At 36.8% G+C, this 71170-nt stretch overlaps 8 protein-coding genes, 2 long non-coding RNA genes and 2 pseudogenes across 13 annotated transcripts; 7 read left to right on the forward strand and 5 right to left on the reverse strand.

Annotated features, from left to right (window-relative positions):
* The first annotated feature begins 1437 nt into the window (after positions 1 to 1437).
* On the forward strand, positions 1438 to 3483 carry LOC113696476 (pentatricopeptide repeat-containing protein At5g48910-like). The gene has a single exon (XM_027215885.2). It carries the CDS (start codon positions 1535 to 1537, stop codon positions 3419 to 3421), a length of 1887 nt encoding a protein of 628 aa, XP_027071686.2. The 5' UTR covers positions 1438 to 1534; the 3' UTR covers positions 3422 to 3483.
* A 440-nt stretch (positions 3484 to 3923) lies between these two features.
* Positions 3924 to 8190, reverse strand: LOC140009562 (pyrroline-5-carboxylate reductase-like). Its single transcript, XM_072055517.1, has 7 exons — positions 7828 to 8190; positions 7310 to 7358; positions 6673 to 6764; positions 5435 to 5507; positions 5064 to 5184; positions 4733 to 4838; positions 3924 to 4280 (listed from the first exon to the last, which is right to left on the reverse strand). The coding sequence occupies exons 1-7, from the start codon at positions 8032 to 8034 to the stop codon at positions 4092 to 4094; spliced, it is 837 nt and encodes a 278-aa protein (XP_071911618.1). The 5' UTR covers positions 8035 to 8190; the 3' UTR covers positions 3924 to 4091.
* A 16546-nt stretch (positions 8191 to 24736) lies between these two features.
* LOC113695498 (uncharacterized) lies at positions 24737 to 26081 on the forward strand. The gene is made up of 2 exons (XM_027214621.2): positions 24737 to 25105; positions 25228 to 26081. The coding sequence occupies exons 1-2, from the start codon at positions 24956 to 24958 to the stop codon at positions 25864 to 25866; spliced, it is 789 nt and encodes a 262-aa protein (XP_027070422.1). The 5' UTR covers positions 24737 to 24955; the 3' UTR covers positions 25867 to 26081.
* Positions 26082 to 26996: 915 nt separating this feature from the next.
* Positions 26997 to 28163, forward strand: LOC113694606 (uncharacterized). Its single transcript, XM_072055518.1, has 2 exons — positions 26997 to 27269; positions 27381 to 28163. The coding sequence occupies exons 1-2, from the start codon at positions 27116 to 27118 to the stop codon at positions 28013 to 28015; spliced, it is 789 nt and encodes a 262-aa protein (XP_071911619.1). The 5' UTR covers positions 26997 to 27115; the 3' UTR covers positions 28016 to 28163.
* Positions 28164 to 28588: 425 nt separating this feature from the next.
* LOC140009752 (uncharacterized) lies at positions 28589 to 29812 on the forward strand (annotated as a pseudogene).
* A 2380-nt stretch (positions 29813 to 32192) lies between these two features.
* Positions 32193 to 32675, reverse strand: LOC140009753 (GDSL esterase/lipase At1g06990-like). The gene has a single exon (XM_072056055.1). The coding sequence runs from the start codon at positions 32673 to 32675 to the stop codon at positions 32193 to 32195; it is 483 nt and encodes a 160-aa protein (XP_071912156.1).
* Positions 32676 to 34127: 1452 nt separating this feature from the next.
* On the forward strand, positions 34128 to 37094 carry LOC113695591 (uncharacterized). Of its 3 annotated transcripts, none has more exons than XR_003449599.2 (5): positions 34128 to 34403; positions 35361 to 35533; positions 35913 to 36101; positions 36657 to 36714; positions 36806 to 37094. It is a non-coding gene; the product is annotated as an uncharacterized lncRNA (long non-coding RNA). The 3 variants fall into 3 exon arrangements; XR_003449598.2 differs by having other exon boundaries at positions 34130 to 34403; positions 35913 to 36079; XR_011817029.1 differs by lacking the exon at positions 34128 to 34403 and adding an exon at positions 34469 to 34781 and having other exon boundaries at positions 35913 to 36079.
* A 1307-nt stretch (positions 37095 to 38401) lies between these two features.
* Positions 38402 to 38929, reverse strand: LOC140009754 (uncharacterized). Its single transcript, XM_072056056.1, has one exon. The coding sequence runs from the start codon at positions 38927 to 38929 to the stop codon at positions 38402 to 38404; it is 528 nt and encodes a 175-aa protein (XP_071912157.1).
* A 5962-nt stretch (positions 38930 to 44891) lies between these two features.
* On the forward strand, positions 44892 to 48325 carry LOC140009755 (uncharacterized; annotated as a pseudogene).
* Positions 48326 to 50705: 2380 nt separating this feature from the next.
* Positions 50706 to 51188, reverse strand: LOC140009756 (GDSL esterase/lipase At1g06990-like). Its single transcript, XM_072056057.1, has one exon. The coding sequence runs from the start codon at positions 51186 to 51188 to the stop codon at positions 50706 to 50708; it is 483 nt and encodes a 160-aa protein (XP_071912158.1).
* Positions 51189 to 52647: 1459 nt separating this feature from the next.
* LOC140009563 (uncharacterized) lies at positions 52648 to 55607 on the forward strand. 2 transcript variants are annotated; one of them, XR_011817030.1, is made up of 5 exons: positions 52648 to 52916; positions 53874 to 54046; positions 54426 to 54592; positions 55170 to 55227; positions 55319 to 55607. It is a non-coding gene; the product is annotated as an uncharacterized lncRNA (long non-coding RNA). The 2 variants fall into 2 exon arrangements; XR_011817031.1 differs by lacking the exon at positions 52648 to 52916 and adding an exon at positions 52980 to 53294.
* Positions 55608 to 56914: 1307 nt separating this feature from the next.
* LOC140009757 (uncharacterized) lies at positions 56915 to 57442 on the reverse strand. Its single transcript, XM_072056058.1, has one exon. It carries the CDS (start codon positions 57440 to 57442, stop codon positions 56915 to 56917), a length of 528 nt encoding a protein of 175 aa, XP_071912159.1.
* Between the last annotated feature and the right edge of the window lie 13728 nt (positions 57443 to 71170).

Here is a 71170-nt window from a genome sequence, read left to right on the forward strand (position 1 = left end):
TTTTTTGTTCAACTTCTATAGGATCAAATGATCCAAATTGAATGGTTGGCAATATAGGTATCGTAAACTTTTCGACTTCCATGGACTGTAGTGAATCAACGGAGGTTTGATTCATACTTGCTTTGTTTTTTTCAAGAAAATTTTTTTCTTGTCTTGCCAAATCCATCATCTCATCTTTAAAGACAAAGTATTTTTGAATGGGATGTCCAACCAAGCAATGATACTTGATTTGGATCATCCGTATTACTAATCTCGTCAAGTCAGTTCATCTTGGAAGCATGATCAAGTTCATGCTTAACAAATTATCAAATATACTAGGAACATCAGAATCAAGGAAATTGTACTTCTTGTTTTGCATCTCCTTGAGTGTTGGTTTTTTCTTTCCTTCGTCTTGATGCATACTGGTTTTCTTGTCTTCTCTTTTAGCAGTTCTGAGAATAATCTTGAAAGGTGTTATACTTGCAGCTATGGCCTCTTTCTCACTTTGATTGGGGGCTTGCCTCCTTTCCTCACTTCTTGTTTCTCCTTAGCCTTGCGAGAATCAGGAATTGGCGGCTCTTGTCCATCAAGGTTAATTTCTATCTTATGAGTTTTTGGGGATAATTCATCAAATATTTCTGGTTATACCCCTTACAAGATATATCTGAATCCCCAATGCAAGTCTTGAATACACATCTCAATAGCGGAAGACTCGAAAATTCGATCCTTACAGTTTAGGCTTAGATTTTTTCGAGCGATTGATAAAGTTAATAACATGTTCATTCTTTCACTAGCACATATTTTAGAGTTCAATTATGCTGACAGTCCTTTTCGTGCTATAGAAGCAATTAAGGAATTCCTACTCTAATTGCTCCCAACTGTCAATGCTGCTAGATTCTAAATCTGTGTACCAATCAAACGTGTTACCCTTCAATGAGTGAACAAATTGCTTAACTAGCAAGTCACCATTAGTGCCAGCATTGTTACAATTTTCGACAAAGTGCGCAATATGTTGTTTAGGGTTACCTTTGTCATCAAATTATTGAAACTTTGAAAATTGAAATCCTACAAGCATCTTCAAACATTTACTCTTGTGGTGTAAGGTTTGATATAATTGCTATATGACTTGGTATTTCCACCAATCTTGTCCTTGATCGTACCTTTGATAAACTCCTTTAAATTATCAACATGAATGGTACTATCAGGAGAGATTGAAAACTCCTTCATTATTCGTGACTTGGTATCCTCTTTCTCTTTCTTCCTTGATGATGAGTTACCTTCATATTTTTTACCATGGCCATTAGTTTGGCTATTTTGGCATCTTGACTTTGCACGTGCCCTGCTAGCCCTTCGACAATTTGGCAAGATTTGAAATTTGATACTGGGCAAATGTGAAGAACTAAAAACTTTAAAGGGGAATGATTGATGCAATTGAATGATTGAGAGGATAAAGTGTAAATACTCTTTACTTTTTGCGGGGGAAATTCGAATTACCCTTATTTGGCCACCACTTCTCTTACATAAAAGGGGAGGATAATTCCATGAATCGAGCGTTATGTCCATGGCCTCGTTACAGCTCCTACATTCCACCCCACCTCCCATCTCCAAGACCACCTACTCCCCCTCCCGTCTAGACCTGTGCTCAACAATGGCCGAAATCAAGCAACACCATGCCCAAATCATCAAGTTAGGTCTCTCCTCAGACAACGACACCATAGGCCGTGTCATCAAATTTTGTGCCATTTCTGAAACCAAGGACTTGAACTATGCTCTCAAAGTTTTCCATACATTGCCTAGCCCAGATCCTTTCATATATAACACCATTATCAGAGGCTATTTGCAATCAAATTTGCCCAGAAACTGCATTACTTTTTATACAAAAATGTTGGAAGATTCAGTTATTCCCAACAACTTCACTTTCCCTCCTCTTATAAGAGCTTGTTGCGTAGATAATGCTATTCAAGAAGGCAAACAAGTTCACTCCCATGTCATTAAATATGGGTTTTTATCAGATGGTTTTGCGCAAAATAATTTGATTCATATGTATGTGAATTTCAACAACTTGGAGGATGCGAGAAGGGTGTTTGATAAATTGGTCTATAAGGATGATGTTTCTTGGACTACATTGATCGATGGATATGCTCAACTGGGCTGTCTTGATGAGGCTTACAAAGTTTTCGAGTCCATGCCAGTTGATAAAAGAAAAAATTCTGCAGTTTCTTGGAATGCCATGATTGCAGCTTATGTTCAGAGCAGTAGATTTCACGAGGCATTTGAATTGTTTGAGAAGATGAGACTAGAGAATGTGAAGATGGACAAGTTTGTCGCTGCAAGTATGTTGTCAGCTTGTATTGGACTGGGCGCTTTAGAGCAAGGAAAATGGATACATAGGTACATAAAAGAGAGTGGGATTGAAGTTGACTCAAAATTGCAGACGACAGTTATTGATATGTATTGCAAATGTGGATGCTTGGATGAGGCTTTTGAGGTGTTCAAAAGGTTGGAAAGTAAAGGGATTTCTTCATGGAATTGTATGATTGGAGGACTGGCAATAAATGGTAAAGGTGTGGCAGCGATTGAGCTTTTGAAGGAGATGGAGAGGGAGAAGAATTTAGCTCCTGATTATATCACATTTGTCAACTTGTTAAGTGCTTGTGCTCATTCAGGGTTAGTTGATGAAGGAAAGTATTACTTTAGATATATGACAGAAGTTTATGGCATTGAACCGGGAATGGAACATTACGGATGCATGGTTGATTTGTTAGGAAGAGCGGGATTGCTGGAGGAAGCAAGAAAGGTTATAGATGAGATGCCAATGAGACCTGATGTCGGTGTACTAGGGGCTCTTCTGGGGGCTTGCAAAATCCATGGGAACATTGAGCTAGGAGAGGAAATTGGGAAGCAAGTAATAGAACTAGAGCCTAGCAATAGCGGGCGCTACGTGCTGCTAGCTAACCTATATGCCAATGCAGGCAGATGGGAAGATGTTGCTTATGTGAGAAAGTTGATGAACGACAGGGGAGTGAAAAAGGCTCCAGGCTGCTCTGCGATTGAATTGGAAGGCGCTGTCAACGAGTTTATTGCAGGAGGAAGGACTCATCCTGAAGCTAAAGAAATATATGCCAAGGTTAATGAAATATTGGATCGCTTAAGATCTGTAGGATATGTGCCCGTTACTGACGGAGTATTGCACGACATCAGCGAGGAAGAAAGGGAGAATCCCCTGTACTACCATAGCGAGAAACTGGCTATTGCTTTTGGTTTGTTAAGGGCCAAACCAGGGGAAACTCTTCGTATCACAAAGAATCTAAGAGTTTGTAAAGACTGTCACCAGGTTAGTAAGTTAATCTCAAAAGTTTATGACCGAGAAATAGTTGTTAGGGATAGAAATCGTTTCCATCAGTTTAAAGGAGGAGAGTGTTCGTGCAATGATTACTGGTAGCAGACTGGGAGATTGAGCAACACCAATAACACATTTATACACGTCGACCATTGAGTTTTCCATATTCTGCAGCTCCCGCTGCTTTTCTCAGTTACAAAATTGAATTACCAAATCCACTGTCCCTCTGCTCTTAAGTGAGAGCTGATCAAGCAAAGCTTATGGTCTCTCTCCACGACAGAGTAAAGGTAAGGTCAATAAGCATTTTGAGAAGATTCTTAGGGGAACTCAATGGAGAGGTAGCCTGAACATTCACTTCTTTAAGTTTTGAAATGCTGGAAGAGGAGAGAAATGAGGGAAGATAAAACTGAATACATCCCATGAAGAACTGAAATTAGGAAGGCTACAAGGGACTGCAATCCTGCTTAAATACTAATTGGCTAATATCCTGAAACAATTCAGCATAGACAAGTATAAGGATTATATAATTCAAAATAATGTAGGAAGAGGCAAATGGTAGTTAAAAAAAAAAGCATCAACTTGGAAAGATCCAAAAGCCGAATAATTAAATTAAACGGACTAAGATCTACGCTATATTTATTTGCTTCATCCAAAAACTTCTACGAATATAGTGGCTTGAACTACCTCTGTCTATACATCAAAAAAGGGGAGAAAACAAAAAGCCCTCGAACTACCCCTGAACAAGTCTAGCTTTTGCAAATCCCAAATTGAACTAATTCGGTGAAAGTTCCTTTCCACGTTTTGCAGCAGCAACAACAGCATTCATCAAAATCCCACGAAATCCAGCCTTCTCCAGCTCATGAATTCCAGCAATGGTTGTCCCACCAGGTGACGCAACATCATCTTTTAGCTGAGCAGGATGCTTCCCTCCATTAATAGCCATCGATGCTGCTCCTAGTACCTGCAACAGAATCATCTCTAGTTGTTCAACTGACATGAAATCTGACATGCATGTTTATTTCGGTTTAGTTGAATTTGAAATTCAAATTTTGCATAGTTGTTATTCATCTAACCCTGACAATGTATACACTGTCAGTGTAGGAAAGATTAATCCTTATAAAAACTGCAAACATATATCTGAGATGACCATGAGATTTTTAATGTCAATTTTCACTTTCATGAGAAAAAAATTCAAAGGAAAAGGACAAAAAATATAACATCACATGATATAAGCTAGTGATAGATAAATGACATCATACTCAACTAGCAGAAAGGAGCAGTGGACATTACAGTATCAATGATATCTTACAATCGAGCCATTTGAAAATTAAAGATATTATATCCTAGAAATGAGGAATATATTTCTGACACACAACTATGTACATATTAGGTCTTACATACTACATCACTTACTGTTTGAGAAGCTAAACCAAGCGCTAGTTCTCGAGGTAGACCTGCAGCAACACCTCCATCAGCTAAAGCTTCTATGGCTAAATAGATATAGGCTGGTCCACTTCCACTGAACATATCCAGAAAACAGAACTCCTAGTTAGACAAATCGAAACTAAATCTTTTTCCAATAAACTAAACAGTGCAAGGGCATGCATCTTTATGAGCACTATAGAGGCAGGAACTATTAACCCCTTTGCTGACACTAGAGCCTTAATATAAGCATTCAAATTATTCTTAGGACCACATCTAAAAATACAAACACAATGTTAGGACCAAGAGAAAAGCAACATACCTAAGGCCAGTTATAGCATCAAAAAGCTTCTCATTAGCTCTCCACACCTTACCAATCGCTCCAAATAATCTAGATACCAACTCTCCATCCTCCTCTGTGGCTGTTGCACCCAGGCTGATAACTATATAAAGAGAAATAAGTTCAAAATAAATGATTTTGATCGCTGTATCTGATAAAGATGCTTATCATAAAGGAATATCTGTTTCAAGAGGAAGCTGAATGCTAAAGCTAATGAGAGAGAGAGAGAGAGAGGGGGGGTAAAAGCAAAATCGTGATGATATGCACCTCAAACTGCAAAACTACTATTCAAAGTAATTAAGAAAGTTCAAAGGAATGAAATGCAATATAGGCTACAGAAGACAATGCTATACCAGATGCTGCCTGACCAATGGCAGCTGGAGTGTTTGGCATTACTCTTATAAACCGGGTATGGCCAGCCCATTCCTGTTCAAGTTATTCAACATATTCAGAATTGAGAAAACACATTCACAGTAACAGTGACATGATTAGTAGACTCTCCCAGGTAGTAACAAAAAAAACTACAAGAGCAAAAGAAACATGATTTCAACATCTGAAATTTCTCTATAGAAATACTTCATAATGTTGAAAAAAAACAAATTATTTCTTTTTTGGAATATAAGCAAAGGAAAAGAGATAACTCATACAATCTGTAATTTCAATAGTTTGAAAGTAAAATCACCTAGCAAGGAACCTCACCAAGTTAAACACATACATATCAGTTCAATTTATCAGCAAAGAAAGATATTGTTGCCCGTTTATGTTCTTTCCTCAACCAAATACTATGCTTGTTCCTAAGTGAATATAGAATAACTGAAGCAGCCCATGATCACCAAATTTAAGGAAAACCTTTGAAGTTCTCAACAAACAAGATTTTCAATCAATTAATGTAGGGATTTCTCCAACCACCATTAACATTGTTAAAGCAAACTGTATGATTATAAATTTACACATCCATAAATCTACTTCAGACAACCCCGAATTAAGTAGAGAACAGCCACTTTTGCTACAAACAACATGTATTTTTCCCTTATGTTTATAAAATGTTTCCAAAATTTCTCAAAAAGGTCATTGATCAAGATCCTCTTAACATGCTCGAAAGCTCACAGAGATTGGATATCCTATGTTCCAAATGTACCAGTAGTCATAAAGTTTGTATTAATCCTGGTAATGTAGGCCACTAGCAAATTAAAAACTAAATATTGTCCTGTGTTTTCCTTGCTAATTTTTCAGATAAGTCGTCTGCTATTCTTGCTTTGATTAATTATTCTGTGACATTATCTTTATAGAACAATCACTTGTAAACATGAAGTCAAAGAAACAGAAGGACATGAAATGAACACATATACAGAAAGTCACCCAAAGAATCACAGAAGCATAAACTGCTGCACTATAAGACCATACCAACAAACAACTGAATAGTTAAAGTTTGATCAAGTGCACCAATTACTTTTAATTTTTCTTTTCCTGTCTCCTGTAGCAGTGAACAAATATTTTGGACCACTAGAAATTGAAATCTAGGGACTTGATAGATTTATTTAAATTTGTTAGAAGCCTTAATAAGGGAGAAGAAGGCTTCTACGAGACAAACCTGAAGATCCTTCAACTTAACTCCTGCAACTACTGAAACCAAAAGCTGCTTCTCAGAAAGAAGTGGCTTTAACTCCAGTGCCACATCCTTAACTGCAATTTGTAGATAGTCAAATTGTTAACTTCACTTACTTCAAATATACGTATGCCAAAACAATTTAAAAACAACATAACAAAAATGTTTACTCATCCTGCCTGAATAAAGAACTTGGACAAGCAACTTTGGATGTTCAGTTATCAATTGTGAACAGTGACATTTGACTAATGCAAAACATTAAATAAGTGCTATGCTGGAATCCCGCAAAACTTCCTAATATTCCTGGAAAGATGGAGAATTAAAAAATGTTCAAGAACCAGACATCATTCTGAAATGCTAAAATGATTGCCAAGTTGTGCTTATAGTTAGTTTAGATTAGAAACCAGCAGCTTAACTAACTTGGAAGAAGAAAATAATAGCCCTTTGTCAACAAATCATCAAACAATATCATGAATTAAAGACGAAAATTAATCCAAAGAATGTATTTGCTTTAAAATCAAGTAGCAGCTTGCGAGGAGCTCTGGAAAAAAAACCCAAGAACATAGCTCAGATTGGAAAAGGCAAACTGGAACCGGAAAAGGTAAACTGGAACTGGAATTACCAATTTGAGGTTTCACAGAAAGTACGACCACATCACAGTCATGAATTACCTGCTCTTAGTAAACATGAAAACGTAAGAAACATCAGAAATAGTCCAAGAATGTATCGCTAATCCAATGAAACATCACACAAGGTTCTATTAAATTCTATAGTTCAAAATTTTGACATGACAGAGTCCAAAAAAGATAAATAAATAAATAAACAAATATAAAAAATCGACCAGGGAAATTTTTTTTTTTTTTTCAAAAAGGAAGAAAGGTTCTTCATTTCTTGTAATAACTCTACCTTAAAAAGGAAAATTTCACTCAGCAAATGGGCTAGAAAGGTTCAGATTGAATAACACAAAAATTGATCTTTCCGCTTCCCTTGAATCTCAACCAGCAATTAGAATCACTCAAAATAAAGAAAAAGAAAATTGACGAAATTTTTACACACAGAATCCAAAGAATAATTTATTAAAGAAAACGGGAAAAATGGGACTAAATAGTCGATCAGCTTTCCGACGAGAACGTGAAGAACCTGATGATTGTGCTCGAAAACGGTGACCCCAAATGATTCGAAAGCTGAGCTGCGCTGGGGGCGGTGATGAGCAGTTCGGATCCTGGAAGCGGGTAAAACACCCGACTTGACAACACCGCGTGCTATGCTCTCCGCCATTTTGCCGGCACCGATGAAGCCGAGATTGTAGGTGTCGAGGGGAATCGGAGCCACGTTGTTGGACGCCATTTCTGTTTTCTGTGCAGAATAGGGATCGGAACTATATATCGCATCAAGGCACAAGGAATTAAACTACCCTCAAAATACAAAAGTTGGTTTTAAGTTAGTTTCTCGTGTCCTTCCAAAAAATAAAAATAAAAAAATTTTAGTTTCTCGTGAGCACCTGTCAGGATATTCCATGAGTCCCACAGATTAAGAAAGATAGATTAGTTAAATTTTATTTTAAAAAAAGTAATGACTCTGTTTGGATTAACTATTTTTAGAACCATTTATTTCAACAGCAATAATAAGGTTATATTACATCATTCAAGATATATATTAAAGTAATTATGGGTAAAAATGTTGACTGTATTCAATAAGGTAGGTTATATTTAGTGATAATGAAATATATTAAATAAAAATATTTTAAAAATTAAAATTTAATTAAAAGGTGGATTATAATTTGAGATGGATGAAAGAAAAAAGAAGATTATCAAAATAGGACGGAAGGTGTATCAAATAATAAATCTAATTCTAAAACTACTAAGATTTTAATAAATTTGATTTAACTATTCCAATAGCAATGGTAGGTATAGGGTAGGGAATTGCGGACGAGAAACTACGCTAGTCGATCCCGCAATTTAGCTCGCCTGCTTAGGTTGTTATCTTACATCGAGGGTTGGGGGGGTTTTGGGGTAGTTTATAAGTCTCCTCAGGAACCACAAGAGTTGCCGGCTTTTGTGGTTTCCTGTGGACCTAGGTTTGTAAAATACCGTAAAAGTCATTTCTGGCTTTGGAAAAAAGACAACAGCCTCTACCGGATTGAGTGAGGTCTCTTTAGGTCTTAGTAGCAGCTCGCCTGCTTAGGTTGTTATCCCACATCAAGGGTTGGGGGAGTTTTGGGGTAGTTTATAAGTTTCCTCAGGAATCACAAGAGTTGCCGGCTTTTGTGGTTTCCTGTGGACCTAGGTTTGTAAAATACCGTAAAAGTCATTTCTAGCTTTGGAAAAAAGACAACAGCCTCTACCGGGTTGAGTGAGGTCTCTTTAGGTCTTAGCAGCAGCTCAGCTGCTTAGGTTGTTATCCCACATCGAGGGTTGGGGGGGTTTTGGGGTAGTTTATAAGTCTCCTCGGCTTTTGTGATTTCCTGTGGACCTAGGTTTGTAAAATATCGTAAAAGTCATTTCTAGCTTTGGAAAAAAGACAACAGCCTCTACCGGGTTGAGTGAGGTCTCTTTAGGTCTTAGCAGCAGCTCAACTGCTTAGGTTGTTATCCCACATCGAGGGTTGGGGGGGTTTTGGGGTAGTTTATAAGTCTCCTCAGGAACCACAAGAGTTACCGGCTTTTGTGATTTCCTGTGGACCTAGGTTTGTAAAATACCGTAAAAGTCATTTCTGGCTTGGGAAAAAAAAAAAAAAAGGATCCCGCAATTTAGCTACCAATCAATAACAACGAGGAAGGTCCACTTTAGGAGGAAACTAGAAGAGGTAGAATGGGCCATGTTATTAGCAAGAGTTGTCTGTTAGAGTCCAATAAAAAAAGTGCTCCATCCCTTTCTTTCCCTGGCCTTCTGGCAACCAATTTAGGCAAATGGGTTAGCCCTCACGGTAGGGGCCTCTTTTTATTAGGATCTAAAGTAACCAAGTGAAGCTTATGAACAGGATTATCATTATCGTTATGCTCAAGCATCAACCTTTCCCCTTTTTTTTTTTCTCTTTTTTGGCAACTTCAATTATATGGAGTACCATATTCAATCTACTGTTAAGTCTTAACCTGGAGCTGGAGGCTGTCTACTTTGTTTGTGATTAGAATTTAGAATGCACTGGTCATGGCCACTGATAATTCTTAGATATGTATCTGATGGATAAACTTTGTAATCCGAATTATTGGGAATAAATGGAAAAGTAGAAGTAGAATTAGAATACAAAGCAAATCCTGAGAAGAATGGTGACCTGATCAACATGTAACCTGTATATGTATGCATCTAGTGTGTGTACTATAGAGCAGTGGCGGATTTAAGGTGGGGGCACTGGGGGCATGGGCTCTCACTGCCTCTCTTAAATTTCGATAGTATCCATAGAATTTTGATATAATCTCGAGTGTGTCTCTGGAATTTTTTTATGAAGGAAGTAAAAGAATTACGTGATTCTTTAAGTTGGTTCATGAATTAATATTCTAAAAAAATATGTGAACCATAAAATTCCATTTGAAGCAAGCTAAAAGAAAGGCTTTTATTTTAACTTGTTAGTGAATATTTTTTTTGCTTAAAAAACTAGAAAAAAAGTAGATAAAAAATTTTAGTGTTACTTTTATGCTACTGAGAATTTTTTCTGGCTCCGCCACTGCTGTAGAGACATGAATCATCATGATAAAGAATAAAGAGGCTTGGACCATTATAATTCCAGTAATCGATCATCCCAATCCATCATTTAGTACGAATCCCCTTCCAGAAAAGAAAAAAAAAATCCTAATATATTGCGATTTAACATGCTGGATCGGGCAACTATATATTGCTGATCTTAGATAAAAAGAAACATGTATGAGCTTTTTCGTTGCTCTTAATCTCTCTGTTTTCTTATTGAACCGACCTTAATTTCATTAAGAAACGGGCTGGTTAAGCAATATATCAGACCAAGTCCTTCTCACGCGCAATAGATTATGATGACACGTACCCTTAATTTAATAGTATGTTAATGGTTAATTGATCATAAACAATGCTAGCTAGCTGGTCATCCTAATAACTAGTCAATGTGTTTGTCTACGAAATTATTTGGGATAATTTTTTTTTAAAAAAAATACTGTAACACTTTTTTGATGTAATGTATGTGAGATACAAAGACAATTGAAAAATGTGTTGATGATTGATACAAGCAAATCATTGTGTGTAAATAAGGTATTTTTTTTCCGAGTTTTCATCATGGAATGGTAGTGAGATTAAAGCTGACGAGAGGAGCTTCATGCATCAACTCATAACCAAGGATCCAAATCGTGTTGCACTCGCATACAAGTGCTATAAAAGATATCCTAACTTTTGGTTTTCTGGTTTGTCAAGCTGTTTTTCTTTTGTAACTAGAAAAAGTAAACCACATAGCTGATACTATAGGTTATTTTGCTAGAGATCTTAGGTCTGATTAGTATGGAAAGATTCTTATCTCCAGCGGATTACTAGGAAAAGCATATAGACAGTTAATTAGGGAATTACCCAATAGTGTAAAGTCTTTTGTGAATATTGGCACAAAAAAAACAGACGGGATCCTCTGTCCAATTTTCTGTGTCTAATTTCCTGTCCAACACAAAACTACGTAGTTCCACTTATTCTTATGGCTGACGTGGCACATAAAAATAAATGCCTGTTTGGCTCAAGCACCAAGCAACAACCCTGTCAAATTGTAACCATTCACCGTGAATTCCTCCAAAGCAAACTACTAGCCTAACGGAAAGACATAGCAAAATTTGAGACATACAGAGAGACAATCAAATCCTTGGAAGTACAAAGCAAAATTTCCAGCTGGGCCTAACGGAAAGAATAATCTAAAAAATTGGTGAAACGAATGCATTAAAGACACTGTAGTAACTTCATATAAATTGTAGACAAAAAACGGCATAAAGACAACAGACCTACTATACCTTCATGGGTCCCTACTACATAGACGAAAGCCGGCATAAAAAACTTATAAATTGATGCCAAGCAAAGGAACATCCACAACTGATACATTGTAAGTCAGCCAGAAACAATTGTGCAGATGAATATTATTTTTTTCTTACCATCGGCAAAGAAGTCCCAAATCTTCTTGACGCTCACGGCAACAGGTCTTGGGAATTGTTATGGTAGTAATAGGACTTTGGGAATTGTAATAAAGATATGTAAATAAAGGAAATCCAAAAAAGAAGAGAGATTCAAAAGTATAATGGAGCCAAACAGGCATTTATTTTTATGTGCCACGTCAGCCATAAGAATAAGTGGAACTACGTAGTTTTGTGTTGGACAGGAAATTAGACACAGAAAATTGGACAGAGGATCCCGTCTGCAAAAAAAAGACCTCACCTATGAGAAGCAAATATGGCAAATATGGCAAAAAGACCTCACTTATAAAGTAGAAGTTTTTAAAAGATTTTCTTTTGAAGAAAATGAAATACTAAATGAATAGATAGTTTTTAATTCAAGACAAGTTGACGAACCGAATTAAGTGGTTGAAAAAGAAAAACATTATGTGGATAAATAGTTGTTCAATCCTAAACTGATTCAATGTTACTCTATAATAACAAAGGAATAAAAATCTAATTGTAATCCAAAGATAGAATGTTGCCTTATGTTCAATTAAATTTATGTCCAAATAAGATGACTTCTCCACATGTGCATTAATTGCGTTAGTAAGGCTTCCTAGGACACTTTGTTTTTTTTTTCTTTGCTAAAAAATAAAAAACAATGTTTTGGTTCTCAAAATTAGCCTATTAAGTTTATCAATTCATATCATATATATATATATATATATAATAAAGTCGTATCCTCATACTTATCCTTTCATTTTTTCTCTTTCCTACGTGGCTTAACGACACGGCAAGTAGTTTCCTACGTGACTTGCTCCTTTTTTGTTTAGATATATATCAATTCTTATTTCCTATAAGAATTCTTAATATTATATGATTCTTATTTCCTACCCAAAAAAGGAACTAGAAAGTAATGCGATATAAATAAAAAGACACATAAATATCTCTATTAGATATATCTCCAAATTCATGCCAATAATTTGTGTACTGCATAGGGAACCGAAGTAAATAAGAATTGTTATCACTACAAGAAGTAGAAAAGTAACTAATTTCAAAAGAAACCATTAATAACAGAAGTCAATATCTGATGTTAGAAATATGATTCTTAATAGATTTTATTATTAGGTGCGTTATCAAGATATAGTGCATAGCACGAAATTTATGGAAAAGAAAAAGTTAATTGAATCCAATTAACTATATGTATTTGACTCGTACGGTCAAATATAAATTCCTATTTGAGCACGGGTTTGTAAATACCTATAAACCCGTTTGTTGTTAATCAAAACATGCAGGTTATACTCATTGCTAGATTATAAGATTCACAATACATCTCTGCTCAGATGGTGGGGAGTATTTAGTGTATGGACCCACACCATAGGAGTCCATGCACTTAAAGGACTCGATATAGTTGAGGTGGTCTTTCAAGGTAGGTAAAATCTATTTTGAGAACGCACTTTTATTTCCTATAAGAATTTTAATATTATAGAATTCTTATTTCCTATCCAAAGTTACGTACTTTAAACAACTTAAATCAAGATAAACCTACTTTTAATGTTCTTATTAATATCTCTTTATATTCTTATCAATTCTTATTTATTATGCCTACACTATATATAGCCTCTAATATATTGATTTCAAGCATCAAATTCATGGTTAGGTATTTTCAGTGCAAGCGGTTGGCACATTAAAGCATCGATTTTTGGTTTTCACTCCTCTTGATTATCAGGTACATCTTCTTTCAATACATATTTTTTTTAAAAAAATCATGTTGATCTTCAATTGTAAAAGTTTAGTAACATATCTTGAATTTTATTTTTTTTTAATTTTCTATTTGTTTTTTATGAACACATAGGATTAGTAATATATCTTGAATTAATAATAAATTTCTCTTATATTTCACATATTATATCTCACACAATATTTTTGCCTTTAATTTTGATAAATCATTATCAAATTGGTGGAACCGACAACCAATACCAACTTGAAGCATCTTCTTCCCAGATCCCAATTAGTATAACAGATGATTCTAATCAACAACATTTCAATACATTTCATATGAATCATTTATCAGAGGGTTCAACAAAAACACAGAGGAGGGGAATCCTCATAAAAAGATTTGCATGAGAAGGTAGATTTAATATACTATTTTACTTTCTTAAATTATAATCTTTACGTATTGTTATACACAACCTTGAATGTGATAAATCATTTATTTTTTTATACTTAGTTATCCTGCTTTGCTATCATGCAGTGATAATGGAAAATCAATAAATGCTGATTTGCACGGACAAATCGAGGAGAATGTTCAAACAAAAGAAAAATAAAAACAAGTTTCTGAAGAGTAGAATATTATTTGATACTATTTACTGCACTTTTTATTATTTTCAAGTTTTTGAATGTTATGGTATTGTCGAATGTTATTTTTTTCATTTTTGAATTATTATTTACTGAATTAGATGTTCAAATTTATATTATAAGAATACTTTATATTACAATGCGCATGTAGTAATATACTTAAGAAATGTTATAATAAAATATGCATTAAATTTGTATTTCATATTGACATTTTTATAAAATTGACTAAATAATTTATTATTTTTCGAAGATTCCCGTTCAACGAACGGGTACAAAACTAGTTAACTGAATAAATACAAGTCTGTGTTAAGCTTTAGTGTAACGTGCAACGCAAATCCTTCCTTCTTTTATATATATATATATATATATATATATATATATATATATATGTATGTATATGTATATATGCATAGCAAGATATATACAAACAGTGGAAGGGCCTTGCAGTGTGTTAGTTTTAGATCCGAGACAAGGATACCATATGCACCCTATACATAATATTCTTTTTTTTTTTTTTTTTTCTGACGGAGTGAGTGTCCGGGTCAAGTCCTTAAAGGCGGCCCGACTAATCCCACTTCGGTCCGGCCCAACGCCCCAACCAGACCTAGCACGTTAGATGCACGGAGAAACTGATGTTGCTGCTGAGATTCGACCCCGGGACATGAGGACCCGAGAGAAGAGGCGCCAACCACCAGCCCATTCACGTGGGGGCTATACATAATATTCATTCCGCCCGTCTTTGTTGTGTCCTTTGACTCCGATTGTTAACATTATTAAGCCATTATTAATGAAGTCCAATTGGGCAATGCTAAAAGCCAATCAGCACTCATGAGGTGAACATAAGGAGTACTGAATTTATTTTAGATAGTACCAATTTTACACTTTTAAATACTTATTATTTCTTGACTTTCAATACTATAAAATTTTCATACATATATGTGTTAGTGTAGGTGGGATGTCTCGAACCTAAATTTCTTATGTACACTCTCTTTTTTTGTAACATCCAACCCATCCCTCTCCTGTGGGTTATAAAATTTTCATATATAAAAACTTATTCATGCATGTTTGTTAAATAAGATACGTCTAATGAGTTGTTAAGAGAGACTAGAGGGTTGCACCTAAGAAATTATGAAAGTGATTAGAGTGACCACGAGTGCGATTGTTTATATGGAATGCTTACATTATATTAACACTTGCCCTATAGAAAAACGCTTTAGATACAGCATTTAAATTAAGACTTGCTTCTGGAAAAGCGTTTTTGAATATATTGTGGTTATGAACTGAATTACAGTACAAGGACCGGTCTTGCCCAAGGGCTGTGCATGGACTACTTTGATTAAGGCTCGTTTGGTGTGATGAAACGGGATTAGCTATACATGGATTAATTACCATGAGATTATTTGACATTTTTCATCCTATATAAAAAAAAAAGTTGCAATTTAAGTTTGGTTGGTATTGGATTATTTATGCAATGTACCATCGAAGGTCTACTGAAAGCTCTTTTCACTGTCAGTTTCAAGGTTCGAATTGTCAGTTTCAAGGTTCGAATTGTGAGTCTGATAATTGATGTGGGAAGGGTGAGAGTTAAAAAAAAAATGAAGGTCTAATGTCATGTCTGATAAATATAGAATTGATTTAATAATAACCAGAAATTGGTCAAAGTAACTTTTGGAAACAGATCATAACATTTTCCCTAAGATGACATGAGCTGAATGAACCATAAGAGATTAGAGATAAAAAAAAAATGCAAGTAAACCAACAACAATAATGTTTCAGGACTAAGTATAGCTCGACTTTCTTTTTTAGTTGAAAGGGAGATTCTAAATTTTACAAGGAGAAAAGAGATGGAAAAGAAGTTAAAAATAAGTTGAATGGACACCCAAAATCGCTTGGTTAATATTCTAATCAGAGGAAGTTTGCTTGGGTGATAACATTGGAGTGATTGTAAGTGGACTTCTCACTTTAAAAAAAAAAAAATCACTAGTGATCAATAAAGTTGGATCTCAAGAACATTAGCCCAGATAAAATGATTGGGAAACGTAGACCGTTGAGGCTCAAAATAGGCCCGAACCGAACCAATGTGCATCGAGTTGTACCATTAAATTCACATTTCAAGGGTGTGAGCCTAGTCTACCCCACATTCACATGGCCTAATCGAGGTGGAAGTTCAACCGTGTAGTGGGCTTGGCTTCCCAACAAACTTAAAAATGGCCCGTCCGGGATTGATTGGATAGATTCAATAAAAAATGTACTTGCACTTAAATATTCTCATAGATTTATCTCCAAAATCAGTTTAGCACATTTTCTTGGTATGCTTAATCCTCGTGCAAGTTAGCATATATCATGTTTGCATACGTGGAATTAGAAAATTTCCTTTGAAAGGGAGAACTCTAATTCAACTAAAACTTAAGTATATAATTTAAAATATTTTTAATTTTTACAGGGCACAAAAGTTTAAATTTACACAATTTTTTTTTTAAAAAAAATTTCAACTTTTCAAATGAGAAAAACCTAATTTTTTTAAACTTAAAAGCAGGGGCTCCTCTCTGCCACCCCCTAATTCCACCCATGTACGTTTCATGTTTGCACCTCAAACTCTTCATTCTTCCTTCCCTTCCCACCGATGTTATATAAAGTCTAGCTTGAACCTAAAAATACCTAATTGAGTTGGGTAAATAAAAATATTTACCACAAAAAATTTACATTTTCATGGAGCGTGGTTCTGTGCATGAGTAGAAATTTTTTTCCCCTAAAGGACCTGCATAAGATTTTTACTTAAATAAACATAAGCGACACAAATTATTCACTACAAGTTTACTTAAACTAGTTCACTACAAGTTTACTTAAACTAGTTCACTACAAGTTGCACTCTGTATTGACTAGAAAATTGTCGAAATAAGTCATCACGGTAGGCAATATAAAACTAGTTAGGGAACGAATAATCGAACGAAACTGCACAAAACACAATTGAACTAAGTCCTTGTCCTAACCTCATCTTGAATCTCCTTCGTTTGATGTGAAATACAGTTTACGTGTCAAACCATGGACATTATTTTGTCTGTGAACCCAAACATTCTGCCAATACTAGAAATGTGACATCGTTGCTCGTGAACATTTTTGGGTCTATTTGGTAAGCATGATTTGCAAAACAAAAAAAAAAAATCAAATATTATTCTACTCGTATCATAACTACAATTTCTAGCTAACTAATTTTTGATCTCATATATATCACATCATAAAAGATTTTATATGTGAAAGAATCCAATCTATGCATTCAACCAAACCGCAAGATGTGAAGCGAGACCGAGTATCCTGTTAACTACAAACATTCCACGGGGAACGTTTCCACCATAACTTCAGGAAAGCAAATCGATGCGCGGACATGCTGGCTAAATGGGGGAGGAAGCTGTGTGATGATCATACCCAATTTTTTATTTTTTATTTTTTATTGCTGTCTAGATTTTGTACTCCCCTTTCTTTTGGATGATTTAAGTGGATTTTCTACCTCTTGGATGACTGTATTATGAGAACTATTTTGTAAACTTTTATTTTATTTTATTTTCAATGCATCTCTAATTACAAAAAAAATAAAAAGGTGCAATGTGGTTTCCGAATGAAGCAAGCATATGTGCCGAGAATTTTACTCTGGGCGCAAACGAAGCTCTCATGTTGTAAAGCCCACTAAATCTAATTTTTCAAAAATTTTCCACCATTTACATTCTTACACCTCATTTCTATGAAATAATTTAGTTTTTCTTTTTCTACCAGGAGAGGAGAATAACTAATTTTAATTGTGTATTAACATTACATGAAGCATCTGTGATGGACAAAAATACAATTACAACATTATCCGATTTTAGTTCTTATTTTGTCAATTTTTGTAAATACTCATCCACTAATCATTGGTTTTAACCTCAACTTCAATTTCAATTACACTTGTAATCATTACTTATTATCGATTTTAATCTCAACTTGTAGTCCTTACTTATCATTGGTTTTAATCTCAACTTCGATTACATGGCAGTTAATTAGTCATTAGTTATCATCGGTTTTAATCTCAATTTCAATTTCATTTAGATTAAGATTATTATCATTTATCTGTAATCTCGATTCTAGAAAAAAAAAAAAGCCACAATGTCAATTATAATTGTGATCACTTGTCTACAATCTTGATTCTGGTTCAAAAGTTGCTTCCTCAATTATATTATCGATCACTCATCTACAATCTTAATTCTGGTTATAAAGCCACTATGTCTATTATGTTTCCAATTTCCATCCACGCCAATTAATAGTTCTAATTGAACTCACTTTAGATTTTAGTTTGCTTTAACCTATTTATGTTATGTTTACGAGATACTCATCCATATTATAGCTTATTATTGTATTTTCAAGTTCAACTCGAAGTCTGGTTTACTCAAAACTTCGAACTTGATTAGATAATTACATTTCCTCTCATCTCTATTCTTGCTACATCAATTAACAACCCTAATTGATTTCACTTCATAGTTTAGTTTGCTTTAAACTATTTATGTTATCTTTATGATCTCTCATCCATATTGTACCTTACGTTTTGATAGGGTATAATTTGTTAGTATTTTTATTATTAATTTTCCCTTCTATTCCTGACAAATATTGTGTTAATTGCTGATATTTACTCATATTTGGTATTTGGAATCAATTTCAGGAATGAAGTAGAAAACTACCAAAAAGGAGGGACTTTGTGAAAAATATGGAGACTTCTAAGGGCTGAAATCCTTGGGCCCTTGAATTGGTGGGGGACCACAAGCTAGTGAAAGGCATTTGGTCATTTGGGCTTCAAGGAAAGAAACGTAGGAAGACTTGGAACAAGAAGTACTTGGGAGGCTTTGTCCACATGTGTGGGGACCACCTAGATAGCTTTTAGTCATCTTTCTTTTGTTGCTTTAAAAGGGGACAACGTACAGAAGCAAAAGATATCTAGGGCTTTAGTTTTAGTTTTTTAGTTTAGTTCTAGTTTTCTTTCTTTGGACTGGCCTCTGACACACGCCAGGTATTCGACAATATTCCCCAACGGGGAGATTTTCTCATGAGGCGTGGTTAAGCTATTCTAGTCAAGGGGACAACTGACGATTTGGTTCGACAATTACTGTGAGATCGAATCTGTTTTAATTATTTTCTTCATTTATTGGTATTTATATGTTCCTTGATTTTAATTGCTATGGCCTTGTGTATGGTTGATTAGTGCGCAATAATTAATTATTCATATAGGCTATTTTTGCTAAATAGGGGTAATTGAATCCGTAATTGTTCGTTATCTCTACCTCAGTAGCAACTGGCGTAATTGGGTTTATGTCAGGGGAGCATATGATCTAATTTAAACAAACCCTCGTAGCGTGTTTGTTGGTTAGGATTGGGCCTTTCTAATTATTAATGCAATCTAGAAATTAAATCCTACGGTCGTACCTAGGGTTACTTTTGGGTTAGAGAAATAGCTAACGGTCGTACCTTAGCTATCGAGAAATTAAGGAAGGGTTGGTTGTTTATCGCGTGCATGACAACTATAACTAATCTATTGTTAAATGTTGGAATTATTTCTGCATCAATGATCAGTGCATGAACCATTTCTGATGTGTACCCTTGGCTAGAGTTTCCCCAATCATTTCTTTTAATTAATTATTTTCTGCAGTTAATTTATTTAGTTAGCATTTAATCCAAAACCCCCCATACTTTGGACTCTAGAAGAAACAAATTATCCCCAGTCCCTGTGGATTCGACCCTACTCACCGCTATATACAAAATCTGTATTTTTCTCGAGTAGGTATTTATTATTGTACAGGTTCGGCACCTGTCAATTTTTGACGCCGTTGCCGGGGAACCTGGCCGCGTACTTCCACCATGTCTGCTTCACCCCCCCGTTCCCGCCTATCCCGTGGCCACTTGAGAGGGAAGTTTCGATTTTCTCTTCACTTTAATTGCTATATTACCTCCATTGAGGGCAATGTCGGACTTAGGTGTGGGGGGGACAGCTGTGGTACAGCTAGTATTTCTAATTTTTAGTTTTTACATGTTTTCCTTTATTTTTGTTATTTGTTCTATTTTTTGTTTATTTTATTTTCTTTTTCTTTCTAGTGGTCAGTCCTTAAATGAATACCAAGTTTTGATACCGGATTGTTGTCTCTAATTCTGCTATTGCCAAGTGTTATTAATAAAAGGGTATCAAGTTGATGTGGTTGAGTTCAGGAACATCTCTTTGGTGAATATCAATAATTGCTTAACTTTTTCAATTTTTGGTTAACTTTTCTAGGCATAGGGAATGATTGTTGGCATTTTTCATGTGAATTGGTCCAATTATTAATTTTAGTTCTCCATGTTTGGAAATTTGAGGCTGGCTGCTGTTATTTTTGTGTTATTTTTAGTTATTGTGCTATATGGTTATAAATAAGAGTTGACTGTACTCCGCTAGTAGTTACTACTGAGTAACCGGGGATCTTCACCTAAAGTGTTGATTTTCGCGTCAAAAGGTAGTAGTTGCTATGAGTGCGTGGTCCTATAGCGATTGGAGCTGAGTAACCGGGCTCCTCCATCTATCAAATGTTGGAGTTCGCGTCAAAAGGTTCTAAGGGCTATAGACTAAGTCTTTTGTTATTAAAAAAAAAAAAAAGGGGACAGTAAAAGAAACAAAAACAAAACAAAAAGGAAAAAATAATACAATAAAGATTGTGTTAGTATGTGAATAAGTCAGCTTGCCGGTTTGTGATCTTAATGTCGAGATTTTGGTTAATAGTTGGACCATTTGCTGATAAATGTGAGCAGCCATTCCTTTTTCTTAGATTAGTTTGCTTTAAATTGGAGGAGTTGGTGGTTGAGAAGCTAATCGGAGTGATTTTTCTTGGATCTTAACTGTGATGCTTGATATATGTTTTTTTGGGTATCTTGGCAATATGATAGTTAGAGCAATAGCCATTGTCAAATTTTGGTGTTCAATTGCTGTCCCCATGCTTGAGGGCAAGCATGATTCAGGTGTGGGGGGAATTGATAGGGTATAATTTGTTAGTATTTTTATTATTAATTTTCCCTTCTATTCCTGACAAATATTGTGTTAATTGCTGATATTTACTCATATTTGGTATTTGGAATCAATTTCAGGAATGAAGTAGAAAACTACCAAAAAGGAGGGACTTTGTGAAAAATATGGAGACTTCTAAGGGCTGAAATCCTTGGGCCCTTGAATTGGTGGGGGACCACAAGCTAGTGAAAGGCATTTGGTCATTTGGGCTTCAAGGAAAGAAACGTAGGAAGACTTGGAACAAGAAGTACTTGGGAGGCTTTGTCCACATGTGTGGGGACCACCTAGATAGCTTTTAGTCATCTTTCTTTTGTTGCTTTAAAAGGGGACAACGTACAGAAGCAAAAGATATCTAGGGCTTTAGTTTTAGTTTTTTAGTTTAGTTCTAGTTTTCTTTCTTTGGACTGGCCTCTGACACACGCCAGGTATTCGACAATATTCCCCAACGGGGAGATTTTCTCATGAGGCGTGGTTAAGCTATTCTAGTCAAGGGGACAACTGACGATTTGGTTCGACAATTACTGTGAGATCGAATCTGTTTTAATTATTTTCTTCATTTATTGGTATTTATATGTTCCTTGATTTTAATTGCTATGGCCTTGTGTATGGTTGATTAGTGCGCAATAATTAATTATTCATATAGGCTATTTTTGCTAAATAGGGGTAATTGAATCCGTAATTGTTCGTTATCTCTACCTCAGTAGCAACTGGCGTAATTGGGTTTATGTCAGGGGAGCATATGATCTAATTTAAACAAACCCTCGTAGCGTGTTTGTTGGTTAGGATTGGGCCTTTCTAATTATTAATGCAATCTAGAAATTAAATCCTACGGTCGTACCTAGGGTTACTTTTGGGTTAGAGAAATAGCTAACGGTCGTACCTTAGCTATCGAGAAATTAAGGAAGGGTTGGTTGTTTATCGCGTGCATGACAACTATAACTAATCTATTGCTAAATGTTGGAATTATTTCTGCATCAATGATCAGTGCATGAACCATTTCTGATGTGTACCCTTGGCTAGAGTTTCCCCAATCATTTCTTTTAATTAATTATTTTCTGCAGTTAATTTATTTAGTTAGCATTTAATCCAAAACCCCCCATACTTTGGACTCTAGAAGAAACAAATTATCCCCAGTCCCTGTGGATTCGACCCTACTCACCGCTATATACAAAATCTGTATTTTTTCTCGAGTAGGTATTTATTATTGTACAGGTTCGGCACCTGTCACGTTTGTATTCGGGTTCAATTTGAACTTCGGTTCGCTCGAAAACTTTGATCTTGATTACATAATTACATTTTCTCTCATCTCTATAATTGCTTGGGAGAATATTTGTCCTAACTTTCTCACTTGAATAAAATTTAATCATTCATCAATTCAATCACTAACTACATTTGTAATTTCAATTCTACATGAATAGTCGGTCATCAACCGGTTAATTCGAACTTCGATTCGATTATTTATTTCAACATATCCATGTACTGCCAAATTATTTATTTGCTTTTATTTCGCCTTTTTTTCAATATCACGCACAAATACTAATTGGTCTTCGAGCTATTTTTTTGCTAGTTGCCGCCAATATGGAAGCTTGGAGCTACATTCAAATTCTTTTCATTTCCCGGGGTACATACAAAGCACCAAAAATGCATAGAGGAGCATGAGTTCATTTCAGGTGATCCCTTGTGCAACATCCGGTTGTGGCCTGTCTTTGGTTGTTGCATTTAACTTAACTGTCCATTACTTGGCCCATCTAGTTTTTTTTTCCCATAACTGTCCATTACTTGGCCCATGTAGTTTTTTTTTTTTTTTTGTCAATACGATAGATTTCATTTCTACATCTACCCCTATTTTATATTAAGAGAAGGAGGGAGCTAAAGAGGTGAAGGGAAATCTGGTGAACTACCACTGGTCTATGCATTTGCTGACGAAATTTCAGAAAAGGTTGGATATTAAAATGCAGGTCAAAGGATCCCTTAACCTACACCCAAATAGAGCTTTAAATCTTTCTTGGTGGTCAATTACTCTAATAGTAGTTGGTTTTGGCCCATTTAGTTGTGTTGTCCCATTTTTATTGCTTCTTCCTACCATGCATAGACGACCCAACTTTGCTATGAATCCTTTTATCAGGCGGGTCTAGTATACTTTTATTCCTACTCCTATTCTAAGCCTACACAAAGGGGGAGGCCCAACGAAGTCTAGAGAAACCGATGGGGACTAAACCACCATCGGATCAGACGAGTGCACTAAACACCTGTATGGATTTTGAAAAAGTTACATATAGTGGCACATTGATGGGAGGCAACCCTTGACCTCTCACCCAACCAAGACTTAAAGTCTTTGGTAGTGACCAACGGACCAACAGCCCGCTGTTGGTTGCTATAAATCCTATTAAGAGTACTAAGAATAGTAGTACTAGGAAGGGAAAAATACAAAAAAACCCCATGTGATTAAGTTAACCTATGAAAAAGTCCCTTATGATTTCAAATTATACATTTCAACCCCCTCATGGTTTGAACTATTTTGAAACAGTAACGGAAATCATCAAAACTAACGGAGGGGGATGAAATGACATAATTATCCTAATATATATAAGTAATAAAAGACCATCTAGCAACGATTCTATTAAGTAAATTTATAGAAAAGCCCCATGTGGTTAAGCCAGCCTATGAAAAAGCCCCTTATGGTTACATGCTACTTTTATTTATTTATTTTGTGCATAAAAATAAGGCAAGTTGTATTTGGAAGTTTTTATCTATTTATTTTCTGTATAAAAATAAGGTGAGTTTTATTTAAAAATTTTTATTTATTTATTTTATGTATAGAAATAAAGTGAGTTGTATTTGGAGGTTTTGGGTTGTTTTTGGAAATTTTATGAGTTCTAAGGAATTTAATAGGTGTATCAGCTAAAAATTTGATTTAAAAAATTATTTTTCATGTCAAGCAACCTCAAACTCGTTAATTTAAATGATTTTTATCAAATTTTCACATTAGTTCAAACCACGAGGTACTGGATTGTATGATTTGAAATCATAAGGGACTTTTTTGTAGGTTTGTTTAACCACACGAGACTTTTCTGTATTATAACTTTAAGGGTATAATAGGTATATCAACTAAAATTTTATTTATTTCTAGTACAAATACTCTCGAAAGAAGTGCGTGTATTTCAAAATTGTTAATTCAGACGATTTTCGTAACTTTTTTAAATTAATTCAAACCATGAGATATCAAAATGCAAGTTTTGAAACTATAAACAACTTTTTTGTATATCCGCTTAATCTGAAGGGGCTTTTTTATATTTTACCGTGCCAGGAATTACACGTAATGCATTACGGAAGCAGCAGAAGAATCTTGACGCAAACGAAACAGCCGCCATTATTGACGTCCGATGCATTTTAGCACAGCAATTGAGCTGATGCCCCTTTATTTTTCTGGTGTCAAAAGTGGATTTTTGCTTTGTGCTTTTAGGTTTGCATCTGACAAGCAAATTTGTCCTTTTATACCTTTCTTCTTCAATTCTCTCTTTCTGAGGCACATGATCAACTGGTTCTTTAACGCTGTAGACCATTAAATTACATGGGCATACGTGCTCAATTCTGCTCATCACAGACCTTAATAGAAAAGAAAAAGGGAATAAAGATGGCTGTAGATCTGTAAGGTGTAAACAAAGATTCAAGTCAATCTCAACTCAGAACACTTGGAACGGTTCAGAAAGTCCCCCTATAAAGAGATCTATGCCTGTAGATCTGTTCATCTTAAACTACCGAAAGTAAGGGGAAAAAAGAAAATGGCATACTTGTACCTTAAACAGGGAAAGAATTACTCGCAATCCCGGCCAAATTATCCAGAAGAATTGTTCCACTTCATTGCATCCAAGACACCGCACCATGACCTTGTCTGGGATGCCGGCACTGGCAATGGACAGGCAGCATCATCTGTGAGTCTGAGTCCTCTTTCTATTCCATAAGTAATTTGTTTTCCATATGATTGGTTTCTGTTTTATTTCAAGAAAGTAGCGAGCCTGGTTAGCAGACGATAATGTAAGTTGATGAATTTCAGCTAGCAAAGATATACAAGAATGTGATTGCCACGGATACCAGCCAGAAACAGCTCGAATTAGCTTCTAGGCTTCCAAATGTGCAATACAAGTGTACTTCTCCAACAATGTCTGCTGAAGAGCTGGAAAGGGACGTGGCAAAACAAGCCACCGTGGATCTTGTGACTGTTGGCCAAGCCATCCATTGGTTTGATCGTCCCAAGTTCTACCAGCAAGTGCAGTTGGTTCTAAAGAAGCCACAGGGAATAATAGCAGCATGGTGCTATACTACCCCACAAGTCAATGCTAGAGTTGATGCTGTTTTTAATAAATTTTACTTTGTTGATTCTAGGCCTTACTGGCACCCTGGCAGAAACTTAATTTACGACAAGTATGAGAGCATTGAATTTCCATTTTTTCCGGTAGAAGGAGCTGAGAACACGGGGCCATTTGAATTCATGACTGAAAAATTGATGAGTTTGGATGAGTTACTTGCTTATGCAAAATCAGGTTCGGCATATGAAACAGCACTGGAAAAAGGTGTGGATCTCATGAGTGAGGACGTGATCGAGGAATTTCGGTCTGCTTGGGCCGAAGATGGCAACAATCAGAAGGTTGCTAAGTTCCCTATTTATCTCAGGATTGGTAAAGTCGGAAAATGAAGTATTAGGCTCGATCAGAGGTATAGTGAGTGGACTCTTCATCGCATTGTTATGCCCCATCTATCATCGATCATAACCATCAACAACCCCTCCCTGGGGAATTCATGATATAGGTTGAATAAATGATATCTTGTTGAATTGCAATATAGGTTGCATTTTTTCTTTTCCAGAACTTCTTGCTTTTGTGGAATAAAATTCCTTATTTGAGTGCTCTAGGAGGATGACTTGCATCAGTATGTACTTGATCAAATTTAAATAAAGAATAGTATCTTAGGACAACGTAAATGTTTGCATAGGTTTTCAAAATGAGTTTGTGTACAAATCCTATCACCAGTATAATCATTTCCAAATCACCTGTTTGGCCGTTCAAATTCTGGGCAAAAAATAAAATAAGGTAGTACCATATAGGCTATACTATAAAACAAAAAATAAACTCAAATGAAGTGGCACGAACAGGATGGTAAACTTTTGGCTTTGCAAGTGTAGTCACTAGTAACGTTTGTTGGAACAAAATGTAGTCAGTAGTAGAGCAAATAAGGATATTAAAACAATAAATGTAGACATTAGCACAAGCAAAAGCATAATAAATTTTCTCTTTCATTTGTGCCTTAAAATTTATTATGTTTCTAAAATTTATGTTAGTGTTTACTTTTATTGTTTTAGTGTTTATGTTTGTTGTACTAGTATCTACACTACATGGTACAGTTGAGGCTGGTATTTGTAGAGGCGCTCCTTATCTATCAAGTCTTAACTGTACAACAATAATAGCAGACTGAGCAGTCGGAAACTACGAATTACAAGTTTTTGACCAAAAAAAGGAAAAAATAGGAATTGCACGTAATGGATTACGCAAGGTTCTTGACAAGTATGAAGCAGATTTCGTCCACTCTCTGCATTCATGTGCTGAGATACCAAAGAGTAAATACCCAAACAAAAATAACGATCAATAAAATTTTCTAGTATCTCTTAATTAACATATAACAACAAAGTTTGATGTCCCTTTCAATTTCAAGTGTCAAGAACGAACTTTGCTTTGTGCTTTCAGGATTAGATGTTGACAAGCAAATTTGTTCTTTTTATATCTCTCTTCCTCTTCTATCCTTTCAATCACATGATTACTTGTTCTTTGACGTTGTAGACTAGTATTTATTAGTTAGGCAGGCATGTCACTCCAGGACTATATAAGGAGATAATTACCTGTTCAAATTTGTTCACCCCAGACATTCAGGAAAAAAGAAAAAGGAAAAAGATGGCAGATTTGTTCCTCAATCAGGCAGAGCAATACTCTGTATCTAGGCCGAATTATCCACAAGAATTGTTCCATTTTATTGCATCCAAGACACCCCACCATGACCTTGCCTGGGATGTGGGCACTGGCAGTGGCCAGGCAACATTATCTGTAAGTACAATTTCTCTTGTCTTCGCCATGTGCAGCAACTCTCTTTCTTGCAATTAGAAAGGCCAATTAAAAGCCTGAATGCATTCTATAATTTATGTTAAATGATTTCGGCTAGCAAAGATATTCAAGAATGTAATTGCCACTGATACTAGCCAAAAACAACTTCAATATGCTCCCAAGCTCCCAAATGTTCGATATCGGTCTACATCTCCAGCCATGTCAGCAGAAGAGCTCGAAAGGGATGTTGCTAAACCAGATACTGTGGACCTGGTGACCATTGGCCAAGCCATCCATTGGTTTGATCTTCCTACTTTCTTCCAGCAAGTGAAATTGGTACTGAAGAGACCTCAGGGAGTAATATCAGCTTGGTGCTACACTACCCCACAGGTGAATGATAGAGTTGATGCTGTGTTTACACAGTTTTACTTTGTTGATTCCAGGCCTTATTGGCACCCTGGAAGAAATCTGGTGTTTGACAAGTATGAAAGCATGGAATTTCCATTTTTGCCAGTAGATGGAGCTGAGCAAACTGGGCCATTTGAATTCATAACTGAAAAATTGATGGATTTGGATGATTATCTTTGGTATGCAAAATCAGGTTCAGCATATCAAACAGCACTGGAGAAGGGTATCGATCTCTTGAGCGAGGATGTGATTGAGGAATTTACGTCTGCTTGGAATGAAGATGGCAGCAATCAAAAGAGCGTTAAATTCCCTGTTTATCTCAGGATTGGCAAAGTGGGAAAGTAAATTATTTGGCTTCTCCTGGGTTCATACTTCATAATAGATAATTAATCCCATATCATTTGCTGGCGGAAATTAAGGTTAAGGCCTCAGTAAATTTAGCTTTTGTCCTCTGTCACCAGACATTTTCTTCAGTGGAATGGGTTAGGTTTTATCGCTAATTGCACAACAGATATTTAACCTTTCTCTGCTGCTCTTCAATTTCCTGCATCTGGATTTCCACTTTTACAAATAGTATTTGAAAGACACTCAAAACAAGTTCACAACCACTTTTTGTCTGGTATCCACGCTTTTGTATAACTGTTGCAGTAATATTTTTCATGAATTCTTTCAAACAATGAAATCCAACGGACCTGATGGTCGTCAGTGAATAACCTCTAACGATGAAAATATGTACTTAAAGAAAGAAATATAGGAATGGGATTAAGCCAAGGGAAACTTAAAACTTTCACAAAACAAAGTTACACTCATAAATACTTAATCAAATTATGAAATTACTTGGTTCTTGCAATTAACTTCGTTTTCTCTGTTGGATGTTGTCATTGATGAACTGAAGGAGTTGACCAACATCATTATTCAATGGGTGAAAACAACAGCAAATTGAGACAGGGTCAACATGATTATAAAAATGTATAGGACAGCAAATCAAATGAGGAAAATCATGAAATGTGGAGGACAGGGTCAACGTGGTTATTCAAGAAACATGTCATTTTGGCTAATGCTTTAACCAACTAAGCAATAATATGTTAATATTGTCCCCCATCAAGTCAACACTCGATTATAATCATCATGCTGTTAATATTTTGATGCTGCGTCCCTCTTATTAGTAAAACATATGTACATGGTGTTTTCTAAAATGTACAGAAATTAAGCATTTAATTGCAACTTCCAGCTGATATATGTACAGAATATACTCGAATTAAACCAGTCCAAATCAATCTCATCCGTGCATGCGTGAATCGATTTTGAAAGTCCCCATTAAAAACTTTATTGCATCCAAGACACGCCGGCATTGGTAATGGACAGGCCGCATCATTTGTGAGTAGCCTTTTCTTCCATAATTAATTGTTATTTCACACCAATGGCTTTTGCTTTCCTTCAAGAAAGTAGAAAGCCTGGTTAATCAGTAGATTATAACATAATTTGATGAGTTTCAGTTAGCAAAGATATACAAGAATGTGATCGTCACTGATACCAGCCAAAAGCAGCTTGAATTTGTTCCTAGGCTCCCAAATGTGCAATACAAGTGTACATCTCCAACAACGTCTGCTGAAAAGCTGGAAAAGGATATCCCCAAACGAGCCACCGTCGACCTTGTGACTATTGGCCAAGCCATCCATTGGTCTGATCGGCCCAACTTTTACCAGCAAGTGCAATCGGATCTGAAAGCCACGGGGAGTTATAGCAGCATGGTGCTACACTACCCTACAGGTGAATGCTAGAGTTGATGCAGTTTTCAATAAGTTTTACTTTGTTGATTCTTGGCCTTACTGGCACCCTAGCAGAAACATAGTCTATGAAGACATGTATGAGAGCATTGAATTTCCATTTTTCCCAGTTGATGGAGCTAAGCACACAGGGCCATTTCGATTCATGACTGACAAATTGATGAGTTTGGATGATTTTCTTGCTTATGCAAAATCGGGTTCAGCATATTTATCAAACGGAATTGGAGAAAGGTACAGATCTCCTCAACGAGAATGTGATTAAGGAATTTACGTCTGCTTGGCTTTGAAGATGGGAAACAATCAGAAGGTTACTAAGTTCCCTATTCATCTTAGGATTGGTAAAGTGGGGAGATGACTATTAAGCTCAATCAGAAGTATATATGGTGGACTCTCCAGTCTACACTGCGTTGCTACTCCCTGTTACCCGGCACCATAACCATCAAACATGAGAGGTTGCAATTGATTGTTCTCACCATAGACCTTCGCCATGTGAATGGGGGTTAAATAAATCAAATCTTGTTGAATTGCAATATCATTTCTGTTGACAATGAAAAGTCACCTTCTGAAGATCATTGCAGGTTCTGTTGTTTCACTTTTCTTCGTTTACTGATACCTGCATTTTTTCCATAACTTGATGCTGACGTGTTTGTTTAATGCTTAGTACAGACTACGGAGTAAGATTCTTCATGAGTGTTCTACAAGATTTATCATGAGTACCTTATCAGATTAAGAAAAGAACAGTAATATCTTATTGTTGCCAAATGGTTCGAAGTCTCGGCCGAGTCGTCACCGTCTCGGCCCCTACCGATACGATACCGTGACAAAACGATACCGAAATACTTGACTCGCCGAGAAATCGGCCGAGTCGTCACCATGACGGATTGATTCGGCCGAGTCACACCGAGTTATCACGAGTCAAGACGAGAAATCAGCTGAGTCACACCGCGACGGATTGACTTGGCCGTTTCTTTTGCTATTTTTTAATTATTTTTATTTAGCATACTTTTTTATATTATTAACAATTTTTAGAATATTAAATACTTTAAAATTTGTGTCTCACCGAGACCGCGACTGATATGCCGAAACCAATGTCGAACGTTCCGGGCCACGACCGCGACCGCGACCGCGACCGTGACTTTGAACCATGGTTGCCAATGATCTATAGGACAATGCATGCAACACGTTTGCATTTGCATAGGTCTAACAATAAGTTTGTATACAAACCCTGCCACTTGCATAATCGTTCCAAATGAACGTAATGAATAGTAACAAACTTTTAGGCTCCTAATGAGGGATTAAAGGTAACAAAGCACCTTATGAGCTGTAAAATAAGGTAGCATTATACAGGCTATACAATAAATTGTCAACCCCAAAGACAAGCTAAATTCAAATGACGTGCACTGATAAAAACTTTTCTCTTCACTCTTCAGTAGATTCTTATTTTGGAATGTACAGATTCTTCTTTTCCATGCTGGAGATGAACTTTCCAGTGGAAATCAATTCATCGGGGCCAGTTTCTTCAGTGGATCATCAATTACGTATCAGTAAGCTGCATCAGTTGGATGCATGCTATCCCTGAATAAGTACTGGGATTGGGTCCTACATACTGGGGTGATGGGATTACACAACTGAGTGACTTCACGAATTGAACCTATTAGTTTCAGAGAATCCTATCGTGCATTAAATCATGTGATTTTGGCATCCGTTACCCGTTATTGATGACACATACATAAGCAAGTTTAAGTTCATGCCATTGCCATATCTTTCAGGTATTTTTTAAAATCATGTCCATCAATTGATTGTAGGTATCTAAGTAGAGAATTTCGCTCTGTTGAAGTTTTGCTTGTGCTTGTTGCAGCAACTTTACCAGTTCCTCATTGTAAAGTGAAGCATCTGAGTTGACATGTTCTATACATGTCCTCTAAAAAAAACGAACAGTCATTGTTAATGGCAAACAGCCAATTGAACCAGCTACCACCATTTTTTCGCATCCGAGGTCGTATAAATCCTGTATCACCACAGAGGTTAAACTATAGTGGAATATTTACTGATGGACAAAATGATCAGTATCATCAAATTTTACAATATATTTATGCTTGTGTGGAATAAATTTATATACCAAAAGTATAAGACAAAGGATATGGAGCAAACATTCTACAGATGGTAGACTGTTTGATACTGATAAAAGTAGTTTGCATCACCAAATATTTTTCAGACGCAAAATGTATTTCCTTTAAGGAAAGTGCACCAAAAGTCATCAAATGATTCAAGTATATATATAGACACACATATTCATGGAAGTATCATGTGTATCAATTCAACCATTAAACTTCTGAAAGTGTTTGATTTTGGTCAATCCATTATTTTGCCTCCTTTACAAGAAAGAACTGAGGTAGACAAAGAACAGCATAGTGTATGTCGGTCTGAGACAATGGAGAAAAAATTAGTAAAATGATTAACCAGTGCATCATCTAAGAGTTCAATGGGTGATTTCCACAAAAAAAAAAAGTGTTTCATGGCTTTAAATAGTTTGGTGAATACTGGTGTAATTTAACCATTTCTTTTGGGCGTGCACAAATCGTAGAAAAGATTGGAAGCATGACTAACCTGAAGAAATTGTTGCTGACTGGTTAACAAAAAGTTTTGGTACTCACTTAAGGTGAACTCAAGTTGTCTGTTAGCATGGCCAAGGTAGAAGTTGAAAAGGAAATCAACAGTTCCACCATGGATGATCACTACAGCTTCCCGAACAATTCTTTGAGCACTTTTTTGCCTACAATCCTCTCGAGCTTAGGTAAGTAATCCCTTAAAAATTGGGGTTGCTTCGACGTTGGAATTGCATTGGTAACACTCTTAGTTTGATCATCAAATCCTGCTGCAGCCGATGACACCCGAAAGCAGTTCATCATCGGATAAGTTTCTCCGCAGAGAAGGAGGAATAACATCTTTGAGGCCTTGTGTGGGCAAGAAATGTCAGGAAGGAGTTTTTCGTCTGAATACCTTCCGGTAGGAATGTGACGTGTGAAATTAATGCCATAAGGAGCATAGTTGCTTCTGGGTATAGTAGGTATATAGTTGGTGCTGCCTGTATCAACAGCTGAATTACCAAAAACCAAAAGGGCTGTACTCTTTGACAGTTTTAGGCCACTGCACTCGTGAGTTAATCTGCTGAAAAACTGCAGAAGAATAAGCCACGAAAGGCGGAACTTAAGTGCCATGCTTGACAATGATCAATTCTGAAAGATGAACAATGGATGGATATTTAACTAAACTATCCAGCCAACCACATCGCTTGAAAATCCAGTGTATTGCATGTTTTTTCACTATTTTTCCGGATACCCAATATTTCGCAATGGATTTTCTGTCTTACTTTCTGTACCATTCTCTATCCCACCTTTTATTATATTGCTATTTCACCTTCATATCATATTTTTGGTTCCAGCAATCTTCTAGTTGTACTCCTTTCTATGCCCTCCTCCTGTCAGTTGTCACACCGCAGCTCCATCCGTGGTAAGGATTCATTGATAGTAAACTGTCCAGCTTTAGCCAGGATTCATTCAAATGCTACAAGAGTTTATTTATTGAAACACAACTCTTTTTGTTCAATTTTATGATGGATTTAAAAGAGTGCAATACACAGCAGAACATACAAAAATCTCTCCATTCCTAAAAAATACATGTAAGCTCCATCAAAATTCCACTCTGACAATTGCTAGATCACTCATATGACATCTCAAGTTTTAAGGCAGTATTTGCAAAACTTTGTTAATATTTGGGGTAAGGTAACACAAGGTAATGGTGCCAAGAAATAGACCACCACTTCTAGCATAAACAATATTTAACAAGTAAGAAAACGGATAAATCACAACTTAATAAGTATATAGCACTAATTGCCGATGAAGATCATGTTCTACCTTATACCACCATCATGAGTTCATCCTTCTATTCTCAATCAATAGGTCAGTCTAAGAAGTGTCTTTCACTTCCAACTCAATACGTGGACAATCTCGTCTAAATAGTGGGTTGCAAATTAGTGTGTGCAATGACATTCAACATAGCCCTCGTTGCTCAACGGTTCAAGACACAATAGCGACTAATCAAGTAAAATGATCATATTTACAATATAACAATAGAATATTCATCATAAATGATCATTTATCTCTTAAACAAAATAAGAGTTTGTATTATAGTAGATTTAAAAAACACAAGAATATCAATTCTTATTTTCACCTAGTCCAGATCCAGCATAACAGCTACATGGAATGTCACTACAACAAAAATGGCTTTTCCTGACACGCCTAAAAGGACACTTGCTGGTTTTTGTCATTATAGCACTTCTATCATGACACTTATTATTAATTCAATAATATATACTTTAATTTTGTTTTATTTTATCTGATATAAAAATAATAATGTGTCTTTAGATTCCCTATCATGACACTTGAAAAAAATGTGAGATACACCAAAAAAATTAAAACATAAAATGATGTTGTTTGATTTTGGCGGAAGATTCCTTCGCCAAAACACTTGGTGAAATTTCAAAAATTTTATTTTGCAAGCCAGCGAAATTTTGGTTCTTCTCATCTCTCTCACAAACTCTCTCTCTCGGCAAACTCTCTCTCAAAACTCCCCCATTTTGGTTCTTCCGTCTTCCGCCTTCGCCGCCACCCTACCCCCTATTTTCAGTTGCTAACTCGGCCGCTTCTCTACCCTGTTCGGTCAACCACGACACCTGCACCAATAAGCCTTCGCTCTCTTTGCTAGGACAAAAAGAATAAGAAAATAGATACTCGTGCTCTTTCCTTTTTCTTCTTTCCTCTGAAACCCATCCCCATGCTTCTCCTTACTGACTAGATATTCAGGTTGAGCGTGCCGAGGAGTAGAGTAGGCGAAGGTTGCCGCTATCATCTCACTGCAGTCCAGCCACTACAGCGGAAATCATCACTGTAAAGTTTCCCACACTCTTGTACCTATTTTCCCCCTTAATTGTATTGTTTTCTTCTTTGTCTGCAATCATGTCGGTTATGCTTTACTTTCATCTTGTTAATCGATTTTAAGTGGCTGGAATTGATCATAGGTTTGAGTAGAGCTTTAGATTTAAAATCAAGCTCAGGCCGTATAAGGAATTGATGAAAAAGAAATTTCAAAACTTTTCATGCTCACTACCTATTTGTCGGAAGGTTCGAATGAAGAAAGAAGAAAATTTGCAAGGAAGCGAATAAAGGGATGAGAAAGTAAAGACAAGGAAAGAGCGTAATTCTTCTTGAAGAAAACAGGGACACGAATCAAATTCCCTGGAACCAATGCCCAATTGTGAGGGAAAGGTATGCAGCAATTATACGTAAATAGTACCCAATTGTAAAGGTTCAGAAGCAATGAGCCCATCACTTTCATATGCCTCCAAATACCCTTATTCCTTATTATAGTGGATGGATCATGGATGACAATTTGATATTGCCATGCTACCTTCAACTTTTTCGAGGGAATTATTTTTTTTTGTTCAGATTTTTTCTATTGAGAAATTTATCACTTGTATTTTTCCCTTTTACTAAGCAAGCAACTCATTACTCGTGCTAAAGAAATTATTATTGTGATGTTGTAAGCTCCTATCTAACTTAACTACGAAATATTATTATCCAAACACAACCAAGTAGTCTTTCAGTTTAATAGCAGACTTTATTTCCTCTAAATCTTGCAGTAGAAAAAAATAACATCTACGTGGGGGCAGTATGCTCTGTTTGCTTGTCATCATATACCCAAGTAATTATGTTACTCAGTACATTGCTTAAGAAACCGTATTGAAATGTAAAAACTTCATTGTCACTTAATTGGTGTACATTTTCTGTAACTATGATAATACTTTGTGCTGAAAGATAAATTTTGTGTGTTTATACATGAGGCAGCAGGTCCATTGAATACAACTTGGGACTCCAGAACTTCGAAAGAAGACATGGAAGATATGTGGATTCATCCCAATGTTAATAAGGAATGGATGAAGTCAGGAGAGAAAAAGGGAAAAGTTCGATTTTCTCATGACACAGAGAGGAGGCCTTATCTTTCCCATGTGGAACTAAGGGTGAGATATTGTTTATACAATATGTATTTAATGACTGACTATTGAATGTTAGCCTTTTTCTTTAATTTGATCTCTCTTTGGCAAGTGAAGGGTGAGTTTGCTGTACTTACACATTTCTGATTCCGAAATGATTCCCTTTGGATTCAGCTGAGTTGATTACACTTTGTGAACCATAGGTTGGCATGATTTAGTTGTGTGACCACCATGTTACTGTACAATCTACTTTCAGAGTACGTTGCATTAGTGTGAGATTGGTCTGTGAGTTTATGCATTTTATAGAGTGTTTCATCTTAGCCCAATGCTCGTTTGCAGCTGCTGTCGATTAGACCAAGTTGTGTTAAACTTCTCAGATTGTAGTGATAAACTTTTTGATTGTCAGGCTCCAGGAATGGTTCAATGATGAGGGAACTCCAAATTCCGCTGCTAGGAAGTCACCATCTTGGAATTGATGATACCAAAAATATTGCAAGAGTGGTACAACACATGCTTATAGATGGTGCTCTTTTGCAAATTACTGCAAGGAGATTACGTGGTTCTCCTGAAAAAGTTGAGTTTCTATTTGAAAATGGTATCTAGTTGTCACTCTACATCTCTTTACATTCACCTTGTTATGATCTTCATTTCGGACTAATTTCTTTGTGCTAATTGCATATATATTCTTCATGAGCTTTTCTTCTCCAACTTGAGAAATGGTCCATCAGTTTCTCAGAAAGTCGAAAGCCCTCTCAAAACTATATGCTTTGATTTTTTCTGAATTTTTATTTGGGGATGTTTAAAAATGAAAGGTAAGAGAATTTGAATGGGGAAGAATACAATTTACAGGGCAAATTTATGCAATAATTTTGCATGTAATATTTAAATGATGTTTTAGGAGAATTAACTTTGTTATAGTTAGCAAATTGCTGGATTTCTCCAAATACAAAAATTTACAGTATTTGATATGTTTACTTACGATATAGTCTAGATGTGCCTCGGTGCTTCCTCCAAAGTTGCATATTTAGACCAATTTGCTTCTGCTTTATGATTGAAGTGGACATTTCTTTCCATTTAGAAGCTACATTGCTTTAGATGCATCTCAGTATGCTGCGCGTCGACTAACTTGTTGCATTCACTGTTTGGATAGGTGGGAGTATATTGGCGTCACTTGGTTCCTTTCAGCAAATGTGGTTTTCAAAATCTGAGTAAGCTTTTACATCTACTCTACCTTTCAATATTCAACTTTTCTCCTTTTTTTCTCCCTATTTTCAGTCTGTTTTATCTCTCGATTAACAGGTTTGAGGAACATGGAGCTTCTAATGTTCAAAGAAAATGCCCGTAAAGTACTTTACTGGTGCAGACAATTATCACATTAGACATAAATTCATGGAGCTGACTTCACTTTGATTAGTTCGCTGACGGTATGGGTTGCTCGGTTTTAATATCCTGCTTTATAGGCGCCCAAACAATGTACTATATATATTTACTATACCTCTCGCGAATCGTTGCTAATGTTGTACAATTACGTTACCTGACTTTTAGTTCAACAAATTATACTTGTTAGGGAATCTTTCAAGTTTGTACTTGTTATTGACTTTTAGTTCAACAAATTATATTTGAGCATTGACTTTTGCTTTTAGATTACTATATGCATTCTGTTCTTTGGGATAATTTTACAAGTCCTTTGGGTTTTTTGATTGACGGAATGTATAGCAGGGAGCACTACCCGCAGGTTGCTTCTATATAAAAAAAAAAAAAAAAAACTCCTGGCAGTTAAAAGTGTCAGCATAGCTCCGTTAAAAAAACTCCTACTTATTACTAACTATCGCTATCCTGACACTTTCGATTATCAAGAAAAGGAATTTTCGTTGGCAGATGAGATGTTATAACAGCATAGTTTTTCTGACACATTTGAATACTACATACCTATCCCTACATTGGAAGGGACGACACTCGTCCGAGGTGTGAGGAAAGGTAAAGTGTCAGGTTAGATTATCTATACTGACACCTTTAAATGCCGTTAAAGGTCATTTTTGTTGTAGTGTGTAGAACTAAAACTATACGTTCATAGGATGACAAAAAATTGAGCATTATAACGTCTATATGAATACAATATTATAACTACATGAATGCAAAAAGGCACTCAATTGGATATTCTAGACTTTAGCTTGGCTTTGATCTTTTTTCCTACAGTATCTCAAGGCTATGCCTTTCTTTTCTTGTCTTGTAGAACATCCATTGCCTTAATTTTTTTCCTTTCTAAGTCGCTCTCTTTGCCCTCTCCTACGAGTATATGTGAGTGTTCCCAAAATATTAACATACAACGAGATGGAGGGCTATTTATAGGTTTCCTTGGAGAAAATTAATCAACACTTGAATTGATGTGGCGATAACATCTATCAAGGAAGAGGGATGAGTTGGTATTAGGAAAGGTAATGCTGCGACACTTGTCATGGGGAGAACATGACATGTGTCTTGTTGTGTGACACATGTCACCATTGGTTAACACATGTTAGATATTGGTGACACCTGTCTGTCAGGAACTCAGATTCAATTGCTAAACTCAAATTGATGAATGAGGGAAAATTGGGAATTGATAGGATGAGAGAGAAGAATTGAGGAGTCAAAGAAGAGAGAGTAGAGAGGGAATTGAGGGAGGGGAAATGAAGTTGAAATGTTATTACCAGAATTCTGTTTTTACACATGGGTGGGACCCACTTTTATAACCAATCCACACAATCAGCAATTGCTATTTAACCGACTTAACTAACTATTAATTCAATAACCCAAAACCACATCGTTTAGGCCTCTACTGGATTAATCCCAATTAGGGCATTTATTACAACTAATTCTTGTCCTAACAATTCCTTTCTATTAAAATCAGAATTGTCCTCAAGTCTGGAACGTAGGAAACTGATTCTCAATGAAAGATTTATCCTCCCATGATGCTTCTTCATAGTCCAGTTGGTTCCATTTGATCAAATATTGCACAATAGGTTGACCTTCTCGCATAATGACCCTTCTTCTCAAGATGATTTCTGGTTGCAAACGACATTGATCTTGAGTGTCTAACTTTGGCAGCTTGGTTGAACTACCTTGCATAGGTCCCAACTTCTTCTTAAGCAATGACACATGGAACACATGGTGTGATTTGGTGCCTGCTGGTAACTTCAACTTGTAGGCTACTGAACCAATCTTCTTTTCCAATTGGAATGGACCAAAATACTTGGTTGATAGCTTAAGGCACTTCCTAACTGCCACCGTATGTTGTCTGTATGGCTGCAGCTTCAGAAACACCCAATCCCCCACAGCAAATTTCCTCTCAGTCCTATGCTGATCAGCAAAATACTTCATCCTGTGCTGAGCCTTGACTAAGTTATCCCTAAAGCAATTGGAAATCTTGTTCCTTTCTTGGATCATGTTAGACGTTGCAGGAACTACTGAGTCTAGATAAGGCCCTAGAGGTAAGGGTACTGATTTTTATCCAAACAATGCCTCAAAAGGAGTCATACTAATGCTGGAGTGATAGGTAGAGTTCTACCACCACTCTGCCAGTGCCATCCATTTGCTCCACTGAGAAGGCATTTCCCCAGTCATGCATCTGAGATAGTTCTCCACACACTAGTTGAGTCGTTCACTTTATCCATCAGATTGAGGGTGGTAAGAAGATGAGTAATGTAATTCTGTCCCAATCACCTTGAGCAGCTCCCTCCAGAATCCACTAGTAAATATTTTATCTCTGTCAGTAATTATGGACTCTGGCAGTCCATGCATTTTGTATATGTTGTCCAGGAAGGCTTGAGCTACTGTCCTAGCTGTGAAAGGATGAGTGGGCATGGTAAAGTGGCCAAACTTAGTGAACCTGTCAATGACTACCAATATAGTATCATAACCCTGTGATTTGGGTAGTCTCTCAATGAAGTCCATAGATATATGGGACCAAGCTTGTTTAGGAATGGTGATTGGTTGCAGCAACCCAGGGTAAAGGACATGCTCAGATTTATTCCTCTGGCATGTGTCACAGTTCTGGATGAATGACACCACCTCTTGCTTCATTCTTGGCCGGTAAAACAAACTCTTAACTTTCTGCCAACAGTTTCTTTGTCCAGAATGTCCTCCTAGTGCTGAAGCATGGAGAACTTGGATGATCTAATTTCTAATGTTATTAGCATTTCCAATGTAAATCTTCCCTTGGTGTCTGAGTACTCCATCTATCCAAGTATAGTCAGAATGGGAACTAGGATCCAGTGCTAACTGAGCTATGATCTCTTGGCACTGTGCATCAGTCTCATAGCTTTTCTGCAATTCTTCAAGCCATCCAGGTCTAACAGCAGTAATGGCTAGACAAGAAGTAAAGGAAAGGTTGGAGGCATTCTCATGCCTTCTTGACAATGCATCTGCCACTTGATTCTCAGTTCCCTTCTTGTACTGTATCTCATAGTCCAACCCCATCAGCTTGGTTATCCACTTATGCTGAAGAGCAGTGTTCAATTTTTGGTCTAGCAAATACTTCAATGCTTGGTGATCAGTTCTGATGATAAAGTGATTGCCAACCAAATAATGTCTCCATTTTGTGACTGCCATGACCAGAGCAAGCAGTTCTTTTTCATATACTGATAAGCCTAGATTCCTTGTTGACAGTGCCTTGCTCAGAAAGGCTATAAGGTGTCCTTCCTGCATTAAAACTGCCTCAATGCCTCCTCCACTTGCATCTGTTTCCACCACAAAGGCTTTCTTGAAATCTGGCAGCTTAAGAACAGGAGCTGAGCACATGAGCTGTTTTAGAAGATCAAATGCAGATTGAGCCTGTGTGTTCCACTTGAAATTATCCTTTCTAAGTAACTCAGTAAGTGGCTTACATACAAGTCCATACTAGTTTATGAACCTCTTATAGTAGTCAGTAAGTCCCAAAAACCCTCTAAACTCCTTAACAGATTGTGGTACGGGCCATTGTAAGATACTACTAACCTTAGAGCCATCCATGCTGACCCCCTTGTCAGTAATGGTGTGTCCCAGGTAATCTATTTGCTTCTGAGCAAATGCACATTTAAACCTCTTCACATATAGTTGATGATCCCTCAGAATTCCCAGTACAGTTCTTAGGTGTTGAGCATGATCTTCCAGTGTAGGACTATACACCAGTATGTCATCAAAGAAAATTAGGACAAACTTCCTCAGGTAAGGCTGGAATACTTGGTTCATCAGGGATTGAAAAGTTGTAGGGGCATTTGTGATGGCCACAATGAGTATAGAAGACTGTTTTAAAGGTGTCCTGTGGCTTTACTCTGATTTGATGGTATCCTGCAGTCAAATCTAGCTTGGTTTTAAACACAGATCCTGATAATTCATCTAGCAGCTCATCTACATTAGGTATTGGAAACCTGTCCTTGACAGTGATCTCATTCAGCTTTCTGCAGTCCACACAAAACCTCCAGGTGCCTTCCTTCTTCTTGATCAGCAACACAGGAGAAGCAAATGGGCTGTTACTGTGCTTAACAATGCCCTTCTGCAGCATTTCAGCTACCTGTCTCTCTATTTCATTCTTATGGCAGTGAGGGTACCTATAAGGTTTCAGTTTTAATGGTTGAGCCTTTGGTTTTAGAGGTATCTCATGGTCTATACTTCTACTTGGAGGTAATGATTTTGGAGTCTGGAATACATTCTTATATTCTTGTAGCAGTTCTTCAATTTCCTGTGGTGTAGGATCTAACTCCTCTTCTTTATCCTGTGGAGAATTCATAGCCATGCACATCTGTCTCTTGTATTCAATAAATGTCCTTAAGTCTTTGCCTCTGATTAAGTCCATATCACAGTTGTCTGCTTGGCCGTGCAGGTGAATTTCATCTCCCTCATGGTGCAGTGATATCCTGAGTTGTTGAAAATCGAATGCAATGGGACTGAAATGTGTCATCTAATCCACTCCCAAGATTATGTCCCACCCTCCAATTTCCATTACTTTGAGGTTATACTGGAAGTTGTGTTGGTTAATCCTCCAGTGCACACCATTGCATATAGCATTATTGGTGACATAGGTTCCATTTCCCATGATGACAGAAAATGGTTGATCCTGTGACGCCCCCACTTCTCCCAAGGGCAAACCTAAGGGTATCCGCGGAACGCCTGCCCAACTCTCGCCGGGGCTCACTACAATCCGTAATTCAAAACTAGAAATATTTCAAATATTTTCAATATACATTGAAAGAACTCCAAAACACAATTAGTTAACCTTCAAGTTTAATACAACTCAAAAGAATATGTACTATAGTCGTCTGCTATGATACAACTTAAAGTCTCCAAAAGAAAACAATTTAGTACTATTCGCGAGTACTCTCGGTCTTGAACCCTGTTAAGGAAAACAAAAACGTGGAATGAGCTAAACAACCCAGTGAGATTCCAAAATCTAAACAGTTCTAATAAATCAAGTAAATCGAGTATAACATTTGTACGGTTCAAGATTTCACATTGGCACATTAAAATGAGACATCTATCATTTTACAGAAATAAACACAATAAAAGGATACGGTGTTCAAGTGGAATTGTTCGGTCAGCTGCACCTTATAACCCCAATAATTTCCCCGGTTGTCTGGCCATCACCTTATCCCTCCAGTGGTAATACTCGAGTATACCGAAACGGTGGCCCAAGATTCCAACCTACCTAACCGAGCCCAATCCTGGCTCGAACAAATTAGTAACCAAGGGCAGGATCCAGTTCATCTTAGAGCTTACTACATGCGCAAGTAATCAAGTAAATCGGTAAACGGTAGTAGTTCACGGTTAACGGTAAAATTTTACGGTTAAACGGTAAAAATTTATCATTTTAATAGGTCGAGTGAGATAAAGTACACACTCGTTTTAAAACGATGGACAATTTCATAGTAACAATTATAGGTAGCAGTTAACACTTAAACGCATAAGAAACACTTACCGAAATCAAGAGTGTAAAACAAGAGCGAGGCAAGATCAAACGAGTTCCTCGGGATCCTCTTGATCACCTGAAACATGTACAATTACAATTCACCTAGGTATTCAACCAAGGTCTTGTAGTATTCCCACTACTCTCACTTAATAGATAACGCGTTCAAATCGAATGCAAATATCACTTAATAACTTAATCCATGAGGGTAGCATTTGAAAATAACCAAGAATACATTAATCCAAGATAAGTCATGTCCAGGATTCTCCAAGTTGAAAATTAAACAGATCTCTAAGTTTTGATACAAAAATCGAGAAAGATGGATATATTTACTTGGAAGCTTGGCCAAAGCATTCCGGGCATTACTAATTAAGTTCACAAGAAACCTTTCAAATCATTCTTTTAAAATACTTGTATAATTGTGAACTCTAGTACAATTATCAAGGCCATAAGAATAGGGGTTGAAGTTCCTAATTTAAGTACGAAGAGAAGTACCATTAATCAAGAGAGTTATATGACCAAGTAATTGCATCAAGAGAGATTTAACCCTCGGAGACTAAGATTTGAAATGAAAGTTCAAAATTCCAAAGATGCCTTGTATTAAATCATGAAATCAAACTTAAAACAGTCCAACAATCACGAAGGAAGGTAGAAAGTTCTTAAATGAGTAATTTGGTTGAAACAGAAATTTTTCAGTTTAAAGTGACATTATTTTGAAAAATCGTATCTTGAGTTTCGTAAGTCCAAAAATGGAAAATTTATACCTTTGGAAATTAATTTAGTGTACTAAAAGTTCTCAGAAGACACTTTTCCATGATTCCAATTAGAATGTATTCATAATTCAGCTCAAAGTTTCAGTTCCAAGAAAACAGGTTTGAACCAGTCTTGGTTTTTCAGCAAACATTGGAAATTCGGCATAATTCACAGAAAGTGAATAAGCCTTTGAAATTTATAGTACAACAAGATTTCTAAACAAAGTTTCAAACACAATAAACTGAACTAAATTCGGAATTTTGAGTATTGAGATACATCAGTTCAAAGTTGGTCGCTTTTTGCAAACTGTTCAGTCATTTTCCAGATTGAAAAGCTATTTTTGAAGTATCATTTAGCCATCGAAATGACATTGAAAATATACCAAATTTGGTACACTAAATCTTCCATATGTGAAATATATCTCTACCAAATTTCATGCAAAAACTCACGTGGAAAGACAGTTAACGAAATCATCAAAGTTTGGGAAAATTTCAAAGCAAATCTGCAGTCCGTGGTTCTCTTCCTTTTCAAAAGTTTTGTCCCACACGATCAACCTCAATTAGCTCAAATTTTGAATCTAAGGTTCCATAAACATCCAATGAGCAATTTAGAGGTAATTGACATCAAAGTTTTTGAAACAAAACATTCGAAAACAAGTTTGACCATTCGGCCAGCAAGAGGGAAGAAACTTTCCAGTTTTCAGTTTTGCTACAATTTAAAATCAGGCCATATCTCACTCTACACAAACTGAAATAAAGAATGGTTGGAGGCGTTGGAAACTAGGTTCCGAAAGCTACATTTCTTCAGAAGAAATCATTTTCAAAATCAGTTCACAAGTAATTCAAATTCAAGCACAATTTACAGCTTCTCATTTCCATTCGAATGAACAGGCTGAACAGAGCAGCCGACTTTATCAATCACTACAGTTCACACAAAACGAACTAGACTATGATTTTTATACCGTTTTAAAGCTAAGAATGTCTAGTTTCAAATGCCACAAACGACATTCAATTTTGAATTTTGTACAAAGAGTTATGTTCAATCAAAGATACACTGTTCAGGCCTTCGAATGACCATTTCTAGATTTCTTGCTGTTTCTAAAATTCTAGTTTTGATCAACCAAATGACATGATTTTCGGAAGGCATTTTGCACATACAATATACCACATATTTACATCAGTTTCACATTCAAACAACCAACAAAATTTTGAAATACAATCAAGATTACAACAGGACAAATTCGGCCAGCTTACTTCCTCTCACGATTTTCTCTCTTTCTTTTTCCTCTTCTAGTTTCTTCTAGTAAAACTCATCACAAACACACTAACACACATATAAACATCATGACAGCCCTTATATAACCAAGGTGGAAGTTCATAGAGCCTACTTCAACCAACGAAATCCAAGCAACAACAACAACAAGGAAGCTACAAGCTTCAAAACAAAGAAACAAAACAAGAAATCAAGAGTTTTAGTGGGAGATATTTATACCTTCAAAACTCAAGAAGAAACCCTATATTTTTGGTGTAAGAAACTCCTTAAAACAGCCCCCAACCAGCCACCCCTCTCTTCCTTTCAAGCTAGAGCAAGAACCCAAGGAGTTTGATGGTTGGATGATGAATTTCAAGCAAGATCGAAGAGCAAAAGTTGAAGTTTTCTCTTGTTCCTTTTCTTTCTCCTTGGTCTGGCCGAAAATGAGGGAGTGAGGAGAGAGAGATGAGGGTTTGTTTGTGTGATGAAACTTGGAGAGAAAGAATGAAATAGAAGCCTTAAGTGTTGGGCAAAAAGTCAACTCTTAATAGTGCCCAAATGGGGTTTTGTATTACCACTTTCTCTCGATTTTGATATACTCATGCACTAATTCTCCAAGATACTTCCTTTAATATGGTAATTATTCACTCTTACTAGTCTAATATAAATTTCTTAAATTTTCACTTATTCGTTCCGACGCGAAATACAGGACTTACGACGCGCGCGCCAAAAATCGAAATTTAAGAAAAATTCATGCACTACTAGGGTAATTAAATATAATTAGGGCAAATAATTATAAAATTGACTATTTTAAGAATGAAAACATAAGTCCTCACAACCTCTCCCCCCTAAAAGAATTTCGTACTCGAAATTCATACCTTCCACAATTTCAGATAACCCTGAACCTTGTTATGTGATCATTGCAGGTGTTCTTGCAGTGCCATTGGTCGGTTTCCTCCTCCATGGGCTTGTCTTCCTTGTTGAATAGTAGTTTCTCGTTGATATCTCTTTGGGCAGTCGTGAACTTTACGGTTGGTACTCCCATATCCCATATACTTTTGCCCCTTCACCCAGCAGTTTTCTTCGGTATGATTCGTCCTTCCACAATATCCACAGGTCAGACGACGAGTTGTGACTTGATTTGTCTGCGAAGTTTCCCTTAATTGTATCTGTCCTACTGGAGGTCCTCGTGACCTAGTTTCTTCTGATTTCTTTATCATGGGTGGTGAAGGACGTGGTAGTCTTACTCCATCCATTCATTTTCTAACTTTAGGTAGCGGTCCACTTTCTCTTGGCACCTCAAAGTAGTGACTACTATCGGATACATCTTTTTTCCTTGCTTGAAAGATTCTTAGTTGGGATTTTATGCTCTCCACCCTTTGTACTTTCTCAAGAGCATCACTAAATGTTTCAATCTGTGCTGCGGCAAGGGCAACTTGGATTTTTAAATTTAATTTTTGGATAAACCGTCTTATTCTCTTTCGTTCCATAACCACCAATTCTGGAGCATATTTAGATAATTTCGTGAATTGTGTTTCATACTTAGTCACACTCAAAGTTCCTTGACGAAACTTTATAAAATCGTCTTCTCTTTTTTCTTGGACTAGTGGAGGAAGAAACTTCTTATTAAATTCTCGTACAAAGTTTATCCAAATTCTTGGAGTTTGATCTTTTTCCCACTTGTTTCTTATAACATTCCACTAGGGTCGTGCTGCTCCTTCAAGTTGAAATACAGCAAAGTGACTTATCTTTTTTCTGTGTAGTTCAAGGCATTGAATATATTATTTATATTTTCTAACCAATTTTCAGCCACGTCTGGGCTAGATCCTCCAGAAAATTTAGGTGGGAAGAATTTCTGAAACAGCTCCAAAACTCGATCCTCCCCTATCTCATGGTTTTCACGTTGGTTTCCTTGTCCAACCTCTTGGCCCTGTTGAGCTACTAAGAGCTCTAGTACATCTGTCACGCGAGTTAAAACCAATCCCATTTAGTTATCTCCTCCCCCAACCCTTGGCTCGATGTTTGATCAATAGCAAAATCATTATCTACTCTTTGATTTCGGGATTGTCTGAGTTGACGTCCCTGTCGCTGTCCTCTAGTTTCCATGTTCACAGCTAATCTAGATGCACATACATAAATCTCACACTAAACCATAACTAGACTGCACACACATACCGGTAACAATTCTAAAGAAAATGAAATCACTTGCACAAATAATATTATCACCGTACAAGTCAAACACAAACTAGAGTTCATCAAATCATAACACAAGTTACAGTCAAGTAAAGTATATATCAAGTCAAGGTCAGTAAACAAAAGTAAACAGGCAACTAACAAAAGTACATGCATCTCCAAGACGCAAGCTCTTAAGTGCTATTCCCATCGTTCAATTATAAAAGATCAAAAAAATAGTGCTTCACTAGATTAATTAGAACTAGATGATTCCCGTTCCCTAACATAGTCAACTTCATTCCCACATTAGGATTCTCTGGGCCACAATCTTCTCCACCTCTCTCTCTCTTAATTATTGTGTCATCCTAACCAAACGATTATTGGTTTTCTGTAACTATTCACGTGAAATATCGATTTGTTCTTATTTCCCACAAATGGAGATCTCAAGTTCTTAGCATTGCCCTTAACTCTTAAGTACTCGGATACAAGAATCCGAAATAAGATAATTCATAATTCGAGCCGGCCGGTTCCAAGAGTAAATCACCACATTTGAGATTCCTACCCAACACACATATCTAATTTTCTCCAAGTATCAAAATAAAGGGTTTATACCTATCACATTCATGATTCACAGTTTAAGTTCTAGAAGAGTACTTAAATCTTTACTCATTCACATAATACCCCCATCAAGTCAACACTCGATTATAATCATCATGCTGTTAATATTTTGATGCTGCGTCCCTCTTATTAGTAAAACATATGTACATGGTGTTTTCTAAAATGTACAGAAATTAAGCATTTAATTGCAACTTCCAGCTGATATATGTACAGAATATACTCGAATTAAACCAGTCCAAATCAATCTCATCCGTGCATGCGTGAATCGATTTTGAAAGTCCCCATTAAAAACTTTATTGCATCCAAGACACGCCGGCATTGGTAATGGACAGGCCGCATCATTTGTGAGTAGCCTTTTCTTCCATAATTAATTGTTATTTCACACCAATGGCTTTTGCTTTCCTTCAAGAAAGTAGAAAGCCTGGTTAATCAGTAGATTATAACATAATTTGATGAGTTTCAGTTAGCAAAGATATACAAGAATGTGATCGTCACTGATACCAGCCAAAAGCAGCTTGAATTTGTTCCTAGGCTCCCAAATGTGCAATACAAGTGTACATCTCCAACAACGTCTGCTGAAAAGCTGGAAAAGGATATCCCCAAACGAGCCACCGTCGACCTTGTGACTATTGGCCAAGCCATCCATTGGTCTGATCGGCCCAACTTTTACCAGCAAGTGCAATCGGATCTGAAAGCCACGGGGAGTTATAGCAGCATGGTGCTACACTACCCTACAGGTGAATGCTAGAGTTGATGCAGTTTTCAATAAGTTTTACTTTGTTGATTCTTGGCCTTACTGGCACCCTAGCAGAAACATAGTCTATGAAGACATGTATGAGAGCATTGAATTTCCATTTTTCCCAGTTGATGGAGCTAAGCACACAGGGCCATTTCGATTCATGACTGACAAATTGATGAGTTTGGATGATTTTCTTGCTTATGCAAAATCGGGTTCAGCATATTTATCAAACGGAATTGGAGAAAGGTACAGATCTCCTCAACGAGAATGTGATTAAGGAATTTACGTCTGCTTGGCTTTGAAGATGGGAAACAATCAGAAGGTTACTAAGTTCCCTATTCATCTTAGGATTGGTAAAGTGGGGAGATGACTATTAAGCTCAATCAGAAGTATATATGGTGGACTCTCCAGTCTACACTGCGTTGCTACTCCCTGTTACCCGGCACCATAACCATCAAACATGAGAGGTTGCAATTGATTGTTCTCACCATAGACCTTCGCCATGTGAATGGGGGTTAAATAAATCAAATCTTGTTGAATTGCAATATCATTTCTGTTGACAATGAAAAGTCACCTTCTGAAGATCATTGCAGGTTCTGTTGTTTCACTTTTCTTCGTTTACTGATACCTGCATTTTTTCCATAACTTGATGCTGACGTGTTTGTTTAATGCTTAGTACAGACTACGGAGTAAGATTCTTCATGAGTGTTCTACAAGATTTATCATGAGTACCTTATCAGATTAAGAAAAGAACAGTAATATCTTATTGTTGCCAAATGGTTCGAAGTCTCGGCCGAGTCGTCACCGTCTCGGCCCCTACCGATACGATACCGTGACAAAACGATACCGAAATACTTGACTCGCCGAGAAATCGGCCGAGTCGTCACCATGACGGATTGATTCGGCCGAGTCACACCGAGTTATCACGAGTCAAGACGAGAAATCAGCTGAGTCACACCGCGACGGATTGACTTGGCCGTTTCTTTTGCTATTTTTTAATTATTTTTATTTAGCATACTTTTTTATATTATTAACAATTTTTAGAATATTAAATACTTTAAAATTTGTGTCTCACCGAGACCGCGACTGATATGCCGAAACCAATGTCGAACGTTCCGGGCCACGACCGCGACCGCGACCGCGACCGTGACTTTGAACCATGGTTGCCAATGATCTATAGGACAATGCATGCAACACGTTTGCATTTGCATAGGTCTAACAATAAGTTTGTATACAAACCCTGCCACTTGCATAATCGTTCCAAATGAACGTAATGAATAGTAACAAACTTTTAGGCTCCTAATGAGGGATTAAAGGTAACAAAGCACCTTATGAGCTGTAAAATAAGGTAGCATTATACAGGCTATACAATAAATTGTCAACCCCAAAGACAAGCTAAATTCAAATGACGTGCACTGATAAAAACTTTTCTCTTCACTCTTCAGTAGATTCTTATTTTGGAATGTACAGATTCTTCTTTTCCATGCTGGAGATGAACTTTCCAGTGGAAATCAATTCATCGGGGCCAGTTTCTTCAGTGGATCATCAATTACGTATCAGTAAGCTGCATCAGTTGGATGCATGCTATCCCTGAATAAGTACTGGGATTGGGTCCTACATACTGGGGTGATGGGATTACACAACTGAGTGACTTCACGAATTGAACCTATTAGTTTCAGAGAATCCTATCGTGCATTAAATCATGTGATTTTGGCATCCGTTACCCGTTATTGATGACACATACATAAGCAAGTTTAAGTTCATGCCATTGCCATATCTTTCAGGTATTTTTTAAAATCATGTCCATCAATTGATTGTAGGTATCTAAGTAGAGAATTTCGCTCTGTTGAAGTTTTGCTTGTGCTTGTTGCAGCAACTTTACCAGTTCCTCATTGTAAAGTGAAGCATCTGAGTTGACATGTTCTATACATGTCCTCTAAAAAAAACGAACAGTCATTGTTAATGGCAAACAGCCAATTGAACCAGCTACCACCATTTTTTCGCATCCGAGGTCGTATAAATCCTGTATCACCACAGAGGTTAAACTATAGTGGAATATTTACTGATGGACAAAATGATCAGTATCATCAAATTTTACAATATATTTATGCTTGTGTGGAATAAATTTATATACCAAAAGTATAAGACAAAGGATATGGAGCAAACATTCTACAGATGGTAGACTGTTTGATACTGATAAAAGTAGTTTGCATCACCAAATATTTTTCAGACGCAAAATGTATTTCCTTTAAGGAAAGTGCACCAAAAGTCATCAAATGATTCAAGTATATATATAGACACACATATTCATGGAAGTATCATGTGTATCAATTCAACCATTAAACTTCTGAAAGTGTTTGATTTTGGTCAATCCATTATTTTGCCTCCTTTACAAGAAAGAACTGAGGTAGACAAAGAACAGCATAGTGTATGTCGGTCTGAGACAATGGAGAAAAAATTAGTAAAATGATTAACCAGTGCATCATCTAAGAGTTCAATGGGTGATTTCCACAAAAAAAAAAAGTGTTTCATGGCTTTAAATAGTTTGGTGAATACTGGTGTAATTTAACCATTTCTTTTGGGCGTGCACAAATCGTAGAAAAGATTGGAAGCATGACTAACCTGAAGAAATTGTTGCTGACTGGTTAACAAAAAGTTTTGGTACTCACTTAAGGTGAACTCAAGTTGTCTGTTAGCATGGCCAAGGTAGAAGTTGAAAAGGAAATCAACAGTTCCACCATGGATGATCACTACAGCTTCCCGAACAATTCTTTGAGCACTTTTTTGCCTACAATCCTCTCGAGCTTAGGTAAGTAATCCCTTAAAAATTGGGGTTGCTTCGACGTTGGAATTGCATTGGTAACACTCTTAGTTTGATCATCAAATCCTGCTGCAGCCGATGACACCCGAAAGCAGTTCATCATCGGATAAGTTTCTCCGCAGAGAAGGAGGAATAACATCTTTGAGGCCTTGTGTGGGCAAGAAATGTCAGGAAGGAGTTTTTCGTCTGAATACCTTCCGGTAGGAATGTGACGTGTGAAATTAATGCCATAAGGAGCATAGTTGCTTCTGGGTATAGTAGGTATATAGTTGGTGCTGCCTGTATCAACAGCTGAATTACCAAAAACCAAAAGGGCTGTACTCTTTGACAGTTTTAGGCCACTGCACTCGTGAGTTAATCTGCTGAAAAACTGCAGAAGAATAAGCCACGAAAGGCGGAACTTAAGTGCCATGCTTGACAATGATCAATTCTGAAAGATGAACAATGGATGGATATTTAACTAAACTATCCAGCCAACCACATCGCTTGAAAATCCAGTGTATTGCATGTTTTTTCACTATTTTTCCGGATACCCAATATTTCGCAATGGATTTTCTGTCTTACTTTCTGTACCATTCTCTATCCCACCTTTTATTATATTGCTATTTCACCTTCATATCATATTTTTGGTTCCAGCAATCTTCTAGTTGTACTCCTTTCTATGCCCTCCTCCTGTCAGTTGTCACACCGCAGCTCCATCCGTGGTAAGGATTCATTGATAGTAAACTGTCCAGCTTTAGCCAGGATTCATTCAAATGCTACAAGAGTTTATTTATTGAAACACAACTCTTTTTGTTCAATTTTATGATGGATTTAAAAGAGTGCAATACACAGCAGAACATACAAAAATCTCTCCATTCCTAAAAAATACATGTAAGCTCCATCAAAATTCCACTCTGACAATTGCTAGATCACTCATATGACATCTCAAGTTTTAAGGCAGTATTTGCAAAACTTTGTTAATATTTGGGGTAAGGTAACACAAGGTAATGGTGCCAAGAAATAGACCACCACTTCTAGCATAAACAATATTTAACAAGTAAGAAAACGGATAAATCACAACTTAATAAGTATATAGCACTAATTGCCGATGAAGATCATGTTCTACCTTATACCACCATCATGAGTTCATCCTTCTATTCTCAATCAATAGGTCAGTCTAAGAAGTGTCTTTCACTTCCAACTCAATACGTGGACAATCTCGTCTAAATAGTGGGTTGCAAATTAGTGTGTGCAATGACATTCAACATAGCCCTCGTTGCTCAACGGTTCAAGACACAATAGCGACTAATCAAGTAAAATGATCATATTTACAATATAACAATAGAATATTCATCATAAATGATCATTTATCTCTTAAACAAAATAAGAGTTTGTATTATAGTAGATTTAAAAAACACAAGAATATCAATTCTTATTTTCACCTAGTCCAGATCCAGCATAACAGCTACATGGAATGTCACTACAACAAAAATGGCTTTTCCTGACACGCCTAAAAGGACACTTGCTGGTTTTTGTCATTATAGCACTTCTATCATGACACTTATTATTAATTCAATAATATATACTTTAATTTTGTTTTATTTTATCTGATATAAAAATAATAATGTGTCTTTAGATTCCCTATCATGACACTTGAAAAAAATGTGAGATACACCAAAAAAATTAAAACATAAAATGATGTTGTTTGATTTTGGCGGAAGATTCCTTCGCCAAAACACTTGGTGAAATTTCAAAAATTTTATTTTGCAAGCCAGCGAAATTTTGGTTCTTCTCATCTCTCTCACAAACTCTCTCTCTCGGCAAACTCTCTCTCAAAACTCCCCCATTTTGGTTCTTCCGTCTTCCGCCTTCGCCGCCACCCTACCCCCTATTTTCAGTTGCTAACTCGGCCGCTTCTCTACCCTGTTCGGTCAACCACGACACCTGCACCAATAAGCCTTCGCTCTCTTTGCTAGGACAAAAAGAATAAGAAAATAGATACTCGTGCTCTTTCCTTTTTCTTCTTTCCTCTGAAACCCATCCCCATGCTTCTCCTTACTGACTAGATATTCAGGTTGAGCGTGCCGAGGAGTAGAGTAGGCGAAGGTTGCCGCTATCATCTCACTGCAGTCCAGCCACTACAGCGGAAATCATCACTGTAAAGTTTCCCACACTCTTGTACCTATTTTCCCCCTTAATTGTATTGTTTTCTTCTTTGTCTGCAATCATGTCGGTTATGCTTTACTTTCATCTTGTTAATCGATTTTAAGTGGCTGGAATTGATCATAGGTTTGAGTAGAGCTTTAGATTTAAAATCAAGCTCAGGCCGTATAAGGAATTGATGAAAAAGAAATTTCAAAACTTTTCATGCTCACTACCTATTTGTCGGAAGGTTCGAATGAAGAAAGAAGAAAATTTGCAAGGAAGCGAATAAAGGGATGAGAAAGTAAAGACAAGGAAAGAGCGTAATTCTTCTTGAAGAAAACAGGGACACGAATCAAATTCCCTGGAACCAATGCCCAATTGTGAGGGAAAGGTATGCAGCAATTATACGTAAATAGTACCCAATTGTAAAGGTTCAGAAGCAATGAGCCCATCACTTTCATATGCCTCCAAATACCCTTATTCCTTATTATAGTGGATGGATCATGGATGACAATTTGATATTGCCATGCTACCTTCAACTTTTTCGAGGGAATTATTTTTTTTTGTTCAGATTTTTTCTATTGAGAAATTTATCACTTGTATTTTTCCCTTTTACTAAGCAAGCAACTCATTACTCGTGCTAAAGAAATTATTATTGTGATGTTGTAAGCTCCTATCTAACTTAACTACGAAATATTATTATCCAAACACAACCAAGTAGTCTTTCAGTTTAATAGCAGACTTTATTTCCTCTAAATCTTGCAGTAGAAAAAAATAACATCTACGTGGGGGCAGTATGCTCTGTTTGCTTGTCATCATATACCCAAGTAATTATGTTACTCAGTACATTGCTTAAGAAACCGTATTGAAATGTAAAAACTTCATTGTCACTTAATTGGTGTACATTTTCTGTAACTATGATAATACTTTGTGCTGAAAGATAAATTTTGTGTGTTTATACATGAGGCAGCAGGTCCATTGAATACAACTTGGGACTCCAGAACTTCGAAAGAAGACATGGAAGATATGTGGATTCATCCCAATGTTAATAAGGAATGGATGAAGTCAGGAGAGAAAAAGGGAAAAGTTCGATTTTCTCATGACACAGAGAGGAGGCCTTATCTTTCCCATGTGGAACTAAGGGTGAGATATTGTTTATACAATATGTATTTAATGACTGACTATTGAATGTTAGCCTTTTTCTTTAATTTGATCTCTCTTTGGCAAGTGAAGGGTGAGTTTGCTGTACTTACACATTTCTGATTCCGAAATGATTCCCTTTGGATTCAGCTGAGTTGATTACACTTTGTGAACCATAGGTTGGCATGATTTAGTTGTGTGACCACCATGTTACTGTACAATCTACTTTCAGAGTACGTTGCATTAGTGTGAGATTGGTCTGTGAGTTTATGCATTTTATAGAGTGTTTCATCTTAGCCCAATGCTCGTTTGCAGCTGCTGTCGATTAGACCAAGTTGTGTTAAACTTCTCAGATTGTAGTGATAAACTTTTTGATTGTCAGGCTCCAGGAATGGTTCAATGATGAGGGAACTCCAAATTCCGCTGCTAGGAAGTCACCATCTTGGAATTGATGATACCAAAAATATTGCAAGAGTGGTACAACACATGCTTATAGATGGTGCTCTTTTGCAAATTACTGCAAGGAGATTACGTGGTTCTCCTGAAAAAGTTGAGTTTCTATTTGAAAATGGTATCTAGTTGTCACTCTACATCTCTTTACATTCACCTTGTTATGATCTTCATTTCGGACTAATTTCTTTGTGCTAATTGCATATATATTCTTCATGAGCTTTTCTTCTCCAACTTGAGAAATGGTCCATCAGTTTCTCAGAAAGTCGAAAGCCCTCTCAAAACTATATGCTTTGATTTTTTCTGAATTTTTATTTGGGGATGTTTAAAAATGAAAGGTAAGAGAATTTGAATGGGGAAGAATACAATTTACAGGGCAAATTTATGCAATAATTTTGCATGTAATATTTAAATGATGTTTTAGGAGAATTAACTTTGTTATAGTTAGCAAATTGCTGGATTTCTCCAAATACAAAAATTTACAGTATTTGATATGTTTACTTACGATATAGTCTAGATGTGCCTCGGTGCTTCCTCCAAAGTTGCATATTTAGACCAATTTGCTTCTGCTTTATGATTGAAGTGGACATTTCTTTCCATTTAGAAGCTACATTGCTTTAGATGCATCTCAGTATGCTGCGCGTCGACTAACTTGTTGCATTCACTGTTTGGATAGGTGGGAGTATATTGGCGTCACTTGGTTCCTTTCAGCAAATGTGGTTTTCAAAATCTGAGTAAGCTTTTACATCTACTCTACCTTTCAATATTCAACTTTTCTCCTTTTTTTCTCCCTATTTTCAGTCTGTTTTATCTCTCGATTAACAGGTTTGAGGAACATGGAGCTTCTAATGTTCAAAGAAAATGCCCGTAAAGTACTTTACTGGTGCAGACAATTATCACATTAGACATAAATTCATGGAGCTGACTTCACTTTGATTAGTTCGCTGACGGTATGGGTTGCTCGGTTTTAATATCCTGCTTTATAGGCGCCCAAACAATGTACTATATATATTTACTATACCTCTCGCGAATCGTTGCTAATGTTGTACAATTACGTTACCTGACTTTTAGTTCAACAAATTATACTTGTTAGGGAATCTTTCAAGTTTGTACTTGTTATTGACTTTTAGTTCAACAAATTATATTTGAGCATTGACTTTTGCTTTTAGATTACTATATGCATTCTGTTCTTTGGGATAATTTTACAAGTCCTTTGGGTTTTTTGATTGACGGAATGTATAGCAGGGAGCACTACCCGCAGGTTGCTTCTATATAAAAAAAAAAAAAAAAAACTCCTGGCAGTTAAAAGTGTCAGCATAGCTCCGTTAAAAAAACTCCTACTTATTACTAACTATCGCTATCCTGACACTTTCGATTATCAAGAAAAGGAATTTTCGTTGGCAGATGAGATGTTATAACAGCATAGTTTTTCTGACACATTTGAATACTACATACCTATCCCTACATTGGAAGGGACGACACTCGTCCGAGGTGTGAGGAAAGGTAAAGTGTCAGGTTAGATTATCTATACTGACACCTTTAAATGCCGTTAAAGGTCATTTTTGTTGTAGTGTGTAGAACTAAAACTATACGTTCATAGGATGACAAAAAATTGAGCATTATAACGTCTATATGAATACAATATTATAACTACATGAATGCAAAAAGGCACTCAATTGGATATTCTAGACTTTAGCTTGGCTTTGATCTTTTTTCCTACAGTATCTCAAGGCTATGCCTTTCTTTTCTTGTCTTGTAGAACATCCATTGCCTTAATTTTTTTCCTTTCTAAGTCGCTCTCTTTGCCCTCTCCTACGAGTATATGTGAGTGTTCCCAAAATATTAACATACAACGAGATGGAGGGCTATTTATAGGTTTCCTTGGAGAAAATTAATCAACACTTGAATTGATGTGGCGATAACATCTATCAAGGAAGAGGGATGAGTTGGTATTAGGAAAGGTAATGCTGCGACACTTGTCATGGGGAGAACATGACATGTGTCTTGTTGTGTGACACATGTCACCATTGGTTAACACATGTTAGATATTGGTGACACCTGTCTGTCAGGAACTCAGATTCAATTGCTAAACTCAAATTGATGAATGAGGGAAAATTGGGAATTGATAGGATGAGAGAGAAGAATTGAGGAGTCAAAGAAGAGAGAGTAGAGAGGGAATTGAGGGAGGGGAAATGAAGTTGAAATGTTATTACCAGAATTCTGTTTTTACACATGGGTGGGACCCACTTTTATAACCAATCCACACAATCAGCAATTGCTATTTAACCGACTTAACTAACTATTAATTCAATAACCCAAAACCACATCGTTTAGGCCTCTACTGGATTAATCCCAATTAGGGCATTTATTACAACTAATTCTTGTCCTAACAATTCCTTTCTATTAAAATCAGAATTGTCCTCAAGTCTGGAACGTAGGAAACTGATTCTCAATGAAAGATTTATCCTCCCATGATGCTTCTTCATAGTCCAGTTGGTTCCATTTGATCAAATATTGCACAATAGGTTGACCTTCTCGCATAATGACCCTTCTTCTCAAGATGATTTCTGGTTGCAAACGACATTGATCTTGAGTGTCTAACTTTGGCAGCTTGGTTGAACTACCTTGCATAGGTCCCAACTTCTTCTTAAGCAATGACACATGGAACACATGGTGTGATTTGGTGCCTGCTGGTAACTTCAACTTGTAGGCTACTGAACCAATCTTCTTTTCCAATTGGAATGGACCAAAATACTTGGTTGATAGCTTAAGGCACTTCCTAACTGCCACCGTATGTTGTCTGTATGGCTGCAGCTTCAGAAACACCCAATCCCCCACAGCAAATTTCCTCTCAGTCCTATGCTGATCAGCAAAATACTTCATCCTGTGCTGAGCCTTGACTAAGTTATCCCTAAAGCAATTGGAAATCTTGTTCCTTTCTTGGATCATGTTAGACGTTGCAGGAACTACTGAGTCTAGATAAGGCCCTAGAGGTAAGGGTACTGATTTTTATCCAAACAATGCCTCAAAAGGAGTCATACTAATGCTGGAGTGATAGGTAGAGTTCTACCACCACTCTGCCAGTGCCATCCATTTGCTCCACTGAGAAGGCATTTCCCCAGTCATGCATCTGAGATAGTTCTCCACACACTAGTTGAGTCGTTCACTTTATCCATCAGATTGAGGGTGGTAAGAAGATGAGTAATGTAATTCTGTCCCAATCACCTTGAGCAGCTCCCTCCAGAATCCACTAGTAAATATTTTATCTCTGTCAGTAATTATGGACTCTGGCAGTCCATGCATTTTGTATATGTTGTCCAGGAAGGCTTGAGCTACTGTCCTAGCTGTGAAAGGATGAGTGGGCATGGTAAAGTGGCCAAACTTAGTGAACCTGTCAATGACTACCAATATAGTATCATAACCCTGTGATTTGGGTAGTCTCTCAATGAAGTCCATAGATATATGGGACCAAGCTTGTTTAGGAATGGTGATTGGTTGCAGCAACCCAGGGTAAAGGACATGCTCAGATTTATTCCTCTGGCATGTGTCACAGTTCTGGATGAATGACACCACCTCTTGCTTCATTCTTGGCCGGTAAAACAAACTCTTAACTTTCTGCCAACAGTTTCTTTGTCCAGAATGTCCTCCTAGTGCTGAAGCATGGAGAACTTGGATGATCTAATTTCTAATGTTATTAGCATTTCCAATGTAAATCTTCCCTTGGTGTCTGAGTACTCCATCTATCCAAGTATAGTCAGAATGGGAACTAGGATCCAGTGCTAACTGAGCTATGATCTCTTGGCACTGTGCATCAGTCTCATAGCTTTTCTGCAATTCTTCAAGCCATCCAGGTCTAACAGCAGTAATGGCTAGACAAGAAGTAAAGGAAAGGTTGGAGGCATTCTCATGCCTTCTTGACAATGCATCTGCCACTTGATTCTCAGTTCCCTTCTTGTACTGTATCTCATAGTCCAACCCCATCAGCTTGGTTATCCACTTATGCTGAAGAGCAGTGTTCAATTTTTGGTCTAGCAAATACTTCAATGCTTGGTGATCAGTTCTGATGATAAAGTGATTGCCAACCAAATAATGTCTCCATTTTGTGACTGCCATGACCAGAGCAAGCAGTTCTTTTTCATATACTGATAAGCCTAGATTCCTTGTTGACAGTGCCTTGCTCAGAAAGGCTATAAGGTGTCCTTCCTGCATTAAAACTGCCTCAATGCCTCCTCCACTTGCATCTGTTTCCACCACAAAGGCTTTCTTGAAATCTGGCAGCTTAAGAACAGGAGCTGAGCACATGAGCTGTTTTAGAAGATCAAATGCAGATTGAGCCTGTGTGTTCCACTTGAAATTATCCTTTCTAAGTAACTCAGTAAGTGGCTTACATACAAGTCCATACTAGTTTATGAACCTCTTATAGTAGTCAGTAAGTCCCAAAAACCCTCTAAACTCCTTAACAGATTGTGGTACGGGCCATTGTAAGATACTACTAACCTTAGAGCCATCCATGCTGACCCCCTTGTCAGTAATGGTGTGTCCCAGGTAATCTATTTGCTTCTGAGCAAATGCACATTTAAACCTCTTCACATATAGTTGATGATCCCTCAGAATTCCCAGTACAGTTCTTAGGTGTTGAGCATGATCTTCCAGTGTAGGACTATACACCAGTATGTCATCAAAGAAAATTAGGACAAACTTCCTCAGGTAAGGCTGGAATACTTGGTTCATCAGGGATTGAAAAGTTGTAGGGGCATTTGTGATGGCCACAATGAGTATAGAAGACTGTTTTAAAGGTGTCCTGTGGCTTTACTCTGATTTGATGGTATCCTGCAGTCAAATCTAGCTTGGTTTTAAACACAGATCCTGATAATTCATCTAGCAGCTCATCTACATTAGGTATTGGAAACCTGTCCTTGACAGTGATCTCATTCAGCTTTCTGCAGTCCACACAAAACCTCCAGGTGCCTTCCTTCTTCTTGATCAGCAACACAGGAGAAGCAAATGGGCTGTTACTGTGCTTAACAATGCCCTTCTGCAGCATTTCAGCTACCTGTCTCTCTATTTCATTCTTATGGCAGTGAGGGTACCTATAAGGTTTCAGTTTTAATGGTTGAGCCTTTGGTTTTAGAGGTATCTCATGGTCTATACTTCTACTTGGAGGTAATGATTTTGGAGTCTGGAATACATTCTTATATTCTTGTAGCAGTTCTTCAATTTCCTGTGGTGTAGGATCTAACTCCTCTTCTTTATCCTGTGGAGAATTCATAGCCATGCACATCTGTCTCTTGTATTCAATAAATGTCCTTAAGTCTTTGCCTCTGATTAAGTCCATATCACAGTTGTCTGCTTGGCCGTGCAGGTGAATTTCATCTCCCTCATGGTGCAGTGATATCCTGAGTTGTTGAAAATCGAATGCAATGGGACTGAAATGTGTCATCTAATCCACTCCCAAGATTATGTCCCACCCTCCAATTTCCATTACTTTGAGGTTATACTGGAAGTTGTGTTGGTTAATCCTCCAGTGCACACCATTGCATATAGCATTATTGGTGACATAGGTTCCATTTCCCATGATGACAGAAAATGGTTGATCCTGTGACGCCCCCACTTCTCCCAAGGGCAAACCTAAGGGTATCCGCGGAACGCCTGCCCAACTCTCGCCGGGGCTCACTACAATCCGTAATTCAAAACTAGAAATATTTCAAATATTTTCAATATACATTGAAAGAACTCCAAAACACAATTAGTTAACCTTCAAGTTTAATACAACTCAAAAGAATATGTACTATAGTCGTCTGCTATGATACAACTTAAAGTCTCCAAAAGAAAACAATTTAGTACTATTCGCGAGTACTCTCGGTCTTGAACCCTGTTAAGGAAAACAAAAACGTGGAATGAGCTAAACAACCCAGTGAGATTCCAAAATCTAAACAGTTCTAATAAATCAAGTAAATCGAGTATAACATTTGTACGGTTCAAGATTTCACATTGGCACATTAAAATGAGACATCTATCATTTTACAGAAATAAACACAATAAAAGGATACGGTGTTCAAGTGGAATTGTTCGGTCAGCTGCACCTTATAACCCCAATAATTTCCCCGGTTGTCTGGCCATCACCTTATCCCTCCAGTGGTAATACTCGAGTATACCGAAACGGTGGCCCAAGATTCCAACCTACCTAACCGAGCCCAATCCTGGCTCGAACAAATTAGTAACCAAGGGCAGGATCCAGTTCATCTTAGAGCTTACTACATGCGCAAGTAATCAAGTAAATCGGTAAACGGTAGTAGTTCACGGTTAACGGTAAAATTTTACGGTTAAACGGTAAAAATTTATCATTTTAATAGGTCGAGTGAGATAAAGTACACACTCGTTTTAAAACGATGGACAATTTCATAGTAACAATTATAGGTAGCAGTTAACACTTAAACGCATAAGAAACACTTACCGAAATCAAGAGTGTAAAACAAGAGCGAGGCAAGATCAAACGAGTTCCTCGGGATCCTCTTGATCACCTGAAACATGTACAATTACAATTCACCTAGGTATTCAACCAAGGTCTTGTAGTATTCCCACTACTCTCACTTAATAGATAACGCGTTCAAATCGAATGCAAATATCACTTAATAACTTAATCCATGAGGGTAGCATTTGAAAATAACCAAGAATACATTAATCCAAGATAAGTCATGTCCAGGATTCTCCAAGTTGAAAATTAAACAGATCTCTAAGTTTTGATACAAAAATCGAGAAAGATGGATATATTTACTTGGAAGCTTGGCCAAAGCATTCCGGGCATTACTAATTAAGTTCACAAGAAACCTTTCAAATCATTCTTTTAAAATACTTGTATAATTGTGAACTCTAGTACAATTATCAAGGCCATAAGAATAGGGGTTGAAGTTCCTAATTTAAGTACGAAGAGAAGTACCATTAATCAAGAGAGTTATATGACCAAGTAATTGCATCAAGAGAGATTTAACCCTCGGAGACTAAGATTTGAAATGAAAGTTCAAAATTCCAAAGATGCCTTGTATTAAATCATGAAATCAAACTTAAAACAGTCCAACAATCACGAAGGAAGGTAGAAAGTTCTTAAATGAGTAATTTGGTTGAAACAGAAATTTTTCAGTTTAAAGTGACATTATTTTGAAAAATCGTATCTTGAGTTTCGTAAGTCCAAAAATGGAAAATTTATACCTTTGGAAATTAATTTAGTGTACTAAAAGTTCTCAGAAGACACTTTTCCATGATTCCAATTAGAATGTATTCATAATTCAGCTCAAAGTTTCAGTTCCAAGAAAACAGGTTTGAACCAGTCTTGGTTTTTCAGCAAACATTGGAAATTCGGCATAATTCACAGAAAGTGAATAAGCCTTTGAAATTTATAGTACAACAAGATTTCTAAACAAAGTTTCAAACACAATAAACTGAACTAAATTCGGAATTTTGAGTATTGAGATACATCAGTTCAAAGTTGGTCGCTTTTTGCAAACTGTTCAGTCATTTTCCAGATTGAAAAGCTATTTTTGAAGTATCATTTAGCCATCGAAATGACATTGAAAATATACCAAATTTGGTACACTAAATCTTCCATATGTGAAATATATCTCTACCAAATTTCATGCAAAAACTCACGTGGAAAGACAGTTAACGAAATCATCAAAGTTTGGGAAAATTTCAAAGCAAATCTGCAGTCCGTGGTTCTCTTCCTTTTCAAAAGTTTTGTCCCACACGATCAACCTCAATTAGCTCAAATTTTGAATCTAAGGTTCCATAAACATCCAATGAGCAATTTAGAGGTAATTGACATCAAAGTTTTTGAAACAAAACATTCGAAAACAAGTTTGACCATTCGGCCAGCAAGAGGGAAGAAACTTTCCAGTTTTCAGTTTTGCTACAATTTAAAATCAGGCCATATCTCACTCTACACAAACTGAAATAAAGAATGGTTGGAGGCGTTGGAAACTAGGTTCCGAAAGCTACATTTCTTCAGAAGAAATCATTTTCAAAATCAGTTCACAAGTAATTCAAATTCAAGCACAATTTACAGCTTCTCATTTCCATTCGAATGAACAGGCTGAACAGAGCAGCCGACTTTATCAATCACTACAGTTCACACAAAACGAACTAGACTATGATTTTTATACCGTTTTAAAGCTAAGAATGTCTAGTTTCAAATGCCACAAACGACATTCAATTTTGAATTTTGTACAAAGAGTTATGTTCAATCAAAGATACACTGTTCAGGCCTTCGAATGACCATTTCTAGATTTCTTGCTGTTTCTAAAATTCTAGTTTTGATCAACCAAATGACATGATTTTCGGAAGGCATTTTGCACATACAATATACCACATATTTACATCAGTTTCACATTCAAACAACCAACAAAATTTTGAAATACAATCAAGATTACAACAGGACAAATTCGGCCAGCTTACTTCCTCTCACGATTTTCTCTCTTTCTTTTTCCTCTTCTAGTTTCTTCTAGTAAAACTCATCACAAACACACTAACACACATATAAACATCATGACAGCCCTTATATAACCAAGGTGGAAGTTCATAGAGCCTACTTCAACCAACGAAATCCAAGCAACAACAACAACAAGGAAGCTACAAGCTTCAAAACAAAGAAACAAAACAAGAAATCAAGAGTTTTAGTGGGAGATATTTATACCTTCAAAACTCAAGAAGAAACCCTATATTTTTGGTGTAAGAAACTCCTTAAAACAGCCCCCAACCAGCCACCCCTCTCTTCCTTTCAAGCTAGAGCAAGAACCCAAGGAGTTTGATGGTTGGATGATGAATTTCAAGCAAGATCGAAGAGCAAAAGTTGAAGTTTTCTCTTGTTCCTTTTCTTTCTCCTTGGTCTGGCCGAAAATGAGGGAGTGAGGAGAGAGAGATGAGGGTTTGTTTGTGTGATGAAACTTGGAGAGAAAGAATGAAATAGAAGCCTTAAGTGTTGGGCAAAAAGTCAACTCTTAATAGTGCCCAAATGGGGTTTTGTATTACCACTTTCTCTCGATTTTGATATACTCATGCACTAATTCTCCAAGATACTTCCTTTAATATGGTAATTATTCACTCTTACTAGTCTAATATAAATTTCTTAAATTTTCACTTATTCGTTCCGACGCGAAATACAGGACTTACGACGCGCGCGCCAAAAATCGAAATTTAAGAAAAATTCATGCACTACTAGGGTAATTAAATATAATTAGGGCAAATAATTATAAAATTGACTATTTTAAGAATGAAAACATAAGTCCTCACAACCTCTCCCCCCTAAAAGAATTTCGTACTCGAAATTCATACCTTCCACAATTTCAGATAACCCTGAACCTTGTTATGTGATCATTGCAGGTGTTCTTGCAGTGCCATTGGTCGGTTTCCTCCTCCATGGGCTTGTCTTCCTTGTTGAATAGTAGTTTCTCGTTGATATCTCTTTGGGCAGTCGTGAACTTTACGGTTGGTACTCCCATATCCCATATACTTTTGCCCCTTCACCCAGCAGTTTTCTTCGGTATGATTCGTCCTTCCACAATATCCACAGGTCAGACGACGAGTTGTGACTTGATTTGTCTGCGAAGTTTCCCTTAATTGTATCTGTCCTACTGGAGGTCCTCGTGACCTAGTTTCTTCTGATTTCTTTATCATGGGTGGTGAAGGACGTGGTAGTCTTACTCCATCCATTCATTTTCTAACTTTAGGTAGCGGTCCACTTTCTCTTGGCACCTCAAAGTAGTGACTACTATCGGATACATCTTTTTTCCTTGCTTGAAAGATTCTTAGTTGGGATTTTATGCTCTCCACCCTTTGTACTTTCTCAAGAGCATCACTAAATGTTTCAATCTGTGCTGCGGCAAGGGCAACTTGGATTTTTAAATTTAATTTTTGGATAAACCGTCTTATTCTCTTTCGTTCCATAACCACCAATTCTGGAGCATATTTAGATAATTTCGTGAATTGTGTTTCATACTTAGTCACACTCAAAGTTCCTTGACGAAACTTTATAAAATCGTCTTCTCTTTTTTCTTGGACTAGTGGAGGAAGAAACTTCTTATTAAATTCTCGTACAAAGTTTATCCAAATTCTTGGAGTTTGATCTTTTTCCCACTTGTTTCTTATAACATTCCACTAGGGTCGTGCTGCTCCTTCAAGTTGAAATACAGCAAAGTGACTTATCTTTTTTCTGTGTAGTTCAAGGCATTGAATATATTATTTATATTTTCTAACCAATTTTCAGCCACGTCTGGGCTAGATCCTCCAGAAAATTTAGGTGGGAAGAATTTCTGAAACAGCTCCAAAACTCGATCCTCCCCTATCTCATGGTTTTCACGTTGGTTTCCTTGTCCAACCTCTTGGCCCTGTTGAGCTACTAAGAGCTCTAGTACATCTGTCACGCGAGTTAAAACCAATCCCATTTAGTTATCTCCTCCCCCAACCCTTGGCTCGATGTTTGATCAATAGCAAAATCATTATCTACTCTTTGATTTCGGGATTGTCTGAGTTGACGTCCCTGTCGCTGTCCTCTAGTTTCCATGTTCACAGCTAATCTAGATGCACATACATAAATCTCACACTAAACCATAACTAGACTGCACACACATACCGGTAACAATTCTAAAGAAAATGAAATCACTTGCACAAATAATATTATCACCGTACAAGTCAAACACAAACTAGAGTTCATCAAATCATAACACAAGTTACAGTCAAGTAAAGTATATATCAAGTCAAGGTCAGTAAACAAAAGTAAACAGGCAACTAACAAAAGTACATGCATCTCCAAGACGCAAGCTCTTAAGTGCTATTCCCATCGTTCAATTATAAAAGATCAAAAAAATAGTGCTTCACTAGATTAATTAGAACTAGATGATTCCCGTTCCCTAACATAGTCAACTTCATTCCCACATTAGGATTCTCTGGGCCACAATCTTCTCCACCTCTCTCTCTCTTAATTATTGTGTCATCCTAACCAAACGATTATTGGTTTTCTGTAACTATTCACGTGAAATATCGATTTGTTCTTATTTCCCACAAATGGAGATCTCAAGTTCTTAGCATTGCCCTTAACTCTTAAGTACTCGGATACAAGAATCCGAAATAAGATAATTCATAATTCGAGCCGGCCGGTTCCAAGAGTAAATCACCACATTTGAGATTCCTACCCAACACACATATCTAATTTTCTCCAAGTATCAAAATAAAGGGTTTATACCTATCACATTCATGATTCACAGTTTAAGTTCTAGAAGAGTACTTAAATCTTTACTCATTCACATAATAAGGACCATAACACCACTTGGCCCAAACTCACCCCGTGCAGAGACCACGCGAAGTGGTTCTGATACCACATGTGACGCCCCCACTTCTCCTAGGACGAACCCAAGGGTATCCGCGAACGCCTGCCTAACTCTCGTCGGAGCTCACTACAATCCGTAATTCAAAACTAGAAATATTTCAAATATTTTCAATATACATTGAAAGAACTCCAAAATAGAATTAGTTAACCTTCAAACTTAATACAACTCAAAAGAATATGTACTACAGTCGTCTGCTATAATACAACTTAAAGTCTCCAAAGGAAAACAATTTAGTACTATTCGCGAGTACTCTCGGTCTTGAACATTGTTAAGGAAAACAAAAGCGTGGAATGAGTTAAACAGCCCAATGAAATTCCAAAACCTAAGCAATTCTAATAAATTAAGTAAATCGAGCATAACACATGTACGGTTCAAGATTTCACATTGGCACATTAAAATGAGACATTTATCATTTTATAGAAATAAACATACAGTAACGTACGGTGTTCACGTGGAACTGTTTCGGTCAGTTGCACCTTATAACTCCAATAATTTCTCCGGTTGTTTGGCTATCACCTTATCCCTCCAGTGGTAACACTGGAGTATACCGAAACGGTAGCTCAGGGTTCCAACCTACCCGACCGAATCCAATCCTGGCTCGAACAAATTAGTAACCAAGAGTAGGATCCAGTTCAACTTAGTACTTATAACATGCGCAAGTAATCAAGTAAATCGGTAAACGGTAGTAGTTCACAGTTAATGGTAGAAATTTACGGTTAAACGGTAAAAATTTATCATTTTAGTAGGTCGAGTGAGATAAAGTACACACTCGCTTTAAAACGATGGACAATTTCATAGTAACAATTATAGGTAGCAGTTAACACTTAAACGCATAAGAAACACTTACCGAAATCAAGAGTGTAAAACAAGAGCGAGGCAAGATCAAACGAGTTTCTCGGGATCCTCTTGATCACCTGAAACATGTACAATTACAATTCACCTAGGTATTCAACCAAGGTCTTGTAGTATTCCCACTACTCTCACTTAATAGATAACGCGTTCAAATCGAATACAAATATCACTTAATAACTTAATCCACGAGGGTAGCATTTGAAAATAACCAAGAATACATTAATCCAAGATAAGTCATGTCCAGGATTCTCCAAGTTGAAAATTAAACAGATCTCTAAGTTTTGATACAAAAATCGAGAAAGATGGATATATTTACTTGGAAGCTTGGCCAAAGCATTCCGGGCATTACTAATTAAGTTCACAAGAAACCTTTCAAATCATTCTTTTAAAATACTTGTATAATTGTGAACTCTAGTACAATTATCAAGGCCATAAGAATAGGGGTTGAAGTTCCTAATTTAAGTACGAAGAGAAGTACCATTAATCAAGAGAGTTATATGACCAAGTAATTGCATCAAGAGAGATTTAACCCTCGGAGACCAAGATTTGAAATGAAAGTTCAAAATTCCAAAGATACCTTGTATTAAATCATGAAATCAAACTTAAAACAGTCCAACAATCACGAAGGAAGGTAGAAAGTTCTTAAATGAGTAATTTGGTTGAAACAGAAATTTTTCAGTTTAGAGTGACATTACTTTGAAAAATCGTATCTTGAGTTTCGTAAGTCCAAAAATGGAAAAATTTATACCTTTGGAAACTAAATTAAGTGTACTAAAAGTTCTCAGAAGACATTTTTCCATGATTCTAAATAGAAAGCATTCATAATTCAGCTCAAAATTTCAGTTCCAAGAAGACAGGTTTGAACTAGTCTTGGTTTTTCAGCAAACATTGGAAATTCGGCATAATTCACAGAAAGTGAATCAGCCTTTGAAATTCATAATACCACAAGAGTTCTAAAAAAGGTTTCAAACACAACAAACTGAACTAAATTTGGAGTTTTGAGTATCGAGATACATCAGTTCAAAGTTGGTCGCATTTTGCAAACTGTTTAGTCATTTTCTAGATTTGAAAAGCTATTTTTGAAGTATCATTTAGCCATTGAAATAGCATTGAAAATACACCAAATTTGGTATACTAAATCTTCCATATGTGAACTATATCTCTACCAAATTTCATGCAAAAACTCACGTGAGAAGACAGTTAACAAAATAGTCAAAGTTCGGGAAAATTTCAAAGCAAATCTGCCGTCCGTGGTTCTCTTCCTTTTCAAATGTTTTGTCCCACACAATCAACCTCAATTAGCTCAAATATTGAATCTAAGGTTCCATAAACATCCAATGAGCAATTTAGAGATAATTGACATCAAGTTTTCGAATTCCAAAACAATTTTGTCCATTCGACCAGCAAGAGGGAAGAAACTTTCCAGTTTCCAGTTTTGCTGCAATTTAAATCAGGCCATATCTCACTCTATACAAACTCAAATAAAGAATGGTTGGTGGCATTGGAATCTAGGTTCTGAAAGCTACATTTCATCAGAAGAAATCATTTCCAAAATCAGTTAACAAATAGTTCAAATTCAAGCCACAAGTTACAGGCTGAACAGAATAGCCGAATTTATCAGTTTACTGCAGTTCATACAAAACGAACTAGATTGTGATTTTTATACCATTTTAAAGCTAAGAATGTCTAGTTTCAAATGCAGGAAATGGCACTCAATTTTGACTTTTGTACAAAGAGTTATGTTCAATCAAGGATACACTGTTCAGGCCTTCGGATGACCATTTCCAGATTTCTTGCAGTTTCGAAAATTCTAGTTTTGATCAACCAAATAACATGATTTTCGGAAGGCATTTTGCACATATAATGTACCACATATTTACATCAGTTTCACAATCAAACAACCAACAAAATTTCGAAATACAATCAAGATAACAACAGGACAGATTCGGCCAACTTACTTCTTCTCACGGTTTTCTCTCTTTCTTTTTCCTCTTCTAGTTTCTTCTAGTAAAACTCATCACAAACACACAAACACACACATAAACATCATGGAAACCCTTATATAACTAAGGTGGGAGTTCATAGAGCCCACTTCAACCAACCAAATCCAAGCAACAACAACAATAAGGAAGCTACAAGCTTCAAAACCAAGAAATAAAACAAGAAAGCAAGAGTTTTAGTGGGAGATGTTTATACCTTCAAAACTCAAGAAGAAATCCTATATTTTTGGTGTAAGAAACTCCTTAAAATAGGCCCCAACCAGCTGCCCCTCTCTTCCTTTCAAGCTAGAGCAAGAACCCAAGGAGTTTGATGGTTGGATGATGAATTTCAAACAAGATTGAAGAGCAAAAGTTGAAGTTTTCTCTTGTTCCTTTTCTTTCTCCTTGGTCTGGCCAAAAATGAGGGAGTGAGGAGAGAGAGATGAGGGTTTGTTTGTGTGATGAAACTTGGAGAGAAAGAATGAAATAGTAGCCATAAGTGTTGGGCAAAAAGTCAATTCTTAATAGTGCCCAAATGGGGTTTTGTACTACCACTTTCTCTTGGTTTTGTTACACTCATGCACTAATCCTCCAAGGTACTTCCTTTAATATGGTAATTATTCACTCTTACTAGTCTAATATAAATTTTTTAAATTTTCACTTATTCGTTCCGACGCAAAATACGCGTCTTACGACGCGCGCGCGAAAAATCGAAACTTAAGAAAAATTCATGCTCTACTAGGGTAATTAAATATATCTAGGGCAAATAATTATAAAATTGACTATTTTAAGGATAAAAACATGAGTTCTCACAGATCCACCCACTGGTAGCTTATGTCCATCCCAATTACTAGCTCACTGCTGATGTAGCTATCTGAGCTCCCAGTGTCTACCAATATCAGCACTTCTTCTCCATCTAGAATACCTGTGAGTGTAATAGTTTTCCTCTTTAAAGCCTCAGATAAGGCATGCAATGACATTTCCATGGTCTGTCCAGGATTTCTAGTCTGTTAATCTTGTTCTCCAAGTGCATCCTCAAATGTAGCATCCTCTTCCTCATCCAGTGTCATGCAATTTGAGTACCCTACTTTGCACTGGTGTCCTACTCCATACTTCTCCCCGCATCTGAAACACAAGCCATTACTCCTCCTATACTGCATCTCTTGAGCAGAAAGCTTTTTAGGCTCTTTTGTGTCCCCTAGTGAGTTCCTGAACTTAGGATGCTTAAAATTGTTATTTGTAAGGACCTTATATGAATTGGTTCCAACAGAGGTGGTAGTACTCCTTGTGATACCAAATCTGTTTTCTCCCAATAACCTGGAGTGTTCCTTGGAGCTCTTGTTCTGGATTTTTATGGACTGCTTTTGCCATTGAGACAACTCAAAGGCTTCAGATAATGTAGTAGGCTTCAGCATCCTGACCACATGCTTAATTTCTTCCTTAAGTCCACTTATGAAACTAGAAATGAATAGTTCTCATGCAGATTTCGATTTTTGATCATCATCAAAGGTTTCAATTCTTCAAATCTCTCTTGGTAATCATCAATACTGCCTACTTGCTGTAGTTTGTTGAATTTCTCCACTATATCCTTGCAAGTTCTATCATTAAACCTCCTACATAACAATTCCCCAAACTCCTCCCAATTCAATCTAGGTCTCTCAATTTTTACACCTTGAAGCCATTTGTCAGCTTTGCCTTCTAGATACATTTCAATTATTTCAATTTTATGTTCGTCTGGAACTTGATAGTTCAAGAAATATTTATTATATTCCGCAACCAATCTCTAGGATTTTCTCCAGAAAATAATTGTAAATCAATTTTAGGAGGATTTGGAATCTGAAACTTACTCCAATCCTTCTTAAGGAGCTTTTAAGCTTCTCCTTCCACTGGTAATCTGTGGTGAGCTGGTGGAGTTGGCAGAAGTGGTGTCTGATCCATCAATGTCCTGCCATCCCCTTCGGTTGCCTTCTCTTTCATAGGAGGCATTCTCAGCAGCAAATTGCTCAACTTCTGCTCCAGGATCCTATGGAGGTTTTGCTCCATTCCTGTTAGCAAGCCTTCCATCAGTTTGCTATTTTCTTCTAGTTCCAGTTTCAGGTCATCCTTGATCTATTGCTGCTCAGACTGTGATGCATGGAGAGATTCTACCAATTCCTGCAGTTTGATTTCTTGTTTCCTTACTTGCTCCTCTAATGTCCTGAATCTAGTGCTTTCTGCCATTGCTACTGGTAAACATTCCAAGGATCTTCTAGCTCTAGTACCAATTTGTCAGGAACTCAGGTTCAATTGCTGAGCTCAAATTGATGAATGAGAGAAAATTGGGAATTGATAGGATGAGAGAGAAGAATTAAGGAGTCAGAGAAGAGAGAGTAGAGAGAGAATTGAGGCAGGGGAAATGAAGTTGAAATGTTATTACCGGAATTCTGTTTTTACACATGGGTAGGACCCACTTTTATAACCAATCCACACAA

The sequence above is a fragment of the Coffea arabica genome, chromosome 6e, assembly GCF_036785885.1.
Source record: "Coffea arabica cultivar ET-39 chromosome 6e, Coffea Arabica ET-39 HiFi, whole genome shotgun sequence".
Taxonomy (NCBI): Eukaryota; Viridiplantae; Streptophyta; class Magnoliopsida; order Gentianales; family Rubiaceae; genus Coffea; species Coffea arabica.

Coding starts and splice junctions, on each gene's coding strand:
- LOC113696476 (XM_027215885.2), top strand. CDS start 1,535: ATGTCCATGGCCTCGTTACAGCTCCTACATTCCACCCCACCTCCCATC.
- LOC140009562 (XM_072055517.1), bottom strand. CDS start 8,034: ATGGCGTCCAACAACGTGGCTCCGATTCCCCTCGACACCTACAATCTC. Junction 7,359..7,827: donor TTTTCGAGCACAATCATCAG/GTTCTTCACGTT, acceptor TACTAAGAGCAG/GTAATTCATGACTGTGATGT. Junction 5,508..6,672: donor TTAAGTTGAAGGATCTTCAG/GTTTGTCTCGTA, acceptor TAACTTGAACAG/GAATGGGCTGGCCATACCCG.
- LOC113695498 (XM_027214621.2), top strand. CDS start 24,956: ATGGCATACTTGTACCTTAAACAGGGAAAGAATTACTCGCAATCCCGG. Junction 25,106..25,227: donor ATGGACAGGCAGCATCATCT/GTGAGTCTGAGT, acceptor GATGAATTTCAG/CTAGCAAAGATATACAAGAA.
- LOC113694606 (XM_072055518.1), top strand. CDS start 27,116: ATGGCAGATTTGTTCCTCAATCAGGCAGAGCAATACTCTGTATCTAGG. Junction 27,270..27,380: donor CCAGGCAACATTATCTGTAA/GTACAATTTCTC, acceptor GATTTCGGCTAG/CAAAGATATTCAAGAATGTA.
- LOC140009753 (XM_072056055.1), bottom strand. CDS start 32,675: ATGGCACTTAAGTTCCGCCTTTCGTGGCTTATTCTTCTGCAGTTTTTC.
- LOC140009754 (XM_072056056.1), bottom strand. CDS start 38,929: ATGATCCAAGAAAGGAACAAGATTTCCAATTGCTTTAGGGATAACTTA.
- LOC140009756 (XM_072056057.1), bottom strand. CDS start 51,188: ATGGCACTTAAGTTCCGCCTTTCGTGGCTTATTCTTCTGCAGTTTTTC.
- LOC140009757 (XM_072056058.1), bottom strand. CDS start 57,442: ATGATCCAAGAAAGGAACAAGATTTCCAATTGCTTTAGGGATAACTTA.